General features: G+C 46.1%; 2 protein-coding genes across 2 annotated transcripts; one reads left to right on the top strand and one right to left on the bottom strand.

Annotated features, from left to right (window-relative positions):
- Positions 1–53,092: 53,092 nt before the first annotated feature.
- Positions 53,093–53,715, bottom strand: LOC136480653 (uncharacterized). Its single transcript, XM_066478134.1, is given in 4 exon segments — positions 53,093–53,210; positions 53,304–53,368; positions 53,461–53,513; positions 53,516–53,715. Coding segments are annotated over 4 exon segments (381 nt in total). The 5' UTR covers positions 53,661–53,715.
- Positions 53,716–55,428: 1,713 nt separating this feature from the next.
- LOC136482726 (probable E3 ubiquitin-protein ligase EDA40) lies at positions 55,429–57,634 on the top strand. The gene is made up of 4 exons (XM_066479923.1): positions 55,429–55,506; positions 55,592–55,655; positions 55,759–56,309; positions 56,424–57,634. Exons 1-4 carry the CDS (start codon positions 55,456–55,458, stop codon positions 57,390–57,392), a joined length of 1,635 nt encoding a protein of 544 aa, XP_066336020.1. The 5' UTR covers positions 55,429–55,455; the 3' UTR covers positions 57,393–57,634.
- The last annotated feature ends 14,455 nt before the right edge of the window (positions 57,635–72,089 follow it).

The raw sequence follows: 72,089 nt of genomic DNA, 5'->3' as shown, positions 1-72,089 counted from the left end.
TCGACCACCCTTTGATCCTGATCTATCGGAGGCTGCTTAGGAAATTCCAGGGGTTACGGCGCTACCCTTCAGGCTCACCAGCGCCGCCACCGCCTATCAAGACACCCTAAGGCGCAAATTCGCCAACTAGGTGGGAGTTATCCACCCTCTCACTGACTAGATCACCGACCAGCTCTCTCTGACTGTCAACATGCTATACGTCAGCTGACGCCATGAAGCATCCCTCCAAACAATCTTGAAGGAAAATCTAGACTCTGAGTCCTAGGGCTCTACGGAGACCATCTCCAAAACCTCCACTGTGCAACCTCCTTTCCCGCCCTTCCATGGAGGCAGAATCTTAAACGTCAGCATCGACAGCCCCCCATGAGATAGGGAAACTGAGGAGGAACACGCTGCCCGCATCAACAGGAACATCAACCGCGTGTAGCGCTGAGCAAATGAGGATGCCCTTGCACTAGTCGTGGCTGCTCGCAACGATTAGCTCGACTCGCAAGGGAGGCCATGCTCACTCCACCACAACCTCGTCGACAAATTTGTCCGTGTTGATAGCCACGATGTCTACAAGACCCCAAGCGCAAACTTGGCTATGGCTGCCAATGAGCTCACCCGGCTCCTACAAACACCAGAGGTTGCCAAGGTCGCCGCCATGCTTAAAGCCGTGCACTGCCAGGTCAACAAGATCCGCCAGGATCAGAGACCTTCATGTTTGACGAGCACAATTCGCTGATCCGCCACCCCTAGATCAAATTGCCGCCCTAGCAGGAGCCGCTTCGCCGACCAGCATCGTGATGTTGCACTACCCCTCCAGGTGGAGCTAGGGGGACCACCTCGGCCACCATCATCAACACGACCAAGAGGTTGAACAAGACGTCCAAACGCACCTCAACAACCTCTAGGACACGCGGCGTCGAATTGACGAGCGCTGTTTTTCTTGCCATGAAGAAGAAGTACACCGGCGTCAAGAGTACGAGCAAGAATTCGGTGACCTAGACGCCGCCTTCGAGCAACTCAGTGTCAGCAACGCCATAGACGGTGACGATCCCAAGGGGCCCTGAGCATTCACAAGGGCGCTCCGAACACTCTAGTGGCCCCGTGGTTTCAAAATTACCAGGGTCGAGCCATATGAGGGATGGATGAACACCACATAGTGGCTATAGGCTTATGCCACTGCTGTGCGCGCCGCCGAGGGAGATACCAGCATCATGGCAAACTATCTTCCCGTTATGCTCACGCCAACTGCAATGAATTGGTTCAGAAGCCTCACCTCGGACTCCATCGGATCCTAGGAAGAGTTAAAGAAGGTCTTCACCGACAACTACATGGCTACGTGTACTCAGCCAGGCACCAAGCATGACCTGAACCACATCTACCAGAAGCCGTCCGAGCTCCTCCGTAGCTACATCAGATGCTTTTCTGAGATGAGGAACTCTATTCCTAACATCACGAAAGCTGAGGTCATCACCGCTTCGTCCAAGGACTCCATCACCGCAACCTCTGATCCAAGTTTAATCATAAGCCGCCAATAGGGATTGACGAGATGATTACGACTGCCAATCAGTATGCCGACGCCGATGAGGCTGAAGTACGCTTGAACAAGGATGCAGGCACTCACCGACCAACTCGCCGCAGCGATGAGCGTACCGACGACCGACGCCACAACGACTACCGCTACGATGACCGCAATCATCATCAGGAGAGTGGATGTGACCGGCCAGAAGGATCCAAGTCTGGTCAATATTGCCGCCACCGACTAGACCACATCGTCACCGTCATTGATGAACCTCGCGCTAAGCACAACTACAACAAATAGTACAAGAAGATTCTTGAAGGCCCGTGCCCTCTCCACAAAAATGCCAAGCATAAGATGAAGGATTGCATCGGCTTGGCTAAGGAATTCTAGGCAAAAAAGCCGAACAACGACAACAACGATGGAGCCAAAGGCCGCCGACCACCTGGAGGCAACAACAACGCCTTCCAGGATCACGACAAAGTGGTTGCCACCATCTTCGGAGCCTCGCCGCCACCGAGAACAGAAGAGATCTCCTGTACTCCATCTTTTAAAACACAACAATCAAAGAAAATACATTAAAGGACTACTAATTCAGAAATATATATAAAGGAATCAAATTAATAATTAATTATCTGACAATAATTCTATATACTTCAGATATATATAAATATAAATATAAAATAAAATTACATGAAGCACCATGGTAGAGGGTAATTAATTAATGGCCTATTTATCAATAAATAACTAAAAATATATATATTTATTAATTAAAATAAATAATTTCAAAGACAACAATTTGCAATAATTAATATTTTACCCACTACCTTTTATGCAAATCCTATTCTAATTTCATGAAACATAAATTTACAAAATTAAAATTAAAAAAAAACAAACCCTAGATCTAGATCTAAATCTACATGTACATGAAACTAGGGTGTAATCTCAACTAAAATCAAGCAAGATCGACTAATAAATGGTGTAATCTCATTTATCTAACTTATTTACACTAATAGCTTCAAAACTAGAGTCTAATTTGCTTCATACAAAGCTCAAGCACCAAGAAGAGAGAGAAAAGCAAAACTCTAATTATGATCACTAACCAACCATTAAAACTTCAAATAAAGACTTAGAATAGCATTTTCTTACCTTGTACAGTCTCTCCACCAAAGTATTTGAGATCAAAATCTCTCCCCTTAGTAGAGAAATTTTTAGGAGAAGCCCAAGGCCTCCCAACCTTTTTGCTCGGGTTGGAGAGAGTGGTCCAAGGTGGAAGAAGTTGGCTGCTATATATACAGCAGGCATTTGTAGGGACAGCTGGAGATTCAGCCGCCCCTACAAATGCACACAGTAGGGGCGGCCGGTCATAGCCGTCTCTACATACCAGCCGTCCCTACAAATCGACGCATTTGTAGGGGCGGCTCGTATTACCAGCTGCCCCTACTGCGTCATTTATATGGGCGACTGCTGTGCTGAAGCCCGAGCATGCCACTATAGGGGCTACTCCAATGCCAGCTGCCCCCTAAAAAAAGCCTCGTTGCAACAAACTGTTTTTCTGTTAAGCTTCTGGTATATGTGATGTCAAAGAAATTGAGCGGTTGAGGTCGACGACGAGGTCGATTATGGCGTGACTGGCTAAAGATAGAGTATCAAAGGCATACTTGAGTGGTCGTTGCTCATGATGTAGACGAGGCAGTGTGTCTAGCTTGAGGTAGCCCATACATGATGTATCATTACATTGTTTACTCAAGAAGTACTGCTCGCCCGAGTCATTCAATTCATGAAGTACCCACGTGTAACTAAAGTAACTCTTAGAGCTTGTTAGGATGTACGTGTATCCACTTGAATTCACATATGTTGGAATGGAATAGAATGCAACTTAGTTTAGTTCAACTCCAATCTATTTCAGCACATATAGATTGAGATGAATATGTGTGTATCAAAACAAGACCTAAACGAGAAACTATAAATTTTATATCACCGTTTGTTTACTTGTTAGACAAATCAAATTGAGAACGTGGCAAACATAGGATACCATGTCAGTATACACGACAATTTTAAAAAAAACAACCCTGACCGAGGAACAATCTAGCTGGCTCCCGTCAAAATATATGCTTTCTAAAAGGATTAAGCCAATCTTGTGAGGAGGCAGGCGGATGGATCCATCAGAGTTAATCAAAAGGACTAATAAAAATTCAAATAATAGAATAAATTAAACCAAACTACCATGTGCCACATATTAATTAAATGCCCTAGTTAACAGACTAAGACCGTTTATTAGGATATATAAGCTTCCTATAACACCTTAATTTTGCATATTCAAAAAAATAGTCAAATTGATTTATTTAAGCAATTTATGTGAGCAATCAAACATAGGAAAGTAATATTTTTTATAAAACTAAAATCAAATATAAGATTAGCTACAAGTGATGCATACATGCTGCTGCATATTATTTTGTGAATGTTTGGTAGTGATCAAAAATTTCAAAGAGAATTGAAATTTGAATTTAAAATGCTTTTGGAAAATTTGTTTGGAAAAAAAGGAAAATTCTTTCTTTTCTCCCCCTCCTCTGTTTTCGGCCCGAGCAGCCGCATAGCCCAGCTCCCACTCCCGTCGGCCCGCTGGCCCAGCCTTGCACTCCGCAACGGCCTGCACGGCCCAGCACGGCAGCAACCGCCGTGCCCTTCCCCGCGCTCAGTCGCTGACCACCTGGCCCGCCTGTCAGCTCCCCCACCTTCCTCCCGCAACCATAGCCCGGTCAAGCCGTTGCAGCAACCGACGCCCCGCTCCACGCGCGTCATGGGAGCGCCCTTCCCATGCGCCCCGGCCTCTACAAAACGGAGCCCACGCCCGAGCCGCCCCCTGCTGCCGCTCCCCGCTCCATTTTTCGCTCTCGCTCACGCTTCAGAGCCCGCAACCGGCGCACGGAGAACACCGAAGACCGTCGTCCGCCGTCCGCGTTGCCGTCTTCCCCGAGCCATCTCCGACCCTGATTTTCTCCGCTGTGAGCCTCCCCATGCTCCCCTCTCTCGCCCTGACCTTTTACTTTGGTGTTTGGTGACTTGTATGGCCGTTTCGCGTGCAACCGGGATGCTCTTGGCCGTCGGCCATGGCGACCGTCGCCTCGGCCTTCCCCTCCGGCCACCTCTTTGGCCTGGCCGAGATTCCCTGCTCCCCCGCTAACCCTCGGTGCCCTCGGTTCTTCGAACCGTGGCCCCTAGCCCCCGTACCATGCTCGCCGGAGTGCTTCACGCCGCCGGCCATGGAGAGCCGCCGTGGCTGCACTGTTCCCCACTGGCGTCTCCTTCTCTTCCCCCCCCCCCCACATCTAATCCGAGCCCTCCATCATCTGATCAACGGCCCTGGATGGCCGATACCCCTTCGCGGGTAAATTTGCTAAAGAGACCTTGAGCTTTTCTAAGTCCTAACCCGCAGTCCAAAGCGCATTTCCCCGAGTACGCATTCTCGTTTTGAAAGCGTAAAGTTCACTGCTTTAGTCTATAATATGATTTCAGTATTTACAGAAATGCCATTTGAACTATTTTGCTTATAAAATCGTCGTTTTAGCTCCGAATTGATCCGTTCAAATCGCGTTAGCTTCGTAATTTCATAATCTACATGTTAGAACCACTGTTAGTCAAGTTTGGAACTTTTTAATTTCATGGTTAGATTTAATTAAATATTTTGCTATAGGAAATCCCGTTTTAATCATAACTTTCGTATTTTAGCTCTGTTTTTCGTGAACTTCGCGTTGACGTGATCGTAGCGAGACGTAGATTATTTTCACAAACATTTTATCTTGTTTTCTATATTGTTGGTGTATTGTTCTAATTATAGGAATGTTTGCTTTGCATGAATGCTTTTGGAATGTTGTTTGTTGCCGTATTGATCGCGTTCAGACGGTGAGGAGAACGTTGGAGACCAAGAATTCTTCGACGACCAGCAGGACCAGCAAGAGTTTGTGAACCAAGGCAAGTATAGCATGGGCCTACCTTGATGTCCTATTTCACTTTAATCAATTACTCATGTGCATGTGTCTAATTTTGATAACCCTAAGGACATTCTAGACAGTTGATGACTTGTTCCCTTGACTCCTATGGGGTAATTGCATATGGGTAGACTGCTAGTGCTCTAACTGAACATGATCTACATGATGATGAATGATTCTATGGAACTAAAAGTATAACATGATTTATAACAACTGTTCCATAGGGCGAAGGTGCAAATGACTATTGATCATGTTGCTCCCGGCCCTCCATAAGGACTTATCTGTCGGCAAAAGCTGGGACTGATAGTGCAACTGGGAGAGTCATATGGCTCTGACTTTAGCTCAGTAATAGAACCTTTTCTAGCTAGTTAGAGGTTACCTTTTTGGCGCAAATGGGGCTTGCCACGTTGGGTTTAGGGTTGCCTCTGTTCCTATGTGTATAGCCGCGATGGATATGTGCCATAGGAAAGGGAGGTTCCTACATCTACCTGCCATGGAAACCTAGCGGCCCTAACTTGTTAGAGAAACGTATGAAATGGTTTCATAGTGTACCCTGCCCGCTCACCTTGGCAGTGACATGGGAGTAATTAACCCGGGCATATGGTCATCACGACTCGCGGTAAATGTACACCAACTCTGCAGAGGGTAACAAACTGTTATAATAGCCGTGCTCACGGTCACGAGCGGCCCGAAAAACTCACAGAATAACTGGTTACTTGTTGTTGATCATTTAAGTTGTTCTATGATGATATATGATACACTTGACCCTGATATCTGTTCATATGGGATTAAATGGGAGTTTAAGCATAATTTGATAATAAAAGCTTGTCGTACTAAAAATGCTAACTGCAGTAAACCAGTGTCAACTTTTTGAGCTTCATAACCCCATGTTAACTTGTTAAGTACGGGATGTACTTACGCTTGTTCATTTTCTTTATTTGGATAAAAATCCCGGATGGATAACAGATGACAACGGGTATGAAGAATTCCCTGAGGATTTTTAGGCTTGTGGTCAACCAGTTGACTTTCCCTGTGATGAAGCCCATGAGAGAGTTATCTTTTTATATTCCGCTGTGTAATGTAAGACTAAGTTATATTATGGATCTGATGTAAGAACACCGTGATGATACATTATGTAATTTGTCAGCTTGTGTGTGTGATTGATCCCTGAGCACACACGAGTTTTGTGCATTCAATTTTATCCTTAAAATTGGGTGTGACACTTCCCGCTCTACTTCCAGTCAAGATGATAGAAAGATGGAATCAAGGAGGAGTGGCACACAAAGGCATTATGGGATGCAAAACACTCCTATTACATATTTAAGCATACACCCTGCCTTTAAATTTAATGATATATATGCTAGATTTCATGACCACTCGTGACCAGAATTCCATTATGCGGAGAACAGGCCAAAAATATGCTACCTTTCCAGAATAGACGAATAACTCCAAAATAAACAATTAAGACAGAGCAACCATCGAGCTCGGTCCCGTCAAAATACGTATGCTTCCTGATGAGAACATGACCTCCACTGTAACACCCTAAAATTTGCTTCTCTTGAAATAGAGCTAAAATGATTTAATTTAAAATTTATGTGCTCATGAAAACATACAAAAATAAAAATTTTCATTAATTTAAAATTTATCATAAGGTAGCAACATGTTTGTGCATACATGCAGCTGCATATTTATTTTGTGATGATTGGGTTTTATCAAAACTTCGAAAGGATTTAAATTTGGAATGAATTTGGATTAGAAAATTGGGTTTGAGAAATTAGAAAGAAATTTCCTTTACTTCCCCTCTCCTTCTCAGTTTCTGGCCCACGGCCTGCTCCAGCCCGGCCTCTCTCCTTCCCCTCACTCCCCGCCAGCCAAGTTTCCCTTTCGCAGCAGCCGGCCCAAGTGCTCCCTTCTGCTCCCGCGGCCCAGCTGGCAGCCCCGCGCCGCGTCGCCGCTCTCCTCCTCTCCTTCGGCCCAGCACGCCGGCCCAATCCCGCGTAGGCCGCTTCCCCGCCTCCTCTTCCCCTTTGTCCGTCTGACAGTCTGACCCCGCACTCTCTCTCGCTGACAACGCGACCCCACCTGTCGGACGTCTCCTTCCTCTAGCTCGAGTCCAAGCCAGCCACAACATCTCCTGGGAGTCCACGCTCGCCCTGTCTTTGCGTCATGCCATGCACACCATGCCGCCCCGCCTCATAAAAGCCGAGCCCCGTGTTCGCCGCCTCCATCTAGTCGCGTCGAAGCCACTGCATCGCTCTAGCTTTGTTGCATGCCGCAACCCTAGCGCCGCCGCCGCTGTTTCGGTCCGCCGTTCTGCAGCTCCTCGCCGCCGTTAATGGCCGCCGCTGTCTGGAGTCCTATTCTAGCCGGCTGCACCCTCATTCTCTCCCTCCCATCTATTCTCAGCCGCCCGATCTGCGATCAACGGCTTAGAATAGAAGATACCCTTTCGGCTTGGCACATTTGCTAAAGAGTCCTCCAAGTTTTTAAGTATATAACCCGTCATCCCCGTAGTTTTGCTAAAGACCCCCTACATTTTCATGGAATTGAACCCGCCGTCCTTGGCCGGTTTAAAATTAGATTTTATTTATTTTAAATTCAAAAATCAAGTTTCATCTATTTACAAAATTGCCACTACCTTCTATAGGCCATAACTTTTTTGTTTTATCTCCGATTTGACCCGTTCAACTTGTGTTAGGTTCGTAATCCCATAATCTACATGTTCATACTACTATTAGATATGTTTTCAACTTTTAAAATTTGAGGTTAGATTTAATCTATTATTTTATTATAGAAAATCTTGTTTAATTCATATTTTCTACGTTTTAGCTGCGATTTGACCAGTTCAAGTTGCGCTAGATTCATTACAACGAGATCTACACGTTAGTGACAATGTTTATCATGTCACTATTTCTAGATTTTCATGGTTTAAACACTAATTTAAATAAAAATTATGCAACTGGATTTTATAAATAAAATATGATTTGTTTTACTTTAGTTTTATAATTCAAATCTAAATTTGACTTGACTCAATTTATATAAGCTTTTATATAGTTAAAACACATGAAGCTTATAGTTTTATATTTTCTCTTATGAGTAGATCTTTAGGTAGCCGTTTCTTTCAAACTGTAGCTCTGATTAGAGTGCTTTTTCACGTCTGTGTGATCGTAGCAATGCGTAGATTCATTTCATAACCTTTCTCAACATGTTGTTTCATATGTTTGGTATACTATTCTAATTTAGATGTATTGTTTGCTTCGTGTATGATTGCATGGATGCTTGTGCGGTGTTCTATGATCATGTCCAGTCGGTGAGCTTTACATGTTGATTAAGAAGGAGTTCCATTGAAGGTTTGGACTAGAAGAAGGATCTAAGTTTAAGGGAAGTAGAGCATGGGATCTTCCTTGTTGTCCTATACATCTAAAATCATTTAATTCATACTACATGTATCTACCTTGACTACCATTAAGGATTTCCTTGTACTTTATACCTTGTGCCTTGATACCTATGGGGTATTGCATTGGGTAGTGTGATGCTAGTGCTCAACTACAATCATGATCTTGTAACTTGACTAATGGTATATGCAATAAACACTAAAAGATACTTTTTAGCAACATGGAACAATGGGGGCTAGAGCATCGGGCTATTTTATGGCGCTCTAGATTCCTCTCCCTAAGGACTTATCTGTAAGAGATCATCCGGTACTTACAGTACAACTGTGAGGGCTACATGGCTCTGGCTTTAGATCAGTATGAGGACCTTTTCTAGCTTGTTAGAGGTTACCTTTTTGGCATAAGAATGGCTTGATGAATCGGGTATAATGTGGCCTCTGTCCCATTGTATATAGGTTGCGCGTCATTGCGCCATCGGGAAGGGGGCCTCTACATCTGTTTGCCAAGTGAATCTAATGGACCTAACTTGTTAGACGAACCTTTGAAAGGCTTCATAGTGAACCCTACCGACCTTCCATAGTAGTGGGTAAAGAGGCTGATCACCTCGGGCGAAAGGGCAAATCATGACTCACAGTAAAAGTGTACAACCTCTACATAGTGTAAAACTGATATATCAGCCGTGCTCACAGTCACGAGCAGCCTTGGAACATTTACGGAATAGATGATGAACACTAATGATACTAATGATAAAGATGCTCATTAATAGTTAATTGTCTGTGCTATTCATTATTCATGTTTACCTGATCATGTGTTTATATGGGCTTGTGGATAAATTTGTTGCTACTCAACTGCTAATATCGTGACTCATTAAAAGCTAATCACAGTTAAACCAGTGTCAGCCTTTTGAGCGTCATGAACCCTATGTCATATTTGTTGAGTACGACATGTACTTACGCTTTCTTTATTTTTCACATATTTGGAAAAAAATTCTGAATGGGTACCAGATTGCTAGTCTGGAGGAGTTAGGCTTGTGATCAACCAGTCAGTTGTCCCTGTGGATTAGAGACTTCACCCGAAGATTGGAGTTGGCTTTCCGCTGTTTGCTGTCTAAGGTTATATCCTTTATACTAAGTACGTTATATATTGAGCATTATCTTTTGATATTACCCTTATTTGTAGCTATATGTGAGATTTGACTTCCTGGGCACATATATGGTGCATATCTGATTTTGTTCTTAAAACCGGGTGCAACATCCAAGCATCCAACCATGCTTGGAGAGTCACATGAAGGCTGAGGACATCAGCAAAGGTGTCCAAAACGAGAAGGAGGCCCAAAGCTTATCTGGTTTGAGTCGCCAAGGTGGAGGCTCAAATCAAGTTCGAGTCCACCTCACAATCCTGGAGCAATCCCGAGTAAAATCAACGCCCATGACGTATACGGACTCCGTTTTTGATGATCCATATATGCTCAGAAAGATAATTTGATAAGCTAACCAATAGCTTTGGTTCACATCAACACTCATCCAGAGTCAACGGGAATCGTCGAAAAAAGTCAGCATCCAGAATCTGCCAGGGTGCTGCGACACTGTCTTTTGGTCTGTTGGGCCCCTGTTCTTGATCTTGTTCGCCTGTGGCCATTAATCCTTTCGAATAAAGACTAGAACTCCTCTTCATATTCAGAAGCCTCATATTTATTTGCAATTTCAGATTGCGTTTACCTATTCTTGCTTGTGTTCTCGATTCGCTTGCAGGAAAGCCTTATCGGTGAGGTCAATCGGGTTCGCATGGTTGATGACCAATGGAGCAGTGGTGTAACGGTTGTGGGAGTCCGAATCAGTCTTAGTTCGAAGCCTAGATCATGAACGTCAAGTCTCCACCAATCGACGCTATCATACCTATCGGAAGATCTGGCCTTGTCTCCGTCACTTTCTCACGTGATCAAGCCAATCTTGTGACGAGGCAAGTGCATGCATCGATGAGAGTTAGCTAAAATGACTAAGCAAGGCTATAATAGAAAAGCTTGACATAACTGGGGCACAACCATTTATTACAATATATTAGCTTTTCAGTGTCCTTCAATCAACATGTCATGTTTACAGCTAGTGTCATGTGAAAGCTTTGTTCACTAGTGTGATACTCCCTCCTCTATAAACTAAAGGCATGATTGTACTAATTGGAAATAAAAATTTAATGTAATTGCTTTTGTACTAAAATATTGAAATGATTATATTAGTTGTTTGGCACAGAAAACCAGATTTCAATATTGATATATGTGGGCAGCTTATATTATGGTATAGACGGAGAAATAACCAAAAAGACAAAGCCATATCACATATTAAAATTGGCTACATTTGGAGGACTCACCATTGCCGTATTATTATTATTTACCTCCACTTGTCCTGCAATAAGGTAGTGTAGAAGTTTTAGTCATGGCGAGCTTGCTTTTTCTCTTTGATGTAGCATTACATTGTTTAGCCAAGAATATTATTATTTTTGACCTCCACTTGTCCTGCAATAAGGTAGTGTAGAAGTCTTAGTCATGGCGAGCTTGCTTTTTCTCTTTGATGTAGCATTACATTGTTTAGTCAAGAGGTACTGCTCGCCCGAGTCATTCAATTCATTCCATGTTGTTGCTTCCAGTTGAATCATACATATGAAGTACCCACGTGTAGCCAATGTTATTCTAAACGAGAAATAATAAACATTAGATCACCGTTTGTTTACTCATTAGACCAATCAAATAGATACAGAACGTGCCAAACATTAGAGGATACCATGTCAGTATACACGACAATTAAATCCAAAAAAAAACCCTGACCGAGGAATAATCTAGATGGCTCCCGTCAAAATATATTCTTTCTTACAGGATTAAGCCAATCTTGTGAGGAGGCAGGCGGATGGATCCATCAAAGCTAATTGGAAGGACTAAGCAAGACCATAATAAAAATTCCAAATAAAAGAATACGTTGAACCTAACTATCATGTGCCACATATTCATTAATTAAATGCCCTAGTTAACAGACTAAGACCATTTATTAGCATATATAAGCTTCCCGCTCTCCTTTTAGTCAAGATGATAGAAAGTTGGAGTCACCGAGGAGTGGCACACAAAGGCATTATGGGATGTAAAACACTCCTATGACATATTTAAGAATTCGCCCTGCCTTTAAATTTAAGGATGTATATGGTAGATTTCAGGACCACTCCTGACCTGAGTTCCATTATGCGGAGAACAGGCCAAACATATGATACCTTTTCAATATAGACGAATAACTCCAAGAAAACAATTATGACAGAGCAATCATCAAGCTCGGTGCCATCAAAATATGTAAGCTTTCTCACATGATCAAGCCAATCTTGTGACGAGGCAAGTGGATGGATCAATGAGAGTTAACTAAAATGACTAAGCAAGACCATAAAAGAAAAGCTTGACTTAACAGGCGACGACTATTTATTACAATATATTACCTTGTCAGTGCCCTTCAATCGAGATGTCATGTTTACAGCTACTGTCATGTGAAAGGTTCGTTCACTAGCCTGATACTCCCTCCTCTATAAAATAAAAGGTATGATTGTACTAATCTGAAATAAAAATTTAACGTAATTGCTTTTATACTAAAAAATTGAAATGATTATACTAGTTGTTTGGCACAGATAACCAGATTTCAATATTAATATATGTGGGCAGCTTATATTATGGGATAGATGGAGTAATCAAAAAGACAAAGCAAGACCACACATTAAAATGGTTTATATTTGGAGGACTCGCCATTGCAGTGACCTGTGAACAGGGGAGGTACGTTGATTACTTTAAGTCATCTTGTTGGGATAAACGCCGTGTAGTATTATTATTTTTGACCTGCACTAGACCAATCAAATAGATAGAGCATGTGCCAAACATAGGATACCATGTCAGTATACACGACAATTAATTCCAAAAAAAAAGCAACCCTGACCGAGGAACAATCTAGATGGCTCCCGTCAAAATATATACTTTCTTACAGGATTAAGCCAATCCTGTGAGGAGGCAGGCGGATGGATCCATCGAAGCTATTCAAAAGGACTAAGCAAGACCATAATAAAAAATCCAAATAAAAGAATACATTGAACGTAACTATCATGTGCCACATATTAATTAAATGCCCTAGTTAACAGACTAAGACCATTTATTTGGATATATAAAGTTTCCCGCTGTGTCCTTCCAGTCAAGATGATAGAAAGTTGGAGTCACGGAGTGGCACACATTAGTGAGTGACCAAGCAGCGGTGTGCGGGGTGAATGAAATGATGTAAGGGGAAGCCTAATCCATTGAAGGGTCTTCTGGATCTTGTGGTGCACAGTGGTGGATGCTAGCAGCGATGACGGCTCGTACATGTTTTGTTTGATTTTGTTTTTGAAAAAAAAGAAGATTATGCGGGCAGCCCTTGACCCCGTCTCGACATGTCATTCAAGTCACCAAACTCTTAAATACATCTTTTAGGTCCTTGAACTTATATTTGTGTGTCATCTTAGTCCCAAACTTTCGAAATTCTACTTTTAGGTCCCCAAACTTGCCTTTGTGTATGTTATAGGTCCCCCAAATAAATATGACATGTTGTGTCACTTAGGTCCAAATAGACTTGATCTATTCTGTATCATGATGGCACATGCCACAATGGTTTGATCCATACATCATTCTTGACCAAAAAGGAACTTAATGGCAAAGCAGTCATTTCCCTACCTCCATCTAAGGAGCACAAGCTCTGCTGTTACCGCTACTTACGATGTTGTGGCCTTTGATGTGGAGGATGATGAAGGCATGCATGGGGTGGCGATCACGAGTTCGTGACGATGATGCGATGCCACACTAGATTTGAATGTAGAAATAGGGGAGGATCATGGAGATATAACAAGAAGGGAGAGGGATAGCATGTACATGGGGCGCTAGAGTTTAGAGACAAATATGTGGACCTCATTTAGTCCTAGATGGGACACCACAATAAATTTGAGGACCTTAAAATGAAATTTTGAGAGTTGTAGTCCTAGATGACACTCTGGAACAAATTTAGGTACCTAAAAATGCATTTTGAGAGTTTAGAGACCAACATGTGTCGGATTGTTTAGCTCCAGCAATGCCTAGCAACGTGATCACATAGATTGATCCAGATGGTTGCATATGAGACACAGAGATTTATACTGGTTCGGGCCTCCGGGAAGCGAGTAAAAGTTGTAAGTCCATTTTCTACTCCTTGTATTCATATGCTCGGTTACAGGGGCTGTTGCTCCTAGCCACAAGGTAGAATGGAATGAGGCGATGGTGTCGTGGTGGATGTGACGATCACGGAGCCCTTACCCCTCTTTATATAGGAAGAGGGATAGGGTTACAATGAGGGCGATCAGTGCTACAGATTGGATTCCTAGTTGGTTACAATAAATCAATTCTATCCTACCATAGCTATGATGGCGGCAGATAACCTTGATACGTCGTGATCTCTAAGTTGGTAGTTGTGCCTAATCCTCATAGGCTTGCTCCTCGGTCCTCCTCCATTGATGGGCCAGATATATGGTCGGTGAGGGTACCTCGGGCCCATATCTCTATCAGTAGCCCCGCAGGATTTAATGACGGGCTCATATAGTCGTACCATCCTTCGGGTGCTGTGAGTCCCTATAACGTTCGGGCGTCGTAGGTCCCGATGAACACTTCTCGGGTGCCCTTCTGGTGGAAGTCTCCCACCCATTTGAACGCATCGCATGCACCTCATTAAATCCTGTAAAAGAAAAGAATAGTGGTGCCTGGGAACTCGAACCATGTAATTTCCCATGCTTTTACTTTGTGGAACCCTCTCGATGCCTGAACGTGTTTTTAATGCCAACCACCCACTCTCCTACCACCATCCTCAGGGCGCTTATTTGAGCAAGGGGTTGGGAGGCTAGTGAGTCTCACCCCTCCTTTCTTCCCCAAATTCCCTAGCCTTAGACAGAGTGTGAGAGTGGTGATTCTGCTTGTGTGCCATGGTTCATGGCTATTTTCGGCGGTCACGCCGACGCTGGGATAAAGCTTTCAAGAGCGAGTTCTATAGCAGCCTGGCAACAACTGTTCTCCTTGGGTGTTAGAGAAAGTTCCACGAAGATGGGGAGGAACAATACCATTGGTGGCCCGGGTCGCCGAGGGAATGGCGGCCGGGCTCACCGATGGTCAGTGCGCGGGAGCTTTCCGGGTCAGAATATCTGTAGGGAATCCTATAAGGCAAAGGGTGGCTTGTTGTTGCTAGAAAACTGTTGACCCCATAGATCTCGACCTAGGTGTTCTTGTGTATCGGTTTGGATGCTCGATGCCACCAAATCGATGTCGTTCGCTCCTCTCGGACACCACAGAAGATGGCACAAGCTGCCCTCCTCGCGGGGCTCCTCCTTTTGGATGTTAGAGGAAACTCCGTGAGGTGGCACTCCCGAAGCCGTCTTCCGAGCATCGTCTGTGCTCATGAAGGTGGAAAGTGAGGTGAGGGTCAAGGTGGCCCCTTGTCCGACTTCTACACTTCACAAGATGTCCATCGCTTGAGTGGCGAAGTCAAACCTGTGCTTAGAAAGCTTATCATAACTGTAGTAGTTTCTGATGGATTTTGGTTATTGTAAACCTGATGATGTAAAATGCAGCATAGTTTAATCGAAAAAGAATGACTTTTGTTCATTTTGAACACTACTACCTGTGTCCCGATTAAATCGGGTGGCTTGAAGATTTTCGTTCAATCGAACCTGACCTTGCATTTTTACTAGCCCCCTTCCCGACCCGATGGGTAGAACGTATAACTATGGGTTATGCAAGGTACTCGATCTGAAATTTTACTCCGACCAAGTGTGGCCATTCATGGCTCCGGAAGCTAGCAATCCTGAAAGCTCAAGGATCACCTGGGCGAATAGCGAACACATGTAAACCTCTGGGGCTATGGTGTATGCTATTCTGTCGAGTTAATAATGGGTAGAACATGTGAACATCCGCTATCAGAAAGCGGTAGGACAAAGCCTGACCAGTTGGAGCATGTCATAAAACACTTTTTTCTAGATTTCAAGAGCTCGTACTTTGGTTGCGGCCATGGGCTGACCAGTTTTCCAGTTTCCCTAGGAAGGGCACGCGGCTACTGAAATATGGTACTTGGAGCCTGTCTGAATATTCAAGAGATTTATGTAGCCTCGAGGCAAGAGGTTTCAGGATTGGCTGGCGACCCCCCCCCCCCCCCAACATCCCCTCACTCTAGAAATGGCAGGGTTTGGCTTTCGTGATTCTGGGCTAGAATCACCGACTGCACCTGCTGCTTTAGTGGGGCCAAAATGTTGGTCCACCCAATTTCACCACCAATTTTGGGCCTCAGGCCTAGGATCCATAAGGGTTTTTTGACTAGTATTAGCCGCCCTTATAGGTTAGTCGAGGGTGGAGACAGTCCGTCCCTTTGCCGCCGCCAACAAAAGCAGTAGCGCTCACTCCTCTCCTTACCTTGACCTAGCATACGTCATCACATCTAGATCCTGCTCCCAGTAGTCGCAGTCATGGCCCTAAGAAAGACCCTGGCCAAGAAAACCAAAACCATTAGTTCGTTAAGTGAAGAAGATATGGGCTCAAAGAGCAAAGGTGGACGGAGTCCCATCCCTAGTTCTCCGTTGGAGGTGTTGACGGTGATGGAGGAGAACATAAAAAATCTTGTGGTTGGGGGATTCTTGGCACCAAGGGAGCTTTCGGGTTATAGGTGTGCCCATGGCTAGGACGTGCCCACCCCTAATTCTTGTGAAATTATAGTCTTCGTCGACTTCTTTTGCCGTGGATTTGGGGTGCCCTTCCATTGGTTCGTTTCAGATCTCCTCCGGTACCACGACGCGCAGGTACACCACCTGACCTCGAATGGGATCATGTTTCTGGCGATGTTCATCTCTTATTGTGAAGACTTTATGGGAATCAAACCCCACTAGGAGTTGTTCTATTGTTGCTTCGACGTTCTTCCTCAGTTAGACCGAAAGGTCACCGGTAGCCTTTGGATCAAGACAGCCGAGAAATCTCCATTCTTTCATACTGATCTCCCTTCCAACATCCTGAATTGGGCGAAGAAGTGGTTTTATGTTTATGACTGCTCGGCTCTAGCCTTTTCCCACAAGCTCGCACCCCCTCTGCTAGTGTTAGAGAAAAAGGAAGTTCCCGAGTCCGAGCTAGAAGAGGCGGACGAACTCGAGAGTGACCGATAGGATTATCACTGGAGGAGAGGGGTTACCAGTCAGGCTTTCCTAGCAGCCTTCTTTCGGAGGTGGATCCAGCTACTGAGGGAATGTGCATCCCTGATGTGTGACTCTCCCGATGCTATCAGTACATTAGGAGAGCCCATCGAGCCGAAGACCGTGCTTTAGGTGCTAGTTGTTACTAACAAGGTGCTAGGTCTGAAATCCCACATCATAGGCATAGACCGTCTGGTGGATCCCCTAAACTCAAAGCCAAGAGACGACGAGAACTTAGTATGGTGTTAGTTGTTCAGTGATCAGTTGACAACTCATCCCGATTTCCTCGTGTAACTTCCTCTATTTTGCAGGATCCCCTTTGGACAAGGTCCATGAGTGGAGGACTGATGGTGCGGAGACATCCACAAGTAATGGCGAGATGCCCACACTTTGTGAGGAGTTGAGTGCCATTGTCCCTGTTCCTCGCCCAATATTTGCCGATCACAGCGTGTCGGGTTCGGGTGTGCAGACGAGGAGGCACAGGGCTGTAGTAGAATCCGCAAGTACCAATGAGGGGGATGAAGCCACAAAGACGAAGAAGAAGAGGCAACGCCAAGCGCAGGCAGCGGCAGTGCTAGGTACGTCAGTTATCCTCGGCCAGTCATGCCCTTGGTTTATGTAAATTTGGCTTACCACGTGTTGTTCGTAGTGTCGAGGGCTCTAGGGTCACCCAGGCCCGCCAAAGACAAGCTGTTAGTCATGACGGTCACGATCATTGGTGACTTTGGCCCGAAGGTGGAGTATTTCCCCTTCGAGCAACGTTCTAGGACCACGCACAGGCGGTTGAAGAGGCCTGCACTGCTAGAAGTTCATTTCCGTTATCTCACGATTTTGTCGGGTGATGAGTTCCTGATGCTTGGTTTTTGGGTGTAGTTCCTGATCAAAGACCTTATCAACTGAGAGGTTGCCCAAAGCAATCATGCTAGATAGCACTAGTGAGATCGTTGCTCCAGGAGTTTGCCCGAACAAGTGTGAGGATTTGAGTATTTCAGAGAAGATTTGGGTCGCTGTTACCCTTAATGACTTCATGGCTGGTATCATCATAGGTGTGCCACCTTTGGAGGATGCTCAGGAAGATGTTTCTCCAATGACCCAGGTGTGGCCTATGTAGGGTGAACCTGCTCGGGTTCCCAGCATGGGTGCCCGAGGGAAATAGCCTATCATTGAGCCGCTTAGCGAGCTTGATCCATTAGTGTTATCCTTTGAAGTTATTCTAGAGGATGGCCTCGAGAGGGTGTTGCTACGAGTTGAATCTCCTTCGCAGGTGGAAGATGTTCGCCTAGTCCCTCTTGGGTCTTGAACCAAATGAGTAGGGGGAGGTCCATCAAGACAAGCTTTCGACGCTGAAGGCAAGAGCTTGTTTGATGATGTCGAGGAATGGCGTCGTCTTGTCTCTGGTTTCAAAGAGTTGGACAGGATGGCAAAACACATGGATAGTTTGTTCGCTACACTATGAGACCTAGCTGATGCCGTGAAGACCAAGAGCATCTCAGCTATGGATTCCCTTAGCGCTACCCTAGAGGTATGATCCGCGTCGAGAGTTCCAGCCCCCAAGCGCCGAACTAATGGTTGCACCGGCGAGCGTCACCCTTGGTTAATACTTGGGGCCACATAGTGGACCTAATGGGTCTAGCCCCTGAGTCTTTGGTTGATTCGTTCTGAATGATGCTAAGACTTATGCCATCTTAATCTTGTAGTATCTTCAGAAGAATTCCTGGGCCAAATCCACATTCATTCGAGAGAGGTTCTCTCGGCCTAGCGATGAAGCAAAGGCGTAGATAGCTGAGCTAGAGGGAGAGGTGACGGCCCTAAAGTGTCATCAAGATGAGACCCAAGGTAGGGTTTCTACCAGAACCTTTCTCCTTAGTGTTTGGTGAGGCTTGTAAAACCTTTATTGCCTTTTCAGCTGCTACCAAGGCTCTTGTCGGGCTATCCTGAGAGAAGGCTGCTTTTTGTGCCTCTAGCTCTACATACTAGAAGGAAAGGCAGAAGCTGGCGCTTGCTCAGGAAGAAACAGAGAAGCTCTAGAAGCAGATCAAATGTGTTGTTTTTAGCAATGAATCGTGTTACGATTGTATGCGGATTTTTGAACTAACACACTTTGTTTGCAGTGGAGTCGTCTAAGGTGAGACGCCTTAAGAATGAGCTTGCTGAGTGTATGTTTGATTATGTGAACCTAGAGGCCGTGGCTGCTAAAGCCGAACGGCTACACATAGGGACCCTTTCAACCATGGAGGTAAAGTACATGTCATAGTTGTCGTCCCTTGAAGATGAGCTCCAGAGTGTAGCCGCCTCTTCATTAGAGGTGGCTTCCTAGCTGTGAGGGATCCCTAGGTGCCTGGAGGAAGTTGCCCAGTACAGATTTTCCACCGGGGCGCACATGGCGCTGGTGATCGTTGGGACAATCTACACTGACCTAAACATCGGCTCCATTAGAGGGAAACTTGTTGACAAAGATCCCTTGTTGTATAGGCAGATTTAGCAACTGGCCATAGAGCCTTCCAAGGCCACAATTCATGATGTGGCTCTCTCCGTGATAGTACAGGGTAGTATGCCTGACTTATCAGAAGATTCGGGCGGTGCTTGAGGTCGTCTTGGAATGTGCTGCACCCGACTTTATATGCTCTATCTTTCAGTGTCTTTAGTTTTTGATGCTGGTTTAAGCTTTGGACTAACTTCCTTGGGATTATTCAACCAAGATGAAACACTTTGGTCAAGTCCATGCAAGGTCTTGTTAAGTCACTTATACCATTTCATGGCTTATGAGACATTGATCGATTGAGAGAGTAAGAGTGGGCGACACGTATGGTTATCATTGTAGCCCCCAAGCACGTTGAAATTTAGTATAACATGTGAACATGCTAGACAGGAACACAACAACTGCAAAGGTTAGCCCCTGAGCAACTTAGAGAGGTTCTTCGTACGGGACTTGAGAGATCACAGTTTATTCATGTAATAAACAAATGTTCTTTGCAAGATGTAAATGATAACTAAAATTTAGAAAAAATAAAAGGCCAACGTAACCGTGGGTCGTTGGCAGCCTTCTCAAGATCCAACCATGACGGCCACAAGGGTCAAAGCCAGTGGCGGAGTCGAGGATGTCGGGTTGAAGGTTGTGGCAAGCTGTTCTCCTAGAGTCGTTGACAAGAGCTTCTTCCTCGGCCTCAAGCAAGGGAGACTCAAAGGCCCCGGGTCCAAGTTATTGGCCTCCACGTAGTTGACAGTGTCCCTCTCACATTGGTAGACGCTCTAGAATTTTCCTGGCACTGTGATTATGCCGCACGGTCCTGGCATCTTCAGCTTGAGGTAGGCATAGTTTGGGACTGCCATGAACTTGGCGTAACATGGCCTCCCAAATATGGCGCTATAAGGTCCTAGGAAGTCGACAACTTCAAAGAAGAGAGTCTCCTTTCGGTAGTGTACCGCATCACCGAATGTCACAAAAGAGGTCTATTGTACCTAGGGGCATGACGCGCCACCCAGGGACGATGTCGTGGAAGGGGGACTGCGATGCGTGTAGCTTCCTTATGTCCATGTTGAGCTTGTCGAAGGCATCCTTGTAAAGGATGTTGATGCCACTACCTCCGTCCATGAGGGTCTTCATCACCCTCGTGTTCTTGATGACCATAGTTACCACAAGAGGGAATCGGTCCACCTCAACCAACTAGTCCAGATGATCATTTTGATCGTAGGTAATTGGTCGTTCTAACCAGCGTAGGTATAGCAGGGCGGCCGATGTAGTCGCATAGATCCGTCTGTGAGATAGTTTCTGTAGCCTTTGATCCTGGTAGGCTTCAGGGCCACCAAAGATGAGCATGGAGCTTCTAGCAGCCGCATCGAGGCCTTGATCATCGTCATGGTCTCCTGAGTACCCTTCTTGGACTATTCACCTTTTGGCTTCCAGAATGATATGCCTGTGGTAAGCGAGACAATCTTTGGCAAGGTGGGTCACAACGAAGCCATGATTCTGACATGGGCTAGTCATGATCCTTTCAAACATGTCTCGATAAGCCTGTCTCGAGTTTGATCGGTGGCTGAGCCTGCTTCCCGAGAGCTATCGAATGCTAGGCAGGGCCGTGAGTATTGTGTTCCTATTTCCGTGTGTTGATCAACAAGCGAGCATCTTACCCGTTCCTCGGTCGGATGTCGATCAGGTTGGGGGCGATATGCTCTAGGTCCTCTCGTTGGTTGGCCCCTAGTCCCTAGAAGGCATTGCCGACGATCGCGTGGAGCAGGCCCATGGCGTACTTCAGGAGTATCCCGACTGAACCACGACTTTTGAGTTGCCAGGTGCGTCGTTGGCTTGGCCCTAGGAGCCGATTGAAGCAACCTAATAGTCTTGTAGGGACAACTAGCCAAGTTTTGGCCACATGAAGGGTTGGTGTCCTTAACGTGAATCTGCTGAGTGTCAGGAGACTAGTTGAGTCGTTAGTGAAGATGATTATTCTCCGCTTCGAGATCACCATTCTGACAAAGGAGGCATAGGCGCGCTTCGTCGCTAGTCTCGTATGGGGCATCTAAGATAGTAACATCACCCGATAGCAGAGTGGCGCTTTCAAGTGCGAGCTTCTCGAGTGCTTCCCGAGGTGGCTCAGGGTCTTGCAGATTTATTTAACACTCGGGTTGCTCCTTGGACTTAGTGCCTTCCTCTTTGGGTAGTTCCTCCTCTAAATCTAGGTTATCGAGGAGGAACTGATCATATTTGTCAAGATCGAAATCTAGGATGGGCTCGTCGTCCTTTGCATGTTCCCAATCTTTAGTTATGTCGGCCATATCTTTGTCACCGTTGGCGCTTGGGAGAGCGAGTACCGCAGATGGGGTGATCCTCGATGCGAGGTTTGGTAGGTTCCGCTAGGGCTTGTTGAAGATAGTTAATGTGTGTTGCCACCGCTTTCCTTAATCTGGCCGCAAAGCCAGGAAGGAAGTGATCGAATGGCAATTGCAGATCTAATTAGGGGGTCTAGTTTGGATCTTCATGGACTCAGAGGGTGGCCTTGAGATCGCTCTCTTGGTCAAGCTTTGTGAAGACATCGCGTCCATAGCGGTTGAGATGTTGGGCAAGAGCACAGGGCCTAACATTCATAGCTTCCTCCAATCTGGTGAAGAACGTGCAGATCGGGGGAGGCTTCTCCTCTTCCCTGGGTAGTTCAGGTTCTTGCAAATGCAAGTCCCCAAATAGGTCGGCGATGAAGTCGAGGCTGCCAAAGGTCATCTTCTCACCTGGCAACATCCTCCCCGTGGTGTCGTCGATGTTGATGATGATTCCCATCCGAAACTCAATATTAATTTGAACGCGAAAGGACCCTACCTGGCGCGCCAACTGTCGAATTGTTTAGCTCTGGCAATGCCTTGCAACGTGATCGCATATATTGATCTAGATGGTTGCACACGAGACATGGAGATTTATACTGGTTTGGGCCCCTAGGGTGCCATTAAAAGTCATACGTCCAGTTGCTACTTCTTCTTGTATTCATATGCTCGGTTACAGGGGCTGTTGCTCCTAGCTACGAGATAGATTGGAATGAGGTGATGGTGTCCTGGTGGACATGAGATCATGGAGCCCATACCCCTCTTTATATAGGTAGAGGGGTAGGGTTACAATGAGGGCAATCGGCGCTACGGATCGGATTCCTAGTTTGTTACAACAAATCAATTCTATCCTACAATAGCTGTGATGGCGGCAGATAACACACTTAACACCTTGATGGACACCGGGAGGACATCGAAGGATTCACTAGCCACACGCCTAGACATGCAACACTTGGGAATCAGGAAGGAGCTGCATCCCGTGGAGCTAGAGAATGGCCAGTTCAAATTTCCGGTTGCGTCATGGACATTGAAGAAGGAAGAAAAGCGTGCGCTTATTTCTTTCTTCATTGAACTCAAAGTCACGACGGGCTACTGTGCGAACCCAAAGAGGCTAGTGAACATGAGAGAACTCTCGTTCAACTATGGCCCTATGAAGGCCCATGACTGTCATGTCATTATGACTCAGCTGCTCCTTGTTGCCTTGCATGGTATCCTCCCCCCAAAGGTCCATGCCCCAATCAAATTGTGGTGTTCATTTTGATGCTCATGACAAAAACGGCAATGTGTAGGTGACATACTATGGTTTCATAGAGGAGATATGGGAGCTAGCCTACGGTCCATTGAAGGCAGCTCTTTTTTGCTACCAGTGGGTCCGGCTCGACGAAATCAACATTGATAGTGAAGGGTTCACTACCGTTGATCTCACTAAGACCGCATACAGAGACAACCCCATCATCCTTGCAAGAGATGTTATGCAAGTCTTCTATGCAAGGGACAACAAGACAAAAGGAAGGCTAAAAGTAGTCCTAGAGGGGAAAAGGAAGATTGTCGGTGTCGATGGAGTGACGGACGAAGAAGACTACAGGGGCTATCAGGAAATGCCTCCATTCGGGGCAAATGTACCCCGACCTATCCTTCAAGAGGGTGATGCACCTACTTACGTATGGCTTGATCATAATGAGGCCATCATTGTTGATGCACCTAAAGATGGTCAGATTATTGTTAACTATGTAATCATTATTCGGACGTTGTTCACCAACTATGTAATCTAATTTATATTTTGTGCGCTTCTCTAAAATTTAATAATTGACTATGTAATGAAATATTGAGATAAAGTTCATAAACACTATTATTTGATAATTATAGACCATTAATTTAATTATCATGTCATTAAATAATCGAGACACAAATATTTGTATTATTTTACAATAAATTATATGTATTTACATGCACTAAATGGATAAAAGAAAAAACATAACCTAAACCAGCGTAATCCCTAATGCTAGCGCAGCGGTTAAGGCCCTATAATCTATACCTCGAATTAATTAACTCCCATTCAGAGGATAAAACAAAAAAGAAAATGTACCTTGACGTACTCCCTATTATAGCGCAGCAGTAAAAGCCGGCTACTGTGAAGCCCACGCCCTTGGTTCGACTCCTAGGTGCGGCAAACTTTTTTTATATTTTTATAGAATTAAATGAACCTCAACTTAAACTATAAAAATGATACCAAAACATTTCCTAACATAAATCCTCCTTTAACACAGCGGTTAAGCCACTAATCCCTCTTTCTCGCTCCCTCGGTTCAAAACCCAGGCGGGACAAAGTTTTTTATTCCTTTTATCCAGGGCCTGCTGCAGTGGCTTTGATTTCAAAAGATAAGAGCTAAGCGCCTGCAGCAATGGTAGCTGCTTTGCCAGGCCTATCACCATTGGTTTTTGCATAAAAACGACAGTGATACATGGAATCACTACCGGTTCAAAAACCGGCACTAATGACCCATATCATTGTCGGGTTTTTTTTATCAAAACCGATAGTGATAAGAATATTCCCTCCACGGGCCAGCAGTGCTCCCGCTGATCACCATAGTAGGAGCACAACTCCCACCTACCACGACAGCTAGCCTATAAAATGGCACCCTACTAGGGAGCCTCTCCACTGCTAGTACTTGTGTTTATTTTGCAACTCTTAGTCTGTTTGCTTGTTGGTTTCAGCCAAGGCTTATCAACCATGATACAGTATTTTCCTCTCACAACAAATCAGCACCATCTGGGCTTACTAGCCTTTGCTATTTATTTCTCTAGTTTGTTCTCTGCTTGCTAGTTTCCACGTACCTGGCCTCTCTGTGGGAGAAAGCCCTCCACATACAAATATCGTTATGGGTCGTAGTCCACCAAAATGGTGCACACAAGAGGTACTAGAAGAATGCTACTGAAGATAGAGCAACTTCGAAGATTGGAGACACCACCAGGTTCACAGAGCCATCCGTTGTGGTGCGCTCTGGACTGTATGTCCAGAGAGACATGGCATCCTCCGTGCTCGGCCTACCTAGTGTGCTCTCGGCAATTTCCTGTCCTAGAGCGGCATTGGTTCATCGCTGTGGTGCCAAGCTGAATCCGGTGTCCTCTAGACTATACCGAGAAAAAGGCTATGTACAGTAGAGACATGGATTCATCGATGCCACCTAATCAACTCCAACCAATATAGCTTGTAGACCACCTCGGCGATGCTGTTTGACCCTAGTTGGTGCTAGAAGAATGCTACTGAGGTGGTTAAATTATAATGTGTTGATACACATTGATTGTAACATTGACCTGTATGCAAATAGGTCTTTGTTATCGTATATGTCATTTTAGTGTAAGGTCTTTGTTATCGTATATGTAATTTATTTCTAATATTTTTGTTATTTTTTGATGTATTTCTATACTCTATCTAAATAAATATATTATTGTTGTTAAAACTTTCCCACGGTCCTTAACATATATGCACCTTCACTGTCGGTTCTATTTAAAAACCAATAGTGATATTCACTTTCACTGTCGGTTGTAACTAAAAACCGACAGTGATGTTCATGCCCCCTGTATAAAACAAACCGCCAACCACATACATCGATCCCACCCACCCATGAACTCTCACAGTCTCATTTCTCAGGTTTCACTCACTTCTTAAGAAATTCACTCCCTTGTGATTTGGTCATGGCTCCTACAATTTTTCATTGGTATTGATATGTTGTCTTCTCCAATATTCTATCTATATTCATTTGATCTATATTTATATTCATGTTTCTTTGCATTCTACTTTTATATATATTCTTATTCCTTGCATTCGATCTATATTTAATTATGTTGCCACATTTTACGTGGAAAATTTTTTGTGCATATATTTTATGTTCATATTTTTGGCATTTTATCGATCAGGTGGTATGAATAATGGACCTCCCCCACCACAAGAACTAGGTTTCCACCCTGGCGATGAGCCATTCGCTCCTAATGTGGTCATTCCGCGATTCCCAGTTCCAACTATTGTATGAAATATTTTCCAACATCTTTTGTTTTTTATGTTAACAAATAAGTATAACTAGTTTAATATCATTGTTGCATATATATATGTCGTAGACTATATTCCCAATAGATTGGCTGCGAACAACACTTAGCTGGTTCTTTATCTCGGACATCGTCGAGAACCCGGCATCTAATGCAAGTGGTCGGCTATGGACGTGTGAACTCAATTTTCCCATCCCTTTGAGGGGTGCAAATCATCAGAACCTTATCCACAAGATGGGAAGACAGAGCCCGGACGTGATAAGCGCCGTCGTGCGCTTCTGTTTAGAGGCACTTCGACGTGTTTGCTGTGATGTGCCTCATTTCTCGCACTTCAAGGCATTTGCTTTGAATGCTGGTGATATCCCCATTCCGTAAGCAAGCGAATGGTTTGCGAGCTACAACTATGCGGATGTGGTAAAATGCTCACTTATACCTGAGTCATGGATATTTGTTATTTATTATTGTAATAACACTCTCTAATGTTTTTCTTGTTCTCCCATGCTGATTGTTCTCCAGGATCTTACCTATGCTGCATGTGGCTTGTGGGTCGTTCTAGACCAAGCTACGGAGCAACTCGGGTACGATTGGGACTTTTGCAATGGAAATCTCGGCCAGTTCACTATAGAAGGACGCCAGTACTGCATAAGGATTACTAACAGGGGCAGTGGTCGTTTAGTAGGTTACATCTATGTCTGACCATTCTTTCGGTATTATGAGGCACGAGAGAGTGTACTCATACGGGAATTGACCTTCATCGATACAAGCGGATACATAATCCATGACTTTAATTACCATATATGGCTACAGAGGCATGGTAGTGTGCATTGCCCGATCGATCCCGGCAGTGATTCTGATAGTAATTAATGTTTATTTAGCTAGGTTTGCAAGTTGTAGTTTAATTAGGTTCTAATTTTAATTTGTACGGCTTGTGTGTTTAATTATTGTCATGCATGTAATTCGTGTAACATTTGTTGGGCAATGAGAAACCTACATTCCGGTGTCGCATTGGTCTCAAACTTTTTCTTAGGCTTGCACGTGCCACGGGTGAAGGAAACACCAAGTTTGGGATTTTCCGAAGATGGTTTGCTACTTTCTGCGGTATAATTGAATTTCTGCGTGACGTCACCGAGTAATTATAGGTTGAACTGAGCCTACCCTCGAAAAGATCCGGAATGGTGCCAAACTTTTACATAGGCTCTCATGTGCCCTAGGGATAAGAATTTTGTGAAGGTCGATGAAAAAATCTATTGGGTCCACGATGTAATTCACCCTCTTTTGTCTCATTCAACATAGAGAAAAATATATTAATAAAAAAATGATCAACAAAAACCTAAGATCTTGTGTGGGGTCTTGATTGGGGTAAACATGCTTGCCACAAAATTTCAAGTCATTTCGACATAGGCGGAGTATAAATGCTTCACAGAGGTACATGAGCCCTTTCATCGAACCACCACTATACACATAGGTTATCAAGGTTTCTGTGGTTCATATGCATTCCAGAATCGTATTGGTCTCAATTTGTTTCTTAGACTTGCACATGCCACGGGTGAAGGAAACACCAAGTTTGGGATTTTCTGGAGATGATTTGCTACTTTCTGAGGTTTAATTGAATTTTCGCGCGATGTCATAGATTAATTATAGGTTGAACGGAGTCTATCAACGAAAAGATCCGGAATGGTGCCAAACTTTTACACAGGCTCTCATGTGCCCTAGGGATAAGAATTTTGTGGAGGTCAATGTAAAAATCTATTGGGTCGGGTCTTAGTTTGGGCGTACATGCTTGCCAAAAAAAAAATAAGCCATTTTGACATAGGAATACACATGCTTCTATTTATTTAGTATATAAAAGGAATTTTTATATATATAAACATCACTGTCGGTTTCAAAAAACCGGCAGTGATGAGACGAAACCGACAGTGATGCTGGTTGTCAGTGTCATTTCATTTTGAAAACCGGCAGTGATTTAAAAAACATTAAAAACATTGTGCCAGCCCTCAGGTTCAAGCTCGGGTCTTGGGGACTACAGTTCTGAGTCTTAACAGCTATGCTAGTATAGGAGGTGTGTCAAGGCTTATTTTATTTTTTCTTTTTTGACCTTTTAGAGTGCTTAATAATTTATAAAGTTAAACCAAAAAAATTAGGCTGCCTGGGACTCGAACACGGGTCTCGGAGGCTATATTGCGTGGTCTTAACTGTTGTGCCAGTTGGTGGATTTCAAAAGAAATTGAAAAGATATGCTACTTAACTAGTAACCGCTGCACCCCCATCACTATCAGGTCCACGCATGGCCCGGTAGTGATGTTGCCTCATCACTGTCGGTTTAGACCTTGCAACCTGCAACGACGAGCCATTAGGATAAGAACAAGGTGCGGGGTGAAAATTTCCAAAGTCATTTCAACCCCACACCAACCCCTCCCCCCGTGCCGCCGAGCACCACCCCACGCCGACAAGCACCACCACCCCCGCGCACCCATCCACCGCCCCCAGGGCCGTTGTTCCTAGTCGCACGCTCCTCTTCTTCGATGCCAACGCCCGTGCATCCCCTCGATGCATCCCCGTTAGTTCCGCGCGCAGTGCCCCATGCTAGAGCACCACGTCGTCCGTGCCCTCATTCCTCATCCACGACGCCAGCCATGACCCTCCTCCTCCATGCCTGCACTCCCACCGTCGAGGCCTTCAGGAGCGCTCGGATAGCTACTTTCCCACCCACCACGGTGAGTGCGTGGCTCACTGCCCGCTATGTGTTTGATGAAATGCCCATTAGGTTAGCCGAGGCCAACCTAGGCTCTGCGTCCCCCTTCCTTCTTGCATACTAGCTTCAATTGCATATGAGCTTCAATTGCATAGAGTAGATTGTGGTGGAATGAATTGTGTGTGTTTTCATACCGTGGTGTGAATTAGAAGTAATAGTTTATTAAAATTTGTTGCCCGGTTAACATGCAATGAAATTCGGGTACGACAGTTAAATCAAAGCCGCTTGGTATAATATAGAAGGTGTAAAATTGTAGTACATGTATTAATTTGCAGCAGCGTGTGTTATCTCGTGATGGTTTTGTTGATGTTGTATCGTAGTTGGTGTCATCATAAGACTGGATAGGAACTGGTTTTGTACCTTTTTTGTGACTTGGGTGACCACTTGCAATGAGTTAGTTTTCTGTGTAGCTTCCCCAACTAGGTTTCATCTCATTTTTGGAATTGCTGCATCATTTTGGTGTTTGTGTTTGATGCTAAGTTTCTGTTCTCTTTATTTTTACAAGTATTGTTGCTATATGGTGCTATGTGTGATAACCTTTACCCATACTATGGGCTATAACTGATACTTGCTACTTTTTCATGCTAAAATCATGAAGAACAATTTAATTTGTTAGATGCTGCAAGTACCTCCTCTCATAATGTAGCTTGCTCCATGCCTCTTTATCTAGATAATATTTGTTCATTAGCTGTATGTGAACTTAATATTCTGATACATCATGTTTGAATGACAACCTAATTTACTTAAATATATAGGCAACCATGGCATGGTATGTAGTGCATGTTGGTCATGTGCCTGGGATTTATCGAACCTCGGAAGATTGCTATGCTCAAGTCAATCGCTACCCTGGTAATTTACATAAAAAATACAACACATAAGTTGAAGCTTTAAGGGCCTACTATAGTCATCCGGCCTACCATGCAAACCATGTCCAATCGGCCTACTATGGTCCAATGAATGCAAACCATGGCCATCCGCCGGCACTAAAGATTGAAGAGAAGCCACCCACCAGATATGTGAAGATTAGGAGAATTGCTCCTTGGTCTTGGAAAGATGTCATGCTTTTATTTATGGCTATGGTCATTACTTTTCTTATTTAGAAGTTGATGTAGGCTTAGTTTTGTAGAACAGTAGGTGGACTTTGTTGTATGTGGACTTATTTTTAGACTTTGCATTAAAAATATTATATATATATATAATATGAACATATACTATTAGTAGTTGTTCGTAGCCAAAACTAACCACGATCGTGTCACAGCCATGACTCGTCGTCGCCTGTTACCCCGTCATCGAAGAATGGATCGGTAACAAGAAGCGGCTAATATCGTTGGGACGAGAGAGGCGCATGATCCAACAAATGGTGACGGTGTCAATCAGGATGGTAAGAACGAGCAGCCATAGACCCCATCCGGCCTGCTCAAGCTGGGTCAAAATGACCAAGATGACTAGGTAACTTTGGTATCATGTGACTATGTAGCCACACACGCTAATCAATTGAGAGGGGCATAGCTTACTTGGTGTCTCTAGCAGGAGCCTCCGCTAGCTAAGGAGCCAGAGGGTTCGGGTAGCAGGAAGGCCAGATCCAAGCGAGGCATATCAAAGCTTCCTGTTGGTAGGAATGCACACTAGCACATCACTAAGTTCGATGAGTTCGGGGATCCACTCCCACCGCCTATAGCTTTGACCAAATATAAGACTATCCTCGGGTTACTTGTAAGGGACTTCATCCCAATTAGGTACAAGAAGTGGATTGGGAAAGATAATGACCCGTGGAGGGTTCCTGAAAGTGAGGAGAATTACATATGGGATATCAAGATCCTAGAGTATTTCACTTTCCCAACGGTGTATGACAAGGAGGTAGTTAAGAAAAAAGCAAAAGAAATGATGGGGACATGCTTCAAGAATTTCAAGGGGAGATTGTACAAGCATTTTGTCCTCCAAAATAAAGAGCTAGATTTCGATGGTGGACAGTTTAACAAGCAGGACTTCTGGTAGGATTTCAATGAATACAGGTTATCCGAGGAGTCTTAGAACTGAGCAGGAAGAATAAGGAGAACTCGCAGAAAGCGACGAATCCTCATCATCTTGGCTCTCGTGGCTATGCCAAAAAGATGCTAGAATTTGAAGCAGAACTTGAAAAGATGGATTGCCTTACTGAGGAAGGCATTGAGGCTCAGACCGCCCATTGGGAGCCAAGATCGGTAATATACTGTATGGGGAGGAATGTACGCCACACCGAGGACAGGAGCTTTAGCTCCACAAATCCACCCATGAGCAAACTCATTCAGAGGATCTCTCAGGTCACTAAGGAGGTGAGGCAAGGGACTCGCACTTCTAATAGGGAGACAGATATGTGCTCACCCAAGCACTCAGAACCAAGGAGCACCCTAGTCGCAGTAGAGGAACCGATGTTGTTCCTTGGAAACTAGCATTCCTCGAAGAATCTCACACTTATCGGAGCTGCTCGAGGGGTAGAGCGGAACAGGAGGTAGAGTGTTTGAGGCGACTAAAAGAGATGGAAGACAGAATGGACGCACGGATTGAGGCGACTATTGAATCATGAGTACAACAAATTTTGCTGTCCAAAGGGTCTGGAGTACCACAAAACCCTACTCCTACTGCCTTTAGCCCACAGTTGAGGGGTCGCAGCAGCTGCAGATCGACCCCGCTCAACGAAGAAGATGCGAATGTGCCTCATCAGGTAGATGGCATCACTGAACCTGTCAATGTCAAGTTGTATATCCGTCAGGAACGGACAAAGGACAAGGTGGCGCTCAACCAGACCTGGCCTGTGGGAGACGGGACCATTAATGGACGCCCAATTCCACAGGGGGACGCTCGTGTCACCATTGACAGAATACATGATAAGAAGTATAACAAGATACACATTGAGTACCCCGCAGTGGAAGACAAGCCAAAACTTGGTCATAACAAGTGCTCTCAAGTGGCCTGACGCAAGCGTTTCATTAAGCTTGACCACCAATTGTCCTCTAACAATGAGGATGACTGCGAGTCTTCACCCACCCACGATGATCACTCACCGTCTCCCAATAGAGATTACTCCCCTCCTCATCCCTTGCCATCATCCCCGAGAAGACAGAGGTCTCCTTCTATTCCTCCTCGTCCGACTCCATCTTCATCAGCCCCGAGAAAATAGAAGACTCCTCCCCCTCCTCCTCCATCTTCATCAGCCCCGGGAAAACAGAATTCTCGTTGTCATCCTCCTCCTCCTCCTCCACCTCAGCCCAAAACAAGATCAAAGGTATCCTCGCAGTCGTAGAAAAGGTCCTTGGATTCGGTCTCTAATGCTCCAAAAGTGGACCAACAAAAAACAAAAGGCCGTTCAGTGGCAGCGTTACAAACTTGATGAAAGAAAAATTTACAGCACACATCTCAAAGAAAAATTGTGTTAGTTTCTTAAATCTCTGTGCCTCACTACCTCAGTGTTTGTTGAAGTCCGAATTCGAAAGGCAAACACAGAATAAGTATGCTACAATAAGAGCCAAAGAAATACACAATGAAGATGTAAGGAAGATACAGAAGTACGTCAAAGACAACCCCGAATTAACCATGGAATAGGCCGCAAACATCTATTATGATGTACAAGGGACGGGAACACCGGCAATGAAGTACAAAAGGGGCAATCTTTTGGTTTCCGACGACGAGTATAAAAATTTGACAACATATATGCGCCATTTACATGAATATTACAAGGCTCAAGCAACAGAGACAGAGGACTTTGGTTTTGAGGTTATTATCCGTTCACCATATGTTTTTCATTATCCTAAAGAAGAGAAGTTTGATGTCGAGTGGGAGTGCTTATTTCAGCTATACCAGAAATGCTATCTCGATTCACAAATGTTGACGATGTGGACTATGTAAGTACCCTACACACACAATATTACAATTAACAACTCTCTTGAGACAAATTGTTAACTTTTGAGCACTTCCCATCATTTTAAGTAGGTGTATAGCAAAATTTTGCATACTAAAAAGCAAATGGGATAACATAGGCTTCTTGGACCCCGGGCAAGTCAATGAGAAGACATGTTTAGGCCTCCATAGATGTGACGTGAAAGATCGGAAAGAGAGATTGATTGATGTTTTCAATGAATTCAAGATGAAGAACAAAACCCATATACTTCTAGCCTACAACTGCAAGTATGTGTTTTTGGCTTTTAATTTTATGCTTCTTTTTTTTAAGATTATTCAATAATTAGGATTCTGTGATTGCAGCAAATATTTCATCTTCATTTGTGTCAATCTTGCTAAAAATCTGATTGAGTTGTGGGACTCGAAGAAAAAACCATTTCATCATTTGGATGCACCGGTGGCAGTGCTGAATTAGTAAGCGATCCTAATAACATATTATTTTCTAATCACACATACCGCTTTCTAATGTTTCTCCTTTTAATGTTGCACAGTGTCTAAAGAAGACATATCGGTGGGACGTAGGTCCCATTCAAGGTTGTCGAAATGGAGGGGAACCTAAAATAGTGGGCGGGAAGCGATGAATGCGGGTTTTATGTAATGTTGGTAATGCTTCGCTACATCGGCGATAAATCGGAAGAAGCAGATAAGTTGGTGTGTATAATCCTCATTTATTTGTCTGTTAATAATTCAACAAAATGATTTACTAATTCCTCCTTGGATATCATCTTTTTTGAACGACAGCGCAAGAAATATAACCACGAAAGGCTGTTAGACATGGAGATCGTCACATTGCAATCGGAGCTGGCAAAATTCATCTTAGCCGAGGTATTGAAAAAAGATGGAGTATTTTCCATTGCACAATCCGTGAAGTTCAAGGACCAGTATGGCCCAGAGCGGCTCGCTAGATTATTGTAAGAAGTCCGAGAAGCATGCTTCATCTTATCGAATAATTTCTTTTTTATTTTGAGGGATCGAGATCTTGATAAGGACATTTGAACTGTATCCGTAACATTTGTAATGTTTAATATTGATGGACGTGTCGTCTACGTAGCGTATATAAAGCGAAACCCGATTCCACAAAAAAAATATAAATTAAAATAAATTATAAAACAATAAAATGTGAACAGGCCATCACTGCCGATTAGCAACAAACCGGCAGTGATGACCAAGATCGCATTGCCGGCTTGAGCCACAAACCAGTAGCGTTGGCTTAGCCATCACTGCAGGGTCTTGTCCCAAACCGACAGTGCTAATTACGGCAACACTGCCGGCTAAAGACACAAACCGATAGTGATGTTCGAGGTTACAGTGTCGGGTGGTCTCATGAACCGACAGTGTTGGTGAAACTGAACTCTGTCGGGTTGTGTAAAGGACCAACAGTGAAGTTGTAGAACACTGCCGGTTTGTAGGAACTGACAGTGATAGCTAACCCTCATCACTGCCGGTATGGTTGTGCCGATTCAAAATCTGGCAGTGATGGGTGTTTCGAACCGACAGTATTATCCTGATCTGGGGTAGTGTTACAGCTAATATCATGTGACCAGTTCAATCACTACCGTGATAGTCCCTCCACCATAAAATAGAAATGTAAGGCGTGAGTTAACATAGTGCCGCCTTAGCGTCACAAGAATAATAATGCATCCGGATATTCAATCGGATGGTTTCCAAGGCTCACAATAGTAGCAATTGGTAAGTTCCCTACAAAATATTAAAAAATGGAACTTTGGTGTATACCGAGAGCCTATTTCGCTTATGCTAAAATTTGGCTTATGATTTTGTTTATTCTGAAATGTTGTGAGAGGATAACACTGTTCGTTCGCTGAAATGAAATAGTGTAGCAGAACAGGGAGTGCAGTACTTTTCAGCAAACGAATGGTGTTATCCTCTCATAACATTTCAACGTAAGCATCAGCATAAGCTAAACTTGAGCATAAGCGCCATGATCGAAGAGCTGAAGGTATATAGCTAGTTGCCTAGTTAGCACCGTGTTATTCCGCTCAGTCGCTCAGGCCTCTGGTGTATAGTCCTGCTCCATGTTAGCAGTCAGGTTCAGGATGGCGTTCCACGACGATGAGAAGCCAGACGATGGCACCAGACGGCCCATAAGTCAGTTAGACCCTACGTCGAGCGATCTAGCTCTTTATCAGTGTGATGACCTAATTAGACGTCAATAATTGGCTTGACCTGTTGGTTCGGAAAAAAAAAACATCCACCAATGTTTGAGGGGTCGCTGTAGATCGGTGTGGGATTCATCATGCGAAAGAGGACAGCCATTGCAGCGTGCAATTGCCGTGGGCTGTGGGCAAGCAGGCAAGTCAAGTCGACGCTTGTACACGCACTGAGCTGTGAGCTCGTAGGCTCATCAAGAGCATTATATGCCGAGGGGCGAGGGCCCAAGAGAGGACGACGCGACGTCTATAGAGTTCACACGGTCCTCGTCATGCACGGCCAGTCCATGCTTGTGGTGGACACAGCGTTACCAATGGCCGTAGGCTGTGGGCAAGGCAAGGCAAGCAGACGCCTGTGCTCATCTGTGAGCTCGTGTGCTCATCAAGAGCATTGTATGCCGAGGGCCCAGGATAGGCCGACACAAGACGCATGAACACATGACACCCGCTCCACGGAGTACTCACTTTAATATATTTTTATTTTACCGTGTTGTGCACCCAGCAACATCGAGCGTGTTCGGCTGGTCAGCTTCTGCTGGCTGGCTGACCTTTTTTTTTTCTGGCCGGAGCAGTGTTTTCTCTCCACAAATTCCAACATAAACAGTGTTTTTGCTGCTACAGTACAAATTTAATTGCAGCTGAACACTCTCCTCAAAGGACAGCTCCATGTGGATTCTACACCTAGGAGTTCCTCAGAGAATTCGAGAAATGCAGCATGAGCTACAAGGTCCTAAAGGATTTACAACGGTAGTGGTAGAAGAAATATGTTGAGCAAGAGTGCATAACCACCACTATTGTAGCCGACTACTGCGACCTCATCATGCACCAACGTGTGCATCGGAATAGCAGATATTTCTGAGACACATGTATGGTCTACATGTGTGTGTGTATATACATAAATACATATATATTTCGCATGCGTATCTCCAGAACTGGCAGTGGTGGTTCTAGGTAAAACTTATTCGATCGGTTTGCAAGAATCTTGCAATTGCGAAACAAATTCCAATAAGAGATTATGGGAAATGAAATAATTCTTGTGCAAAACATTAACGTTGACGGCACTATTTGGATGGCTACCTAAGGCGGGCCTCTTAGCTTTGGCCGCCTCTGTTAGCACGCATTTAACAGAGGTGGACGTCCTAGGGCTGCCGCCTCTGTTAATTGCATTAACGCATCCGCCACCATTGACATGCATATTAATAGAGGCAGCTGTAGCGCCTGCCTCTAGAAATGACCCATTAACAGAGACGGACGGCATGCATACCCACCTCTGAATAGTCCAAATTGACCACCTCCGAAAATGGTTAGAGCAGTAGTGTATAGTCTCCTATTGAGCTAGCTGTCGTGCTATTCTTGCTTCTTGCTTGCGTCATAGTTGTACTATCTCGTGTTTTGCTTTCGTATTGCTGTGTGTCCAAGTCAATATAGCCATTGAGGCTTCATCCAAGATAATCAACGAAGCTTCCTCTAAGAAGCGTAGCGTAGCCCTCCCACTTCATTATTGTTTGGAAGTACGTGATGCCAAGGCCCGTGGGCTATATTGTCTGGAAAGAGTTCAAACCCATGACAAGAGAGGAACGAGCCTTCCCACTCCCATAAGCAAGTATGTGCTCAGAATAATAAGTCTGTGACCTGACTAGAATCCAATGCAACGGTCGGTCCTTAACCGACACGGACAAGGAAAACAGTGTAACAAAGCTATGCCCTGTTGGTATTATAAAAATTACGAAAAAAATAAAAAAACTCTTTGCCGGGTGCCCCCGCGGTGCGACACCCGGCAAAGAAATTATAAAAATAAAATAAAAAAAATCTTTGCCGGGTGCCTCCCGGCACGACACCCAGCAAAGAAAATTTGAAAAAAAAAATAAAAAATCTTTGCCGGGTGCCTCTGACATGGCACCCGGCAAAGCAAGCTATGACGGAGGCAGCGCCGTAACGACCACTTTTCTTTGCCGGGTGCTAGGTTTGCACTCGGCAAAGTCTTTGCCGGGTGCCCGATAAAAAGCACCCGGCAAAGAAATCTTTGCCGACTAACTTTTTGCCGGAGGCTCTTTGCCGAGCGCTGCACCCGGCAAAGGCTTTGCCGAGTGCAAAGTAGCCTTTGCCGAGTGCATTCGGCACCCGGCAAAGCGCCTGAATCCAGTAGTGTGTCGTGCTATTCTTGCTTCTTGCTTGCGTCATAGTTGTACTATCTCGTGTTTTGCTTTCGTATTGCTGTGTCTCCAAGTCAATATAGCCATTGAGGCTTCATCCAAGATAATCAACGAAGCTTCCTCTAAGAAGCGTAGCGTAGCCCTCCCACTTCATTATTGTTTGGAAGTACGTGATGCCGCGGCCCGTGGGCTATATGGGCAAGGCAAGTCAAGTCGCCGACGCCTGTACATGTGCTGAGCTGTCAGCACGTAGTAGGGCTCATCAAGAGCATTATATTATATGCCGATCGAGGGAACAGGAGAGGACGACGCGACGTCTGTAGATCGAGTTCAGACGCTCCTCGTCGTCGGCATGCCTACTAGAGCCCCATGCACGGCCAATCCATGCCATGAAGATGGACGCAGCGTTACCAATGGGCAATGGCCGTGGTCTGCGTGCAAGTCAAGTCAAGTCGACGCCTGTGTTGAGCTGTGAGCTGCTCATCATGCGGTGCTCACTGTTCAGGTCAGAGGTCACTACTAGGCGCGGCGAAACGTCCGCCCGCGACGGACGACTGGCAGCCGGCATCCTTCTGTGCCTCTGCGTTCACGACACATGATGACGCAAGACACATTACGCCAGCCACGGAGTCCTCGATCAGTTCCACACATGACTCATCGTCGTCTGTGCATCTACGTGCCCCTACTACACGATCTCACCTGCTCAACACAACAGCTGTAGACAATTCTTGATTAGTTATATCAATGCTGATAGACTCAAAAAGACAATTCTTAGTACGAGCATTGAGGAGATTTTATTTTTCGAGGTGGAATTCTCAGGATATATTCTCAAGGGGTTTCATTCCATCTTTGGTAACTCTGCAAACACCTAGATAAACCTCACTATCGGCAGACCAAAAAAAGGTGCCAAACATAGACTCCATTTGTTCTAAATTATAAGATACTTTGCTTTTAATATGTATCTAGCCATAATATATATCTAATGCCGCTAGTGTGCCACTTATTTAGTTTTGCTTTTTGGTCTCTAGGGTAAGGGACCATGACGCCTAAGAGGCGGTGAATTAGGCAACTTAAAAGTCTACTTCTAACTAAGGCCTCTATTTCCACCTAATCAAAACCTATGCAAGTAAGTAATTCATCTAAATATGCAACTACGGTTTTGCTAGGTGTGTTGTTATCTCTACCGCAAAAGAGTTATGTAACATAGGTTCTAATCCTATCAACTAGCCTATCAACTAAGTTAGGTAAGTAAAGCACATAACCAAGGTAGCAAAGTAAATGCGGAAGGTAAAGATAAGATAGAGATGTAAACTCCCGTCGACAATTACGGTATTTTTACCGAAGTATCGAGAAGCGCTCAAGCTTCCCCTGGTTCTCATTGGAGCCCCTCGCAAGGGTCAAGCTCCCAGTCGGGTAACTCCGTGGATAGCCTCGGGCCTTCCCTAAGTGCGTGTGGGTCTCCGGTGTGCCTTCTAACAAGCCCCTCCCGGAACGCTCCCCACCGTCTTCACTATCAAGCTTCCGGCCGAAACGCCGCGGGCCTTATTCCCTTCGGTACACAGTGGCGGCCACACCACAAGCGCGGTTGGTGTGGTCTCGCAAGACTACAAGCCCCGCCGAGTACAAACATGGTGTGCACAAGCACCTTGGGTTTAGAGGTTTGCAAACCTCACAAGCAACTAGACCTAAGCCTAGAGCAAGCGCATATGAGCGTGGTCTAACTAACCTAAGCACTTCGCAAAGCACCTATACTAATCACCAAGTGATCTTTATGCTTTATGGATGTCTAGAGCACAAATGAGGTGTAACAACACCGTCCTATCTTCCCTCAGCTCCCACACTCTTCAAATGGACGGTTGGAGTCATATATATATGCCACAAGTGGAGATATAGACGTTGGGACCAAGCTCCACATTTCTGCGTGGGCACCAGACATGGTGTGGCAGAATCGTCCAAAATAGCACACTTGCGGAGGCGCTCGTCTACTACCAGACATTAAGCACCCCAAAAACAAGCTACACCAGATAGTTCCGCCGAGCACACCCCAAGGGAGAACTTGAATAATCCACATTTTCCCTCCAGGATCCAATAATAAGAACGAGTTTACAATACTTAGTTCATTTCATACAACAGGAGTTCTCAGAAATACATTATTATAATACCAAGTTCAGAGTGCAGAATTTAAACAGTGGAATTACAATAAACATCTAACGATAAGATACAAGGATCCATGTGTGCCCACCAGAAGAATCATCCACACAACAGCTACTCGTCAAGCTGCATCTGCAATAAGGGTAAATAAACCCTGAGTATACAATGTACTCACAAGACTTACCCGACTATTAGGAATAATTTTCCGACTCCAAAGGATATGATAAGCTTTATGGTTTGCTGCGTTTCCTTTTTGTGAAAAGCCTTACTAGTAGTGAATCCTTATGTAGGTGTTTTATTAGCCATCATGATTATTTCATTATCTAACCATTCTATGTAAGCACCTGTTCTACTTTCAAGCATGGGTTGAGCAATCGGATCCATTTGACTATCTTTCATCTTCCAGTTCTTACTACGGTGCTTGATCGTAGACAAGTCATACCGTATTACATCGCGATTCGTGAATCAATGTAGCCCAGCTGGGTACCCCGAAACACATGCCCCGCTTGTACCCCAGGCACAAGCCGGACCAACCCACCACTCTCCTGTCAAGGGGTCCACGTCTCCGTCCAAACTTAGACTCCAAGCCCCCACACCTAAGTCCCAGACTCAATGTGGTGCTTAGACCTCCACCATCCCCACCTTCAATCAGTCGGTCTGGAAAGAGTCCAAACCCATGACAAGAGAGGAACGAGCCTTCCCGCTCCCATAAGCAAGTATGTGCTCAGAATAATAAGTCTGTGACCTGACTAGAATCCAATGCAACGGTCGGTCCTTAACCGACACGGACAAGGAAAACAGTGTAACCAAGCTATGCCCTGTTGGCCGTGGGACACAACCTGTTACACCCACCAATACTCATACCATATCCCTGCCCGGTCTCCATTTCCTTTTACCATTTTATCATGAGAGTAATAATAATAATCACCTATTGTGAGTAACGGCAGGTTACTCACATTACCGATGGCCTAAGTATAGCGGCTACTCGGCCTATGGCAGTAGGACTCATAGGTAGGTTATCTATGCATGTAGTTTCAAAAATAAGCTTGTAACGTAAATGCACATCACATATATATAGGGAGAGGCTATTCAGTAGCCGGCTACAAAATAAGTTATTCTGTAGCCACCTCCATTTACTATAATTTTATATATACTAATTTACCATAATATAAATACATATTTACGATAGTTGGGTTACTATAACACATGGGGATATTTACCATAACGTTATATTAAACCACTTAGTAAGGAGTTACTATAATCTCGTAAAATAACATAGTAATTATCGTAACTCAAAGTGGCTACAGAATAAGTTATTCTGTAGCCAGCTACAGGATAGTAGTTCTATATATATCTAGTGATTATTCAAAATAAGGGTTATGCACTAGGGATTGCCTAGGGCAGGCGTGGTGTTAGCTCAGTCAGTGAGTGGTGGCTCCGGGACCTCCTCCTACATGAGGATCTCCTCCTCGTACTCCTCGATCACCTCCTCGTACTCGTGATCTCCGATGGTCACGATCTCCACCAACTTATTCTCTACATGCATGCGATGATGATGCAACACTTAGCATTTCATCAAGAGCAACTCTTAAAATAAGAATACACATGGGAACTACTAAGCTAGCTTGTCGGGGGTACAACCCCGGATACCTACGGCAGACCACATGGGCTGCGCCCCCAGGGGTGGCCTAGCCCACAAGACAAAGCCTTATAGGGCACGTTGCTGCTCAGTGCATCCCGCAAGACACCAGGAAGATATCATGAAGATACTACGAGATCCGTTAGGATACGTATGATCCCATGATTCCTGTAATCTATTATTCCTTTTCAGTTATCTGCTAGATCTAACCGACTTATAACCCTACCCTCTGGACTATATAAGGCGGGCAGGGACCCCCTCCAAATGCACGCAATATCATACAATAGCCAATACAATCCAGCAGAACATAGGAGTAGGATATTACGTCGTGCTGACGGCTCAAACCTGTGTAACTCGTGTGTCTCTGTTGCCTTCTTGTTCTCAATTATACTCATCTCTGCCGATCAATCTACCTTCATGGGATACCCCTCGGAGGAGGCCGATGATATTCTATCAACAGTTGGCGTGCCAGGTAGGGGTGTGCGTGTTGTTTCCTTGTCAAACAAGATGGTACTTTTCGTAGGCTCTTTGTCCCTCCCGCAGCCCGGCCAGATCTTCACGGTCGGATTGATCTCTTGGATCATCAACGCTGACGGAGTCGGAGAGCTCATCGAGCCGGTGCAGATCGATACTGCGCCGATGGCCCCAACACCTGCGACTACAGATCCGATCTCGGAACCACTTCTAAGGTCGCCTTCATCGACAACTTGCCGCCTGCTTCCCCGCTACCTGAGGAGGTAGATTAACAACGATGATCTGATCGCATCCATCGATCAGGTTGGCCAGAAGCTCGCAGATTGCCTCTCTATCACCGAAATGGCTTTGACCACTCTGTCTCAGCGCCGACCACCCTCCGATCTAAATCTATTAGAGGCTGCTCAAGAAACTCCAGGGGTTATGGCGCTACCCTTCAGGCTCACCAGTGTCGCCACCGCCTATCAAGACGCCCTAAGGGGCAAATTCACCGACCAGGCGAGAGTTATCCACCCTCTCGCCGACCAGATCGTCGACCAGCTCTCTCTTCGACTGTCAACATGCTGCACATCGGCCGACGCCATGAAACATCCCTCCAAACCTTCCTGGAGGAAAATTAGAACTCCGAGTCCTAGGGCTCTACAGAGACCATCTCTGAAACCTCCTTTCCCGCCCTTCCATGGAGGCAGAATCTTCAACGTCAGCGTCGACAGCCCCCATGGGACGGGGAAACTGAGGAGGAATGCACTGCCCGCATCAACAAGAACATCAACCACGTGTAGCGCCGAGCAAATGAGGACGCCATTGCGCTAGTCGAGGATGCTCGCAATGATCAGCTCGACTCGCAAGGAAGGCCACGTTCACTCCACCGCAACCTCATCGACGAATTTGTCCATGTTGACAGCCACGACGTCTATAAAACCCTAAGAGCCAACTTGGTTGTGGCCACCAATGGGCTCGCTCGGCTCCCGCAAACACCAGAGGTTGCCAAGGTAACCGCCATGCTTAAAGCCATGCACTGCCAGGTCAACGAGATCCGCCAGGATCAGAGACCTTCTTGCTCGATGAGTATTGTTCGCTGATCCGCCGCCCCCAGATCTAATTGCTGCCCTAGCAGGAGCCGCTTCACTAACCAGCATCGTGATGATGCACTACCCTTCTAGGGGGGAGCTAGGGGGGACCGCCTTGGCCACCCTCATCAACATGACCAAGAGGTCGAACAAGACGATAGAACGCACCTCAACCACCTCCGGGACACATGGCGTCGAATCGATGAGCGCCGTCTTTCTCACCTTGAAGAAGAAGTATGTTGGCGTCAAGAGTACGAGCAAGAATTCGGCGACCCAGACGCCGCCCTCTAGCCACTCAACACTAGCAACGCTGTAGATGGTGATGATCCCGAGGGGCCTCAAGCATTCACAAGGGTGCTCCAAACACTCCAGTGGCCTCGTGGTTTCAAAATTACTGGGGTCGAGCCCTATGAGGGACGGATGAACCCCACATAGTGGCTACAGGCTTAAGCCACCACTATGCGCACTGCCATAGGAGATACTAGCATTATGGCAAGCTATCTTCCCATCATGCTCACGCCAACTGCGATGAATTGGTTCACAAGCCTCGCCCCAGACTCCATCGGATCTTGGGAAGAGTTGAAGAAGGTCTTCACCGACAACTACATGGCTACGTGTACTCAGCTGGGCACCAAGCATGACCTGAACCGCATCTACTAGAAGCCGTCCGAGCTCCTTCGTAGCTACATCAAACGCTTTTCTAAGATGAGAAACTCTATTCCTAACATCACGAAAGCTGAGGTCATCATCATCTTTGTCCGAGGACTCCATCACCGTGATCTCTGCTCCAAGTTTAATTGTAAGCCGCCAACAGGGATTGGCGAGATGATTACGACTGCTAATCAGTACACCGACGCTGATGAGGCTAAAGTACGCTTCAACCAGGATGCGGGCACTCACCGACCAATTTGCTGTAGCGATGAGCGTCCTAATGACCGATGCCACAACGACCGCTACTACGATGACCACAGTCATCATCGGGGCAGTGGCCGTGACCGGCCAGAAGGATCCAAGTCTGGTCAATATTACTGCCGCCAACTAGACCACATCGTCGCTGCCGTTGATGAGCCTCGCGTTAAGTGCAACTATGATGAATAGTACAAGAAGATTCTTGAAGGCCCATGCCCTCTCCACAAAAAGGCCAAGCATAAGATGAAGGATTGCCTCGGCTTGGCTAAGAAATTCTAGGCTAAAAAGCTAGATGATGACAACAATGATGGAGCCAGAGGTCATCGACCACCTGGTGGCAACAACAACGCCTTCTAGGATCATTCCAGGATCATGACAAAGTGGTTGCCACCATCTTCGGGGGCCTCACCGCCGCTGAGAACAGAAGAGATTAGAAGCTCACCGCCAACTGGGTGCTCATCGTCAACGCAGAAGACATCATCGCCAACCCTAGCTATCGTCCTTGGTCTGAGGTCCCTATCACCTTAAGCAGGGCTGATCAGTGGGTGGATATCCCTTACATAGGGCGTTTCCCCCTCGTCCTCAATGCAACCATCTAGGAAGTGCTTTCAGAAAAGTGCTCATCGACGGCGGGAGCGCTCAGAACCTCCTCTTCATCGGAGCCCTAAAGGAGTTGGGCCTCGAGATAGGAGACCTCACACCCTTTGACTCCTTCTGGGGTGTGGTACCTGGCAAGGCATCCAAGCCACTTGGAGATATCACCCTCCCTGTATAGTTCGGCATGGCCAACAACTATCGTGTTGAACACATCAACTTCTACGTCGTCGACTTCAACACCGCCTACCACGCCATACTTGGTCGCCCAGCTCTGGCCAAGTTCATGGCCATACCACACTATGCCTATCTAGTCCTGAAGATGCCTTCGCCTATAGGAGTCATGGCCCTATGGGCCAACCTCTCCATCGCCTATGCCTGCGAGACAGAGAGTCTCGCCCTCGTCGAAGCCACCGACCTCTCCATCAAGATGGCTAGCATGGTCACCAACACCAAGATGGTCCTACCGACGACCTAGAGATCCCATCGCTAGAGCCTCCTCACGCCTCCGCCAAGTCCAAGGAAACCAAGGAAGTCAGCCTCGGCCTCAACGACCCCTCCAAGACCATGAAGATTATGGCTCACCTCGACCCCAAATAGGAAAGCACGCTCGTCTCCTTCCTATGCGCCAATGCCGATGTGTTTGCTTGGAAACCTGCAGACATGCCGGGGGTACCATAGGAGAAGATCGAGCACTCCTTAAATGTCTCGCCGACCACCAAACCGATCAAGCAGAAACTCCAACGATTCGCGCCAGACAAGAAGGAGGCTATTAGGGTAGAAATAAAATGGCTCCTAGTAGCCGGATTCATTAAAGAAGTGTATCACCCTGAATGATTAGCAAACCCTGTTCTTGTTCATAAAAGAATAAAGAATAGAGAATGTGCGTTAATTACACTGATCTCAACAGACACTGCCCTAAAGACCCCTTCGGTCTGCCTCAGAAAGACGAGGTTGTAGACTCTACCACTGGCTGCGAACTGCTCTCCTTCCTCAATTGTTACTCCGGCTATCACTAGATATCCCTCAAGGAAGACGACCAGATCAAGACTTCGTTCATCATGTCTTTTGGTGCATATTGCTATACCACCATGTCCTTTGGACTCAAGAACATCAGGGCGACCTACCAAAGGGCCATCCAAATCTACCTCGATCAACAGATAGGCCGCAACATCAAAGCTTACATCGACAATGTGGTCGTCAAGTCAAAGACCGCCAACAATCTTATCGCTGACCTCGAAGAAATGTGAGTCAACCTGAAAAGGTACAGATGGAAGTTGAACCCTTCAAAGTGCATCTTTGGAGTTCCATTTGGCATACTCCTGGGTTACATCATCAGTGCCCATGGCATCAAACCCAACCCCGACAAGGTCTCCGCCATCACCAACATGAAACAGCCAACTTGCGTAAAGGACATACAGAAGCTTATAGGCAACATGGCTACTCTTAGCCGCTTTATATCCCACCTCGGTGAAAAAGGGTTATCGTTCTTCAAACTCCTCAAGGCCTCCAAGCGCTTTTCTTGGTCGGAGGAGGCAGATACAGCTTTCGAGCAACTCAAATTGTTTCTAACGAAGCCTCCGATCATGACGATGCCTCGACCAGATGAAACTCTATTGAACTACATCGCCACCACTTCTCGCGTCGTTAGCACAGCTATCATCGTTGAGCCTGAAGAAGCCAGACATGCCTATAAAGTACAGTGTCTGGTCTACTTCATTAGCGAGGTCCTCAACGAATCTAAAATTCGTTATCCTCAGGTCTAGAAGCTGCTATATGCCATTCTGGTCACATCGCGCAGGCTCCGCCATTACTTTGAGTATTACAAGATCACTGTGGTCACCGAGTTCCCTCTGGGGGACATCCTCCGCAACAAAGAAGCCAATGGCCGTATCATCAAGTGGGTTGTCGAGCTCAGTGCTTACTCCATCGAATTCAGAAGCAGGCCTACCATCAAGTCATAGGTGCTTGCTGACTTCGTTGCTGAGTGGACCAAAATTCAAGAGCCCATCCCCGCTACTTGCCCCAAGCACTGGGTGATGTACTTTGATGGTGCCCTCAACATCAACGGTCCTAGTGCTGGCATCTTATTCATTACACCGACCAAGGAAAGCTCTTATACGTTCTTCGGATTCATTTTCCAGCCTCCATCAACACCGCCGAGTATGAAGCACGTCTCCATGGACTCCGTATGGCCGTCGAGCTTGGCATCAAATGCCTCATGGTATATAGAGACTCCGTGCTAGTCATCAATCAACCCAATAAAGATTGGTCCTGTTCCCGTGAGAAGATGGATGCATATTGCGCCAAAAATCAGGAAACTCGAAGGAAAGTTCAACGGTATCGAGTATCACCACGTGGTACGAGATCAAAATCAGCTCGCCGACCACCTATCTAAGATAGGATCTTCTCACGCGCGTAGTTCCGCCTGGGGTCTTCGTTCAAGATCTCTTTATGCCATCCATTAAGGAAGAGAAGGAAGTTTAGGAAATCCCCCATGCCGAGCAGCTGGTACTTATAGTACCTTCATCGGCCGCTGACTGGAGGGAACAGTTCATCAAGTACCTCACCAGCACCGACGTACCCACCAACAAGACCAAAACTCAACGCTTAATCTGTCGAAGCAAGCATTACATGCAGGTAGATGACAACTTGATGAGGAAAAGTGCCAAGGAAGGGATACTGTAGAAATGCATCACCCAAGAAGAGGGAGTGAAACTACTTCTCAAAATTCACTCTGGTTCCTATGGTAATCATGCGGCCTCGAGAAACCTAATCAACAAGGCTTTTCAAGCTGGTTTTTACTGGCCCACGGCCATCGCCGATGAAGAAGACCTCGTCCAACGATGTGAAGGATGTCAATTTTTCACCAAGCAAATACATGTGCCGACACAAGAACTGCAGACCATCCTAGCTTCCTGGCCTTTTGCTTGCTAGAGACTAGACATGATTGGGCCTTTCAAGCTAGCGCCAGGGGGTTTCCGGTACGTGTATGTCGCCATTGACAAGTTCTCCGAGTGGATTGAATACAAACCACTTGTTTCGGCTACCACAAAGAAGGCAGTCGAGCTCTTCGAAGATATCATCCACAGATTCGGTCTCCCGAACAACATTATCAATGATCTCAGAACCACATTCACTGGTCATCATTTTTGGGACTTCTACAAAAATCGATGCATCTCCGTCAAGTACATCTCTATTGCCCATCCCAGAGCCAATCCTAGGTCGAACGGCCGAACGACATGATCCTCGATGCTCTCAAAAAGAGGCTATATTAGAAAGAGGAAAAGCATTCGGGCAGATGGCTCAAAGAGCTCCCAGCTGTAGTCTGGGGACTGTGCACTCAAGCTAGTCACAGCACCGGCGTGTCTCCATACTTCTTGGTCTACGGCTTAGAAGCCATACTTCCAGCGGACTTTGCCTTTCGAGCACACAGGGTGGAACATTTTAGTGAAGGGCAAGACACATCTGTTCGGATAGAGGACGTCGACAGGGCTGAAGAAGAGCACCTGATCACTTGCATCCGCACAGCCAAATACCTAGAAGGCTTGCGAAGATACTACAACCGCAACATCAAAGGTTATTCATTTGCTATCGGCGATCTCGTTCTCCGCAGAAAATAGAAAACCAAAGGGATGCATAAGCTCTCCTCCCCCTAGGAAGGGCCTTACGTGGTCAAAGAGGTTACCCGGCCAGGGTCATACCGGCTACATGACTTGGATGAAATTGACATTCCCAATTCATGGCACATCGAGAAGCTTATACGTTTCTATCCATGAAACGCTCCAAATATGTATTCTCCACTCCATGATGAATATAGTTTTCATCACCATAATTTGTCTCCATTATTTCTCCACTATGATTTAATCTCCATTTATGATCGCTAGCTCTAAGCTACTCCTTAACGAACTCCAATATGTGATCTCCATTAATGCTCCGACACATTTCTCCAAATCTCCAAGATATTTCGCCAACCGCCGAGTAGCACTCATTCTGCTCTATGTTCTTTGGAGAAGACCCAGTCTCCGATCTCTCCTACATGTGCTATGGGCTCCACGCTCTGCATTATGGGTGGTCGGCTGTAGTTCCTTAGTCACGCCTGTTCCTCGAACACATGCACGGGCTCTGCACTCAACGTTATGGAATACAGGCTAGCTAAGGCTAGGAGCTCAGTAAAGAACTAACTGCTCGGACGCTACTTATACTATGTATAATCACATTAGGGTTAACACTACAATGATTTTTCACTGAAATACTGGCAAATTGCATAAACATGCACATGTCATTATACAACATTTATACAAATAAGTGTTTATCTGCGCCTTCGTGTGTTTTGACTATCTTCTCCATCCATTACAGAATACACTCCGAGCAGATCACAGGGCTTGGCCTTCACCATCCATCTCACCGAATAGGTTGACATCACTAGCCAGCTTTCTCGCTGTGTCCTCCACCTCATCTTCCAGCTGCTGCTGCATCGCTGTGCCTGTCCCTCTGGCTAATCTGGCCCCTATCGCTTGAAGATCGATGGAGGGGTAGTGGGACCAGACCACTGCTAGGGCATGGGTCACAACGGAGGTAGTGGCATCACAATTGTAGCTCTTGAAGCTCTCCCATGATGCCTTGCACCTATCGATGAAGGTGTCCAGACGGGGCAACCTATCGTCGGGCTGAGGAGCCGCCTCCATGTCGACGTAGTCGGGCACCGGCTTGATCCCAGCAACTACAGCATCGAGCTTAGTCCTCTAGGTTCTAGCCTCCTACTCTAGCACATCGAACTATGCTTTGGCCCTCCGACGGTAATCTGCAAGCATCACAGGGCTTTCTCAAGCAAAGAAATTACTCCAACAACTCCGACCATGAAGTACTCACCTTTTAGCTCCTGGGTCAGTTCTCCGCCCACACAGTCGCTTTCTTCTCCTCCTCCTAGAGTTGACCGATGGCTTGATGTAACTGGGCCAGCTCCGTGTCTTGCTCTATAAGAAGTAATGATCGTCGGCAATATTAAAGCAGTTCATTAATGCAAAGCAAGTTCGCCGACCCGCCATTCCTTTTTTCTGCTCGGAGATGTTTCTGAGCTGCTCGGATTTGCGCTCCAACTGCTCAGAAAGACCCATCAACTGCTTGGAGCTATGTTCCAGCTACTCAAACTTTCCCCGCAACTGCTCGGACACCGTTGCCAGCTACTCGGATAGGACGCCCTTTTGGTATTCCAGATCCCACACGTTCGACTCAGCAAGGCGCTGGGCCCTCTAGACATTTTCCTCCATAAGCTTCATCATGTCCTTGAGCTGTGCATTCTCCTTGGTGAGGGGCTCCATCCTCTTAATTAGCTGTCACCGCTGTTCGGCGGTCTGAGCAATGCCCTGCAAAAAGCACCAAGATTATGAAGAAGAACAATCTCCAACATCAAAGACAAACATTGCAGATGCAGTACTGACCGTGATATATTTCATCACTATGGAAATAGAAGACTCCAGCCTCCTAAGCTCCCTAGTGGTGTCCTCCTCCTCGACGACCACCACTTCATCACCCCGCCTATGGAGGATTCAGACGAATTGAGGTCATGATTCCTCACGCTCAATCTCTTCAACCTTGTCCTCCTCCTCCATAGCTGGTGGCGCCACCTAGGGGCTCGGTGGCCGACCACGCCCTCCGACGTCTCTGGGAGAGCTGCCTGCTCTTTTGGCTCCACCAATTTCTCCGCTCTTGGCTCTGGTGCGGCGTTGGCGACTCCAACATCTACCTCCAAAGACCTAGCTGCTCCCGCCGTTACCCCGCCATCGCCACCGATTCGCCCACCGCTGGCGCTAACTGTTCTCCACCACCAAGTACATCAGCAGCGGCGGTCGACTCCTCTATAGGCCACCGAACACCTAGGGACTTCGGAATGGGAGCTGTCAGCATCGCCTCCACATCGGGAGCAGTCCCTAGTTGCTCGATGGACTGGAGGGACAGTTTCAAGTCCTCTGTATGCCTCGCCCTTCATTAGATAAGCTCGTCAATCGTCGTAACTATAAAGATTCGACAGCAAAGTGATTCTAAGTAATGGAAACTTACATGTTGGCTTCTCGATAGACATGTTGGAACTGGCACTGCCTACCTGAGCCCTCAGGCGTGGCCTTGGGGTTGACTCTCATGCCCTGAGGTGGGGGTCTCGTGGCCCGTACAGTCGGCCTCTCCTCCGCCTGTCGCTCAGGGACTCCCTTTGCTTGCTGCTGGGGGACTCCCTTCACTTGCTGCCCGAGGACTCCCTCCCCTCCCTTCGATTGCACCTCCTCGCACGTGTTGCCTGGAGGCGCTTTAGTGCTCAGAGGAGGAGCAACTGGAGCCCCATCGTCATCTGACCACTCAGACGTCACCGCACTTTCGTGTTCGAGTGGTCTGATCTCCGCCAAGTGAGATGCCTCTCGGCTTGTGGGGGCGGCACCCGCTGTCTTCCTCTTCTTCTGGGTCAGCTCATCCATCGCCGCTCTTTTCTCCTGGACTTTCTCCAACACCAAGGGGGGGACTATCCGTTCGACCAGTGTCTGCTCCTTTGGATTCCAACGAGGCACTGACGGCACGTTCCTCAGGCTGAGTTGGTGGCCGGGCGTCTACTGCCTATGGCCAGTCGCCCCTCGGCACGCCCAAGAAGTAACCGGCTCATTCCTGCGAATGGGTCTTTCCACAAGTGAATCAGTTCACTACTCAACAACGATACAGGATAAAAGGTACCAGAAACAAACAGTTGAGACTTTTACCTAAGGCAGAAGATTCATGCAGTTAAAGGCCCTCGTCTGCTTTGACACGGTGAATGAGGCATTTGGAGCGAATAACTCTGGGCCCGCTCTAGCACTTCATCCTTCGTTAGCCTCCCCATGCTCTCCCAGGTGCCGTCGGTGTCCCACTTGAAGTCAAAGCCCGGGTGGGCCCTCTCCTTGCATGGATGGATGCGGCGCGCTTGAAGCTTGCCGCCACCAGTCCGCCGTTAATCTCCACGCCTTTAATCAGGTTGAGGAGCTCCCTCACTTGCTCCATGTCAGCACTGCTTGACTTCTCCGACCAGCTCTTCTGGCTCTCTAGTATGTGGTTGACGTCGAAGCGGATTGTAGGGTGGCTCTGCTTCATGTAGAACCAACTGGCGTTCCACCCCTTCAGTGAAGTGTTTAGCGGTACAGTGATGTACTCACTCGCCATCCCATCCTGGAGTTGTAGATATATGTCGCCGACCACCTTGGAACCGCCACCGCCCTTCTTCTTCAACCAGAACAGATGTCTTAAGAGGTTGAAGTGCGGAAGAACCCCCAGATACGCTTCACAGAAGTGGATAAAGATTGAGATGTGCAAGATGGTGTTTGGGTGGAGATTGCACAGGCTAACTCTCTAGAACTCCAACAAATCCCTCAGGAAAGGATGAATAGGAAACCCCAACCCATACCAGAAATAATCCTCACACTACAGCTTCATTAGTGTGAGGCATCAGGAAGGGCTCACTGCTAGCTGGCCGCCATCCAACGGTGACATGGTCTGGGAGGACGCCCGCCTCCACCATCCTATTGAGCTCCGCATCCCCCGTATGCGATGGCACCCACTCCTCAACACGGCTTGGTCCGATGGCCGCCTTCTTCGGTTTCGCAACTCCCTTCTTCGGCGCCATCTCTCAGATCTGATTTGGGATTGGCAGTGGAAGCGCGTATGAATCTAGAAGTGTGAGGGCTAAGGAGGAAGACAAAGTGGCAAAGTGGCAAAGGTGGGAGCGCGGGGTGCGGCGGCGCAGTTATAAAGCACTCCCCCCACTCTTTCGCATTCGAAGGTTTTTGGGAAACCGCTCCACAAATTGCACCCCTACGAATTCTCCGAAACCGCGTGGTGGGCCATTACCTAGGCTTTCACGTAACTACAACCCATATCACCCATTTATCGCTGTAATTTGTTACTAATCGCCGAATATTCGCCGATTTCTCCGCCATCTGTTAAGGCTCAGTAACTACTACTGTACAGCCATTACTCCGGTTTTTTCTCCACGGTTTGATTTCTTCGATATTTTCGCTTGTGGCTCAGGGACTACGCCACTACTATGACTTGGCTACTATGCATCGCTATTATAGACAACACACGCATGCCACCGACTGGCACTGCCTGCGGGGCTGCTGCGCCATAAATGGCAAAGCTACGGTGCGGGCAGCAGAGGAGGGGGCAAGCCCTCGTCCGTGTAGTGAGGGGACGAGCACATCATGGCGCAGTATCAGCAGCCGCTGCATCACATAGAGCGGTAGGGACAGCAGAGCAGCTACGGCTTGGGGCCCGCAGCACAACGCGGCGAGTGACAGCGACACAGCACGGCAGCGGGACGAGATGTCTGTGCGGCAGGGCGGCCAGGGCACTGGGCCGACGGTGACGGCAACACCGCACGGCAAGGCCAGACGACCAGACGGTGCGGCAGTGCGCAAGCGCGCGTCCAAGCCCAGCAACACCGAGGCTCTACGCGATGGTGACCGCGCACACTCGACTAGGCAACCCAAGCAAGTGTCGTGCACGAATTTTAAAGCATCGACCACGACTAAACCGTTGCTTCTAAGCCTAAACTGTCTTCTCTAAGCACAATGTGGTTTATGAGGCTGCTAAATTGAGCTATAACACCTCATCACTCCTTAACCCAGTCTCTTGCAATAATTTGCTAAACACGGCAATGTCTAGCTATTAACATACTTAAATTTTTCCTAAGTTTTTGAGCTGAGTCTTATTTCAAATTGCATTTATAGACTAGTAGAAATATTACTTACCAATATTATTTTTGAACAACAAGTATTTCAATGTCATCTACAAAGTTTGTACTTTAAACTTTATTTAAGTATCACATACATATTCTACATAGGGTTGAAAATGGTCGGGAACGGTCGGGAAAACACCGTAACCATTCCTGCTCCTGCATTATATGACCGGGAACGGTAGCGGGAACGGGAAAGCCGGACGGGAAAACGAATTCGATATTACGGGATATCGGGAACAGAATACTTCGATCGGAAACATGTCGATTACGATCGGGAATCGATAACACAAACCAGAACATCGATATACATGTAACCACTTAAAACAGTTAGCTCGACGCAATAATTGCAACCATGCATATACGGATGAAAGCAACACAGAATGACAGCAACATATCCACACCACAGCTTGAGTGCTTGACAGAATGACAGGTTGACAGCAACACGGAACAAAAAAAAAGAAGAAGACATGTCTACTAAATACACACGGGCTTCTGCCAAGAGAAGTGGAAATGCAGAGATTATCACATCAGCACAACTGACCTCGCCGGATGCACGATCTCGAGCGCGCTCACGTCCTTGGTAACGGACTTCAAGAGCACCTCCGACGTCCTCACCCGGGAGAGTAGCTTCAGCCCGAAGCTGCAACAAACAGAAAACAAACAGCGCATAAGCCCAACGACCCTGCATCATTTCGCCATCTCCAAATCAATCCCAGCCGAGCCTTGAACTCACCTATGGATCCGGCTCTTCATCGACCCCTCCGACGCGCTCCCGAACCCGATCCAAGCCCTGTTCATCTGCAAATCCAAACCAATCCATCAGAAAACCCAAATGCGGGCGACGCCACGGGTACCTGCGCGAGCGTGGCTGTGGGGTGGGAGGCAGGCACCTTGTCAGCGACAAAGTCAACGACGGCCTCGGCCTTCTCCGGCGCCGTGCGGCCCCGAAGGAGATGCCGCGCTAGAGATCCCTCAGAGTCGGCGGCGGCGGAAGGGCGCCATCGGCAGCGGACGCTGCGGCGGAGGCGCGCGGGAGGGCGAAGCACCAGGCGCGGCCCTTGACGAGGAAGACGACGACGCGGGCCTGCATCGCGCGGCACGGCGCGGCGAGGTGGGAGTGGGAGTGGGAGCAACCGAGCAAGGGCAGGGGGCACGGTGCTGGAGGCGACGGCGTGGGAGAGGCCTTAAATACGGGAATTTCCCGCGGGAGTTTTCCTGTATAAATACGGGATCCGCTAATTCGGTCAGGAAAATACTCTAACCGATTTCGATCCCGGATTCGCCGTATTTTCCCGGATTTCTTCCCGAATCCGTTTTTCCCGAGAAAATGATATCCGGTCGGGAATTCCGGTATTCGGTGCCGGTCGGTACGGGAATTTCCCGTTCCCGCTTTCGTCCATAGTTCTACAGCATCTTTGCTTAATAAAAATTGGTTTTAAACCCTAAGTGATATAACATGACTATCGAATCAACTTTCGATTCGCATTTCTGTCGATCGTTTTGAGTTAAAGAAATTGATCTACACATTTTATTATATGCATTAACACGTAAACATGATGTTCATGACATTTTAGTAAAAGATTTATGATGTAACACCGAGCGTGTTACACATGGCGGTGCTAGGCACCGGACATGGCGGTGCCAGGCACGTCAGCTAGCCGTTGGTCACTGACAACCAACCATTGGGGTAATATTCATCAGGGAGGTGCATCACCACCCTGAGGGCAGTGACTAGGATGGTGCCCGAGTCCCCCTTCGCTGCTCTCTGGAATTTTAGGGCCGTGGCACCGCCACCTCCTGTCCGGTGCACCGCCACCCCACGGCAGTGACCAGGGCGGTGCACACGGCTCTGTCCGATGCCCCCCTCTTCTTCCAGCAGCAGCAGCCCATCTCTGGTGGCACCGCTACGTTTGCTTCCGTTTCTTCGCGTGGCTTTGTTCGGGCTTCGACATCATCACGTCTTGGACTCTTTGCTTCACTTCTAGGCTGTTAACACCTCCTCCAATGTCTTCTTTTGAGTGTTGATCATTTTCTTCATGTTCCATAGTTGATCCAAGTCCGCATTGCATCCTATTGAACTATAAAATAAACACTAGAAAGCATATTAGTCCAATTTGGTTGTGTTGATCATCAATCACCAAAATCAAAAGTAAATGGGCCTAGGGTCCATTTTTCTTACATGTGTCCAGTTTTGAGGATTTTATTCAGTAATTGGTGAAAACAAGATGGACTGAAACAATACTGCCCGTTACTTATACGAGCTGTAGCCATTTGTTGGTTAGTATGTCTCGCTAGGAATAATTCGGTTTTTAATAAACCAACCCTAAAATCGTTTTTTTGTGGGTCCTATTCAAGGTGACACATTGGCTATGGTTTTGTGCTCAGTTGCAGCAAACTGAGACCCAAATAGGGGCTATTATTCAAGCAAGTCGTCCACTAGAGCGGAGGGCATTTGCATTTCTTTGCCTCAAATGGTTGTCATTTTATTTTGTGGATTGTTTCTCAATTTGAAATTATTGTGTGCAATACGTTTTTCATATTGTAATAATTGTGGACTGATGCCTCTTCCTTGAAGTGGGCTCAAGCAGCAACCTTCATTCCATTATCTAAAGAAAGTGCATAGCTAAAATTATAAATTTTGAAAAGACAAAACACCTTATAATTAATTTGGAATGGAGGGAATAACACCTTGTCAGCACACAACGAATAATGGCAAAAACAACACCAATCAGCGACCATTAATTACTCCCTCCCGTCAAAACATATGTTTTAATCATGTGTGGAGGCGGGTAGATGAATAAATTAAAATGACTAAGCAAGACCATAATAGAAAATCCAATGGAAAGAAGATGCCGAGAGCCTATCATCAGTATATAAAGGGAGGTATGCATATACACATTCATATCATCATAGATAGAAAGTGGAAGCAGAATAAGGTGGTGTGCTCTTCTCGGTGCCTAGTTCGCTAGTTAGTACTGTGTTATTGCACTCACTCTCTCATATAGTTCTGCTCGATTTTAGCTGGCAGGTTCGATGGCGTTCAACGACGATGAGAAGCCTGCTACTACTCCGAATCCGAATGGAGGTATCGTCTTCCGTCAGCCTTCCATTGATGCATGCATCCATGGATGTCAATTCGATCATTGATGTGTGCTTTATGCGTTGCAACGGTATGAGTGGAGTTGCAGTGAACAAACAGGGTCTAGTGACGATGAGGATTCCGAAGTACAGCAAGAAAGATGTGGCTCTCACGGTGGACTCAGTGACGGCAATGGTGGAGATCGAGGCAACATCCTCCACCGCCGTGAGGGAGGGCCTGGACCTGGTGGCGGTGGTGGACGTGAGCGGCAGCATGCGAGGGCACAAGATCGAGAGCGTGAAGAAGGCCCTGCAGTTCGTGATCATGAAGCTTACCCCTGTGGACCGCCTCTCCATCGTCACCTTCGAAAGCAGCGCCAAGAGGCTCACACCGCTACGTTCCATGACCCAAGCTGCCCAGAGCGACCTCAAGACAATCGTCGGCCGCCTGGTTGCCGACGGTGGGACCGACATCAAGGCCGGCCTTGACTTGGGACTGGCTGTCCTCGGCGACCGTGTGCTCACGGTGTCCCGCACCGCCAACATCTTCCTCATGTCCGACGGGAAGCCGGAGGGGAAGTCCTCCGGTGACCCGAGGCAAGTCGACCCCGGCGAGGTGTCTGTCTACACCTTTGGTTTCGGCCAGGGCACAGACCACAAGGTATGCAACACTAGCTATTGCTACTCCAACCAATGCTACTGCTACCGGTCGTATCGATCATTACTGCTAGCTAACCAACCTATACCTTGGATTGGATGCATGCCACTGCTATAGCTGCTCACCGACATCGCCAAGAAATCCTCCGGCGGAACGTACAGCACCGTGCCCGACGGGACGAACCTGAGCGCGCCCTTCGCGCAGCTGTTGGGTGGCCTCCTCACCGTGGTGGCGCAGGACGTGCAGCTGACCCTCACCCCAAAGACGGGCGACGGCGACCTGGACACGATGGCGGTGGCCCCCGGAACGGACTACACGCAGACCACCGACGCCAACGGCGTGATCACCATCAAGTTCGGCACCCTCTTCAGTGGAGAGACGCGCAAGGTTGCCGTCAACTTCACTCTCAAGCAAAGCTCCGAGAGCGAGGCCTACAACGCGACCTTAGCCGTCGCGAGGCACAGCTACGCCGCCGAGGAAACGCGGCAGCCAGCCCAGAACATTCAGCGGCTGCGCACCCCGGAGCCGAGCTCTCCTGGCGTCGCCGGCAGCGAGGAGCGGTCGGTGCAGGCTGAGGAGGTACGCCGGCAGCACGCCGACATGATCTGCAAGGCTAGCGAGCTGGCAGATGGCGGGAAACTGGACCGCGCGCGGGATAAGATTATGGACGCCCAGAACGCGCTGGAGGACATCATGCTGGACGACGGCGACAGGATGGTGAACGCGCTCCGAGCCGAGCTGCTGCGGCTGCTGGAATACATGGAGTCACAGAAGCTCTACAACAAGCTGGGCCACCCCTACGCGCTCGCCACCATCATCTCCCATGGTCGCCAGCGTGCCGCTGGAAGGGGCGACGAGGAGGTCATCTCCCTCTACGTCACGCCGCGCATGATCGCCTACCTCGAGCAGGCCAAGAAGTTCGAGGAGAACCCGCAAGCGCCAGTACCCACCGCGGACAAGGACGTCGAGCAGGAGCTGGCTGCCAACCCACTCGCCGCCTTCTCCGCCCCGCTCGCCTTCTACCTGGAAAACGCCATCCAGGCGCTGCAGGCCATCCAGAAGATCATCAGCGCCACCACAATTTGATATTGTTTCGGGTCCAATTCGAATTTACTATCCCCGACGCGCATGCCAAGTTGTTCTTTGTCTTTTCCTATTATATTGTCGTACTACTAATATGTGTATCCAATCCAATAAGCGTCAGCGGCCCCTGAGATGTCCCCGCATTGTGTTTGTTTAATCACTCTGTCTATCTAGCACTTTAATGTAATGAAAGACCTTTTTTAGAGTAACTACAACTCTACAAGAGCACATATATAAGGGGGTGTTTGGTTTTTATTCCTGTCACATCGAATGTTTAGAAACATATATGGAGTATTAAATATAGACTAATTACGAAACTAATTACATAACTTGCGACTAATTTACGAGACGAATCTTTTAAGCCTAATTAGTCCATGATTTGACAACGTGGTGCTACAGTAAACATGTGCTGATGACAGATTAATTAAGCTTAAAAAATCATCTTGCAAATTAGCCTCCATCTATGTAATAGGTCTTGTAATTAATCTATATTTAATGTTCTTTATTAGTATCTAAACATTCGATGTGACATGAATTTTAGGAGCGACTAAAGAACCAAACACCCCCTAAATTGGATCTCTAAACTGGGTCGCTGAAACTGTTTATACACTCAAAACAGATAATGTCCACAACATATTCAATAGACCCATCGAGTAAAATTCACTATCAGTCCACAAAGTTTTCCGAAAGTGTCATATGTGTCCCTAAAGTTTCAAAATGCATTTTTAGCTGCCTGAAATTGTAACGAGTCTAACCCAAGTCCAAATGGTTGTTTATCCAACCCGTTATCCTACATGGTAGGTCGATTCAACGCTTACATGGCTCTGCCAAATGGGACACACATGTCAAGTAGGAGATGGTGGCAAACCCACTCGCCTCCATCTCCGCCCCGCTTGGCTTCTACATGGAAAACGCCATCTAGGCGCTTCAGGCCATCCAGAAGCTCATTGCCACAACCACAATTTGATATTGTTTCGGGTCCAATTCGAATTTACTATCCCCGATGCGAATGCTAACTTTTTCTTTATGCCTTTTCACAGCCAAATAAGTTTGATGACCTAAACGAGTGATTTGCAAGTTTAGAGAGCGGGGTGACATAGCCGAACATGTTTCAGAACCTAAACAGATGATTTACGAGTTTATGGACTGGGATGACACAGCCAAACAAGTTTGAGGACCGCTAGTGGATCTTACTCTTTTAAAATCTACATGGATATTTTCAAAGTATTTACGACTACCGACAACACTACTAGTATTTATAGTTGTCTAAATGGGTGGCAAGCCCATGGCCCGTCCCTGGCATGATTTGCCACAGAACGGCGGGGCATGACACTATCAGGCACGGCCGTGCTGTCGTGGCATGTCGTGCCGTGTCACCATGCCTATGTCACGGCCCAGGGACGGCACTAGGAGGCTTGAACCATGTCGTGCCGCGTGGCACGATGGCCCACAATGCTCATGCCGGCCTTGGCCTACCGCGCAAGGCCACGGATGAAGCACATCATGCCACGCCGCCACACACTGTCATCGTGCCGTGCACCTCGTGACGTCGTCGTGTCATCACCGCCGCTGCAGATCTCGCGTTGCCATCTCCTTCCACGCACTGTCGACCTAGGGAGCCGAGTGGTCGCGGAGCAAGGTGGCCCATGGTGGGGTGGACAAAGGGGAGAGCGGAAGGTGCAGCACCGCCGGTGCCAGATTTGCTCTGAGCTCAACTGAGGGTGGAAGGAGGGAGCGTGGCATAGAATGTAGGCATAGGGAAGAAGACACTACCCCAGACAAGCACATAATTGTCGGTTCAAAACCCCCATTCACTACCAGATTTTGAACCGACAGTGGCATACCGGCAATGATGGGGGGGGGGGGGGGTTGACATCACTGCTAGTAACTCAAAACAACTAGTGATGTACAGGCAAGAGTATCGGTTCCTGGTGCCACTTGATAGTGTCCAGTTGAACTAACACTGCCGGTTTCTGGCCCAAACCGACAGTCATGGTCAAAGCAACACTGTCGACTGGTGCCTCAAGCCAGCAGTGCTGAGCAAGCCAACACTGTCGGTTGGTGGCTCAACCCGGTAGTGTTGAGCAAGCCATCACTGCCGGCTGGTGGCTCAAGGCGGCTATGTTGGTTAAGGAAACACTGCCGGCAGGTAGCTCAAGCCGATATTGATAGCTTCAACAACACTACCGGTTAGTATTTCAAACCAACAGTGATGTCTTGAGCAACACTGTCGGCTCGTGGATCAAGCCGGCAGTGCCCTCTTTAGCAACGCAGACGGTTTTGTGCTAACCGGCAGCGATCTCTTTTTCGTATTTTATCGTTTTATAATTTATTTTATTTTGTTTTATTTTTTGTGGAATCAGGTTTTGCTTTATATTCACTACGTACTCGACAGGTCCATCAACATTAAACATTATAAATGTTATGATTACAGTTCAAATGTACTTATCAAGATCTCGATCCTTCAAAATAAAAAAGAAGTTATAATAGTCTAGCGAAGGCTGCTAACTCCGATGACAGTGCTAAGATCTTCATGTCTAATAGCCTTTGGTGTTTAAATTTCTTGCGCTGTCATTGAAAAAAGATGATATTGAAAGGCACAAATGTAAGAGATAACAGTAGATTGTTTTGTTGAATTAACGGATATAAATGAAATGGGGATTATACACACCAAAGCATCTGCTTGCTCTGATTTTACGCTGAGGTAGTGAAGCATTGCCCATATTACGTAAAACCCACATTCATTGCTTCCCGCCGGTTGGTTTATGGTCTCCAATTGCATTGGTGCAACCTAGAATGGGACCTTCGTCCCACCGATCATTCTTCCCTAGATACTGTGCCACATTATAAAGTGTGAAAAAGGGGCAACATTAGAATGTGCTATGTGCGATTACAAAATAATATGTTATTAGGTTCATTTACTCATTCAGCACTTTGATTAGCAGATCGAGCAAAGAAAATTCATTTTTCCTCGAGTCCCACACCTCGATACGATTTTTGCGAATATTGATAACAATGAAGACGAAATGGTTGCTGCAATCACAAAATTCTAGTTATTAATGAATAATCATAACTAAAAAAGAAGCATAAAAATAAGAGCAGAAAACACATACTTGCAGTTGTAGGCTAGAAGTATTTCGGTTTTATTATTCATCTTGAAAGCTTTGAAAACGACAACTAATGTTACTGTCAGATCTTCCACTTTATTTCCATACATGCCTCCGCATGTTTTCTTGTTGACTAGCCTAGGGTCCAAGAAGGCTATATGAGTGTTTTTTTCTGTTTAAGCAATATTATTTTGGTCGTGTTGTCATCAATCACAAAAGGGGGAGATTGTAAGGAAAATGGACCCTTGGCCCATTTAGTTTGGATTTTGATATTTGATAAATAACATGACCATTTGGACTAATGTTGTTTGCTAATATACAAGGTATAGTTCAAATGGATGCAAGGTGGACTTTGACTTAGGCAACGAGGTGATCCAGATGATCAGCACCTCAAAAAAGACATTAGAAGCTTTTTGAAGACCTGCAAGACATGCTAGAAGTCCAAGACACCAAGAAGTAGAAGCGCGGACACAAATAGAGAAACAAAGATGAAGCCACTTAAGCCGAGAAAAAGAGGTGAGTGAATTGGAATTTTCTTATGATTTGGGATCTGCTCAAATTGACATGACACCAGCTCAAAGATGTAGAGCTTTTCATTAGCTTTCCAAAAAGTTCAAGATCAGCCAAATCGGAGTTTAGAGCTAAATGTTACGCCCAAAATACGGAGGTGTGTCTTTGCTGGAAATTGAGCGTCGGACGGTCCGACGCTAATGGTCTGGCGCCCCTATCTTTGGTCTAATGCTCCCTGGACTAAAGTGAACAATGGTACCATATAGTCCAACGCTAATGGTCCGATGCTCCTAGAATTGCTAGTTTCAATGATAACCTGCAGAAAGCATCGGACTCTGTCGCAATGGTCCGACGGTCCATCAAAGTACGATCCGCAGAAAGGGTGATCTTCTCCCCAAAGGCCATATCTTTGTTTGGGGCTATAAATAGGACCTCAAATAAGCCAAATGAGGTGTGGAGTGAGGAAACATACCAAGAGTGTTGCTACACCATCTTAGAGCTCTCTACATGCATAGTGCTTAGTGATACACTCGGTGATTAGCGTACGTGCATTGCAAAGTGCTTAGGTTAGTTAGACAACACTCATATGTGCTTGCTCTAGGTTTAGGCCTAGTGCTTAGTGAGGTTTGCATACCTCCTACCACTCGGTGCTTGCATGCACCATTTTTGTACTTGGCGGGGCTTGTGGTCTTGCGAGACCACACCAACCGTGTTTGCGGTGTGGCCGCCACCGTGTACGGGAAGGGAACAAGACCCGCAGCATCGGAGAAAGGCACATCGGAGACCCACTTACGCGTGGGGAAGGCCCGAGGCTATCCATGAAGTTACCCGACCGGGAGCTTGGTCCTTGCGAGGGATTCCTTGTGAGGGGCTTCAATGAGGACTAGGGGAAGCTTGAGCGCTTCTCGATACCTCAATAAAACTACTGGAGTCATCGATGGGAGTTTGCATCTCTACCTTATCTTTACCTTCCGTATTTATATTACGTACCTTGTTTTTGTGCTTACTTTCCTAGCTTAGTTTGATAGGCTAGTTGATAGGATTCGAACATAGGGTGCATAACTCTTTTGCGGTAGAGATAGCAACATATCTAGCAAAACCTTAGTTGCACATTTAAATAGATGACCTTCTTGCATAGGTTTGGACTAGGTGAAATTAGAGGCCATAGTTAGAAGTAGACTTTCAAGATGCCTAATTCACCCCCGTTAGGGGCACGGTCCCTTATAGCGGGTGGTGCGAATCTTCGCGAGCGGGGACACGCGGCACGGGCGGGGCGTGTCGTTCGGACGGACGGACGCCCTATAGGAAGCATTATCATTACTTTATGTACTTTTTATTATGACAGTGTTACGTAATATTTTATAAACAACAATAGATTCAATGGCTATAGCCGGTGATAATGATTAGAGTCTAACAAATTCATGGCGAGAATGTTTCTTGTGTAATTAGCTCCTACGTGTTGTTCACCGATTAGCGGTGTCTTTTTTGGGTTCTTCTCTATCACCAACGGCAACTCGCCGAAACATGACATAGGATGCTGCGAACTTCTTGGCTCCTCCTTAATGAAACACGTGCTTAGCATGTTGTGAAAAAAGAATTTCTAGGATTTTTTTTGATCTATTCAGTAGGGAAAGCCCCTACCTAATATTTTTTTGGATTTCAATTAAAAGAAAGAGTGTTCTGTACACAAGAAAAAGTACAAGGCCATAATGCCCAAAGGAGAAAAGAAACAAAAAAAAAACTAAGTGAAATTCTCCTTCCAGCTAATTAGCGCAGCATGTCTACTTGGCTTGGTCTTTGTGCAAACATGGTCAAGCTCCTCCTTGAACTGTCTTTTCCAAATGCTGAGGTTTGCCTGTCCATCATCAAAGATGACTGCATTTTTTGTTACCCAAATGATCCAGCATGCCGTGATAAAAATTTCTCTGAAAATTGGACTTCCAAAGGATGTTCTGGCATCAATAATCATATCTAAAGGTGGCAAATTTTGGTTCCAACATATAGGGATGTTATTCCAATATGTTGTACTGAAGTGGCATTTAAAAAATAGATGCATGCTAGTTTCCTCACAGTCAGAGTTACATAGGGCACAATTGTAATTTTCTAGATCCATGTTCTTCCTCCTTAATAGGTTCCTTGTGTTGATTCTATCCCTGAGCAAGAGCCAAAAGAAAAACTTATGTTTACCAAGGTTGCTGGAGGCCTACATCCAATTGAAGAGTGGAGAAGTTTCTATGTGGTCAATCATAATTTTGTAAGCCTTCTTACTACTATACTTGCATGATCCCCAAGAATAGCACCATATGTCCTTTGTATCTGTATTCCAAGTTCTCTGCTGAATGAGAGTTTGCAGTTCTTCTAGCTGATTTGCAGCTTGTGTCGACAAGGGCAGGCTAAAAATTCTGCTTACATCTTGATCCAGAAAAAATTGGATGGAACATTTCTTCTTTCTGGTAAAGGAGAACAGTTGAGGGTATAGGTCTTGGAGGTTTTGATCTTACCATTTATTAGCCCAGAAAAGAACAGTCCTTCCATTGCTTGGATTACAGTTGGCAAAATCTCTGAATTTATGAAAAAGAGTCATAATGTCTTTCCACCAAAACGATCCAATTGGACTCCTAGCATGTGGTGGTGTCTGAGAATTAGAGTAGAATTTGGACCATGTTATGGATACCCAGGGTATTTCTACCTCATTGTAGAATTTGTCCAAAAATTTCATGAGTAAAGCATTGTTCAGACGTTAATGTCAATAATACCTAGCCCACCTTGATTCTTTGGTTTACAGGCTATTTCCCAGACAGCAAGACAAGTTCCTCTCCTGTTGATGTCACCCTTGCTCCATAAGCAGTGCCTTCTATTATATCAATTTGCTTAATTACTTGAACTAGGATTTTGAGATTGCACATGTAAAATGTAGGAAGAGCTGAAAACACAGAGTTCACTAGAATGAGCCTTCCATCATAAGATAAGTGTTTACTGACTCCACAAAGTCTTTTCTCAATCTTTGTCAAAAGAGGTGTGAATTCTTGCAGAGTAGGCTTGGTTAGTCCAAGTGGAAGCCCCAAATATGTGAAAGGCATAGTTCCTATGCTGCAACCAAAAGTTCTTGCTAAATGAATGACCTTTTCATCTGCTAAGTTAATGGGCACCAAGAAAGACTTCCTAAAGTTCACATGTAAACCACTAGAGTCAGAGAAAGATCTCAATAAGCACTTGAGATTAAAAAGGGTTCTAGCATCTCCAGGCAAGATGAGAAGAGTGTCATCAGCATACTGTACAATTGGGAAGTCACCTCCAAAGGTGTCACTAAGAGGGTGCTTGAGGATGCCCATCTACCAAACTTTGTTGACAACAGATTGTAGAAGGTCAGCTGCTAAAACAAACAACAGGGGTGAGAGTGGGTCACCCTGCCTGACCCCTCTTTTACACTCAAATCCTTTCCAGGAATACCATTCAGTAGAATAGAGGAAGTACTTGACCCCAAAATGTTTTGAATCCAACTTATCCATCTTGAAGAAAATCCTTTGTATCTAAGGATTTGCAAAATAACCTCATGCTCTAGTTTGTCAAAAGCTTTTTCAAAATCTAGTTTCAGAATTATGACTTCCTTTTTTGAGTGATGACAAAGATGAAGGAATTTGAATGCCCATGCTAGGCAATCTTGGATTATTCTTCCTTTGATGAATCCATATTGATTGGTGTGTACTAGTTGTAGGATCACAGATTGCATCCTAGCTGAAAGTAGCTTTGTGATGTACTTAAGAGTGTAATTCAGGAGAGAAATGGGCCTGTAATCATCAATTGTTTCAGGGTTGTTCTTTTTAGGGATTAGGGTAATGAAGGAGGAGTTCACACTCTTTAAGTCTGTATTCCGATGATAAAAATCTCTTAACAATCTTATGAAATCACCATTTATTATATCCCAACTCTTTTTAATGAATAGTCCATTAAAACCATCTGGTCCAGGAGCATGGTCGTTTGGCAGAGATTTGATGATAGCCTCAATTTCAGTTTGACTGAACTCAGTGTCTAGATAATCAAGATTATGCTCTGCCAATAATGTGCTGAGATCCTAGTGTATGTTAGAGAATTCACAGATTCCTAACCTTTGCTTATAAGATTGCCATAGCAAATTTTGCTTTTGTCCATGCTCTGTGACAACAGTACCATCAGGCTTTGTAAGAGAAAAAATGAAATTTCTCTTATGTTCTATAGTAGCCATAGTGTGGAAAAAGCTACTATTTTCATCCCCAAATTTCACCCATCTAACAGTGTTTCTCTGTTTCCAATAGATCCTTTTAGATTCTAGTAAAGATGCAAGGTGATCCTTGACCAGCCTTTTGAAGGCCTTTTCTAGATCTGAGAGTTGTCTTTGCTCCTCAAGACCATCCATGAGTAGTAGAACCCAATTGCAATTATAAATGAGCTTGCTTAGCTTGGAAAGGTTCTTACTCCATTTTCTCAGACCAGCTCTGACATGTTTGAGCTTTGAAGATAGATTTTTGGATGCATTGGCATATACTGGTGAATTATTCCAATCAAGAGCCACAATGTTTAGAAAATCAGCATGATCAACCCAATAATTTTCAAACCAGAAAATATTTGATTTGGGGATTGAGCTTCCAATGTGAAGCACATAAGGAATGTGATCTGAAATTGGCCTTGACAAAGGTTGTACATGTGTAGCAAGATAGGAGAGGGTCCAGCCAAAGGAAGTAAAAGCCCAATCCAACTTGACAAGGAGGGGGTCAGATTGCATATTGGTCCAAGTGTAGCTTCTGCCATTGAAAGGTATTTCAACTAAGTCCAAGTCAGAAATAATTTCATTAAACAAGTTCATTTCTGACAGATCACCTCTTGGTTTGTTCCTATTTTTAGGTTGCCTGATCAGATTGAAATCTCCAGCAAGTAACCAGTCATCAAACTCACTGGTATCAAAGTTCATCAGCCAAGTGCCAAAAGCTTGCTTCTGGTTGGACTGTGAAGGGCCATATATGTTTGTAATATGAAAACTCTTATTATCCAGCTTTTTCTCATCTTAATAGAGATGGCATAGGAATTTGTCTGAATTACAGAGCCCTCAAACACACTGCTGTTCCATGCTGTTAAGAGACCACCTGCAGCTCCAACTGAGGGAGAAAAAGCAAACTGATCAAAATTTTTGGGACATAATTTTTTAATGTAGAAGATGTCAAAGTTCTCCCTTTTTGTCTCATGAATACAAATGATTTGGCAAGCACTCTCTGTAATTTTCCCTCTTAAAGCATCCCACTTTTCCTAAGAATTAATGCCTCTAATATTACAAAACAAAATTTTACTGTATCTTCTACTATCCATAAACACAATCTATGTAAAAAAGACAAAGTTTGTTCATACAAATGACAAACTGGATCAGCCATCTTATGTATTTGTGGGGATGTGAGTGAAGCATTTGTAGGTCTGTGTAAAAACCATGCAGCCAACTCTGTCATTTCAACAACTATTAACATGATTACACAGGATGAGAGTAGAGGGCATTATATTTGTATCGAGACTCACATAACCAGGCTCAGAGGTAGGAATCAAGACCACAAAGAAATGAAAAGCAACATTAGCATTAACAAGGAACACAAGCATCAGAGACAGGCAACCCAAACACTTCCCAAGATTATTAAAACAACAAAGGATGCAACAGTACATGATCTTATTGTTCCAGTACACAGATTGGGACCTGGGACTAGAGAGGCGACACACATCTAAACATGGATAACTTTGGAGCAACAAAAGCAGCACCATTGCAGGTGCACACAGAGACAAATCTGTGATACTACTCATCTATATTGTCTTTCTCAAGAAGAGCAGCAGAAGTAGCCTCAGGCTAGATCTGTAGGAAACCAGTTGCAATTGCTTCTAGAATCTCTTTGGAGAGATGTGGTGCAGCTCCATAGTTGGAAGGCCCTGGAATGATGGCCAGACGGGTGGGATCAACAACAACTTCCTCTGTAGTGAATGTCTCCTTAACTTGATTGGCCGCCTTGGCACTTGTAGCATCCTTGTAACCTCCAAGTTTGTTTGCAATTCTTCTGCTACGCCTCAGAAAGCTATCATCTAACTTCTCCTTAACCTTCAGGCTCTTTCTCTTGCATGGGGTCTACAAAATAGCAGGAGCTTCATCCAGGATCTCAACTTCTTCATCCTCATTTTCAGTTTTTGCTTCAGCTTCTCCAAACTCTGCATCAGCATCCCCCATTGTTGTATCAACCTCTTCTTCATTAGAGGTGACGTAGTCCAAGACAATCTTCTCAGGAGATGATCCCCCAATCTATGGAGAGAGAAGAAAGGCAAAATGTATGAGGAGACATTGATCATTAAAATAGGTAGGAATCAGTGTGCCATGATCAATAACTAACAGATTCAGAAAGGAAAGAAAGTTAGATGCAGGTGTGATAGATATGAAATTCAGTACCTCTTTCAGAATGGATGGAACCACTGCAATGAGGGGATCAGAGGGCACACTAGGACCATAGATCTCTGATCTAATCCTTAGAGCCGGGAACTGCACGATTGCATTAGCTGGAGTGGGGCTTGGCAGGTTCTGAGAGCTACTCACTTGAACTGAACCATTATGGACACTGATGGCTTCAATTTGTTGCTGCATAGCCTGGTGAAGGGTCAAGATGGCGGACTAGAGGGGGGTGAATAGTCCTTTCTAAAATTAATCGCATCAGCTAACCGAAACAAGTGCGGAATTATAACTATCGGTCTAGCCAAGACTACACCCCTCTATCTATGTTCTCTAGCACATTCCAAAGATACCAATTAAGCAACAAAGGTGCCAGGCTAGCTAGAGCTCGTCTAACCAATTCTAGAAGCAAGGTCACACAAACCTATGCCACTAGTACTTTAAGCAACAAGGGAGCTCCTATACAAACTAGTAAGCAAAAGCACGAAGCCATCTAAGCTTACTAGCAATGCTCAATAACAAGGCAACCAATGCCAATTAGGGAGTGCAATTACTTAGCTACACAAACTAAGCAATGTGACTAACAAGGTTACACAAACCAAATTAGCCACGTAAGGGAGCTACTTCTATGCTACACAAGCAAGAAGGTAACTAGTAAGCTACACAAGCTAACTAATTACAAGAGCAACTACACATGCACAATGTATATAAAAGTAATTACAAGCTTGTGTAACGAGGATGCAAACCAACGGGGAGAACAAGGTTGACACGGTGATTTTTCTCCCGAGGTTCACATGTTTGCCAACAAGCTAGTCCCCGTTGTGTCGACCGCACACTTGGTGGTTCGGCGGCTAATTGGCATCACCTGCCAAGCCTGCATGTTGGGCACCGTAAGAACCTACCCCAAAAGTGAGGGTAGCTCAATGACACGCTTTACTAGATTTTCTCTTCGTGGCTCCCACGGGGTGAGCACAACGCCCCTCACAAAGCTCTTCTCTAAAGCACCGCACAAGCTTCTTGCGGGCTTCAACGGAGACCACCACCAAGCTGTCTAGGAGGTGGCAACCTCCAAGAGTAACAAGCACCACCGGCTTGCAACTCGATCACCTAGTGCCACTTGATGCAACCTCATGATGCAATCGCACTAGAATCGCTCTCTCACACAATCGGGTGATCACTATCAAGCATATATGAAATGGAGGGCTCCCAAGCACTCACAAGCATGGACACAAATTCCCCTGAGGTGCTCAGCCCTAGCCATGGCCGAGGCCACCTTCAATTTATAGCCCCACAGGCTAAACTAGCCGTTACCCCTTCACTGGGCAAAACTCGGGACGACCGGACGCTCCGGTCGTATCGACCAAACGCAGGACCTCAGCATCCAGTCAATGGATGCTCGCCATGTGTCGCCTCCATCAACCTCAGTCACTTGATCTCAATGGTCAAGTGATGACCGGACACAGCAACCCTAGCGTCTGGTCATTTCCAATAAGGTACCAGTCACGACTGGACGCGTCCAGTCCTTCTCCAACTTTTCTACATCGCCTATGTCATCGTACGTCAGCCTAACCAGACACACCCTGCCAGCGTCCGGTCACTTCCAGCGCCAGCGTCCGGTCAAAGACCGTCGCTTGCATGCTCTGTGCTACCACTGACTAGACGCAGGACCCCAGCGTTCGGTCACCAAGTGACCAGTGTCCGGTCCACTCTGTGAGACCCTACCTTTTCTATATAGGGAGCCGGTGGCACCGTCGGACTGTCCGCACTCTATGGGCGGACACTCCGCCGGTGGAGTTACGAACCCTTGCCTCTGTTTCTTCACCAAGTTGATCCATATCAACTCCAACTTCTTCTCCTTTGCAAATGTGCCAACACCACTATGTGTATGTGTGTTAGCTTTTCACAAACGTTTTCCAAAGCATTAGCCACTCAACTTCCCACACCACTCGATCCTAGCGATGATGCAAAGTTAGATCACTCGAGTGGCACTAGATGACCGATATGCAAACAAGTTTGCCCCTCTTGATAGTACGGCCATCTATCCTAAACCCGGTCATCAACTTATGTACACACCTATGACCGGTGAAATGAAATGCCCTAGATTATACCTTTGCCTTACGCATTTCATTCCATCTCCTCCAATGTCGATGCAACACATGCACCAACATGATCAACAATGATATGATCCACTTCATATCATCACGTGATCATATTGGTTCATCGATATTGACTTCACTTGCTTTTCACCGTTGCCTTTGTCCATCGGCACCAAGTCTTGCTCAAGCTTCACTGCCACGCGGTCCATCGCTCCAAAGCCTCCGACTTGCCCTTCATGCTTGCAACCGGTCCATCAAGCCAAGTCTTGTCTTGATCTTCTCCACCTTGATCACATGACTCAATGTCATGTCTCATGTGCAATAAGCTCCTTCATCTTCATATGTGTGAGCTTTGTAACATCTCCAACCCATTTTCACCTTTATGGCATATGTTGCTCACACATATGTACCTGTGGACTAATCACCTATGTATCTCACATAAAAATAATTAGTCCACCTAGGTTGTCACTCAATTACCAAAACCACACAAGGACCATTCACATAGGCATTCTACACACTATGTATTTCTGAATCTCTTGGTGCAACCTGCTCTTGCCATCGGCTTGGCCCTCCTGCATCATGATTCATGGCAAAAACACCAGTGGAGGCAGTTGGGGTGGCATCAGAAAGCACAGGTGGAGCAAAGCCCATCCAGCATGGTGGCTGCGCTGGACAAGGGTGCAGAGGACCAAAGGCAATGAACGCTTCTTCATCTTGTGGCTCAATGAGGCGCTGCTTTTTTAGAACAAAGCAAGGGACCGTCCAGGAGCGTCCCTTCTGTGGTAGTCCTCCATTCACCTTGACAGAATCTGGAATGTTAGCTTCATCATTGAGATACACCTTGACAACCACCCTAGCTAGAGTTTCTAGTTCATGCCAGTGCACCATGATTCCAAAACCAGAAACAGCTCTAGCTATCATCGGAGCATTGCGCAAATCCTCGGGAAAACCAACAAGCATGATCCAAGCCTCACGATCCAAATCAAAAGTATGTGCATTATCACTTTCATCATGCTTAACAACAGTCATGGTGTAGTTGCCTAGATTGAACTCAGGACCAAGAAAACGCTCTCTTTCAAGTGGGGAGATAAAATGAACATAAGCATCCCCAAGAGCACAGGGTTGTACCTCGATGATTCTAGCCTGATGAACATCCTAGAAGAAGTAGTGGAGTGCAAACTCCACGCTGGCGAAATCATCCTTGTGGACTTGGGGCTGGAGCTTCACTATTGCAAGATCTTCATTGGATAGGGTGTAGCACCCAGTCACATACGCCTCATGATGGAGCGGTGGACGAGGCACGGGTTCCACCAGCGCGAACCCCTTGGGGACATGTGGATGCGGATTGCAAGCCCAGTTGGCCATGGTAGGTGAGGGGCCGGGTTTCTGCATAGTAGGCAGGGGAACAGAGGAGACAGAGGCTTCGAGGGTGGGAGAAGGAGTCAAGTTTATAGGTGCTTTCTCAATACCATCGCCCAGCCGAGATATGGGCCTAAAACGCCGCTGATTGCGGGCCTTCGAAAGACAGACAGACGATATGTGTCCATAGTTGAAGCAGGAATTGCATCTTACCATGTTAGTGCAATCTTTCCTCAAGTGATTCGGGCCCAAACATCTATAACAGTGATGGGCATTCGAAGGCAGGTGACGGGCCAAATGTGTTGATGGGATTTTCGGCATAGATTGAGTATGCAATAAAGTATCAGATTTCAAATTCAAAACCAGCGTAGCTTTGGGCTTGGGCTTAGGCGTGGAACGCGCCAGAGAGGCCGGATACGGATGAGCTTCCTTCTGCGACTTTGGGATCCAGTGAGGAATAGATTTTTGCCTCAAAAAAAGCTTTGAATCAGAATGGAGGCCCGTATGCGCATGAACAGAACTCTTCTGAAAATTGGATGGATAAACGAGACGTTGGAACACAGATGTTTTCTGAATTGGGGGAGAACGGACAATTTCTGCATAGCTTTTTCTTGATTTATGATTCACCATTGTCCATTCAGCCTCTTGTTCTAAACACCAGAGTTCATACTCTTTTTGCCAATTCGCTCCTCCATCTCTCCACAGAAAGAAGAAGATGGCAAAGGATTTGCAAGAAAAGCTTTTCATCTTGTGAATCATAATGCCAACTTTTTTAGAAGAAACCGAGAAACCAAACATCCAACCAGAGAGATGGAAAACATTGTAATCCTTAGCTAGACCACCCAAACAAGCTTGAAGGATCAAACCGACAGACTCTTCATTCAAACGAATCACAGAACGGCCAAAACTCACAACGAGATGAAACGCCGCTGAAGGAGGCGATGTGGAAGGACTCACCGAGCAACCAAAGCGTTGTGAGACCACCTTGGCAAACTCAATTCCTGGGTCGAAGCACAAATCCGAGAGGCCACCCATGATTGAAGAGGAAGATCACCAGGGGGCACCATGGTTGGAGGGAGCACCGGGGAAGGTGGTGGGAGAGCCCATTTCAGATTCCACCGCAATGCTAATGTCGTTCATTACTCTCCTACTAGTACTACTCTGGGGTGGATCATATGGCTACAGA

This window comes from Miscanthus floridulus, chromosome 9 (genome assembly GCF_019320115.1).
Source record: "Miscanthus floridulus cultivar M001 chromosome 9, ASM1932011v1, whole genome shotgun sequence".
In the NCBI taxonomy this organism is placed as follows: Eukaryota; Viridiplantae; Streptophyta; class Magnoliopsida; order Poales; family Poaceae; genus Miscanthus; species Miscanthus floridulus.
The sequence above is the reverse complement of the archived record's forward strand: the minus strand, read 5'-3'. Positions and strand labels throughout refer to the sequence as shown.

Coding starts and splice junctions, on each gene's coding strand:
- LOC136482726 (XM_066479923.1), top strand. CDS start 55,456: ATGCATATACACATTCATATCATCATAGATAGAAAGTGGAAGCAGAAT. Junction 55,507..55,591: donor GAAAGTGGAAGCAGAATAAG/GTGGTGTGCTCT, acceptor GCTCGATTTTAG/CTGGCAGGTTCGATGGCGTT. Junction 56,310..56,423: donor GCCAGGGCACAGACCACAAG/GTATGCAACACT, acceptor CCACTGCTATAG/CTGCTCACCGACATCGCCAA.